We start from the raw sequence: 72,089 nt of genomic DNA, 5'->3' as shown, positions 1-72,089 counted from the left end.
TATTAATATTTGTTATTAACATTTATGATTTTTACATACTTTTTACAGTTGAGCTCATAATTTGGATAAATATTCAGGTTGCAACATCATCTTTTTTTAATGAGTAAATTTTGCCTAGGATTGGATTTTTTTTTATAACATTACAATTACAAAGTTTATTTCAGTTTAAGTGTTTAGAGAAAGGTGCTTGTTTATATGTAAAGTTTTGGAACTGGGAGCAGAGCCATGGGGCTGAAGCCCTGAGCCCAGGCAGCCCCTGCAGGGCTGAAACCAGAAGCAGAGCTGTGGGGAGCCCTGAGCCGCAGTGTTACCTGTGGGGCTGAAGCCCTGAGCCCCGGCACTCTCCGCGCGGATAAAGCTGGGACTGGAGCTGTGGGGTTGAAGCCTGGAGAACTGGCTCCCTGCCCCCAGCCCCGGAACTCAGTGGGGCAGAAGCTCTGGGATCCCCTTCCCGGTGACTGAAGTCTGGAGTCCCAAGCCTCCCTCCCCATGGCTGAAGCCCTGAGGACCCCCCACCCCCATGCACCTGGTGGCTGAAACCAGGAGCCCTGAGCCCCCCCACCCCAGCCCTGGGGTTTTATAGCATTTTGGGAGGCTTGGGGGGTTCAGAAAGAGAAAGGTTGAGATCTCCTGCTGTAGACAGTGGTGGGGAAAGGTGGTCATTTTGAGTAGGGGCAAACATTCATGGGATTTCTCACAGACAACAGGGGAAGCCGGATAAAGCCACCTGATATCACAAGACTCACAAAATATCACTAGAGCCTTCAGCTCCAGGAACCTTGCCTTGCTCTGAAATGCACTGTGAGCAGACAGGCCCTGCGGAGGCTGTCCAGCGACACCTCACTGCTGCGTCCCAGACACTTGGATTCTGCCCGGAGAGGCTGACAGCACTAAGTTACTCTCTGCTGCGCTGCACCAAGGGCATTTCCCAGCAGGCCTCAGGTTTAGCCTAGTGTCACCCACCCTAGAAAAGCAAGGGTCTTTGTCCCTCTTCTCTGCTGCTACTTCCAATTCATGGACTTAGGTCTGTCCAGAAAACAACACACCTCTTTTTGCATTATGTGCACTTTTGCATTATGTGCACTTTTCTTCAGGCTTTTTCTCATACACTTTTTCTTTTATCTATGATGGATCCTTTTTGACAGTCTCCCTTTCCTTTGTGGTAACTCCACGCTACTGCTGCTAATCAGCTTTCAGATGAGTTATCTCCCCGCTAATGGTCAGGTGCTAACACTTCCCTTATGTTTTAACCACCAAGGCTTTAGGGTCACAGTGGACAAGCCGCAGCACAGGAGCTCCCAGTGCAATGACATGGCGACCCTGGGGAGTATGAACAGGGGTGTCGTGAGTAGGAGCAGACAGGTGATTTTTAGCTCCGTTCATTGCATTGATGAGAATGATACCCGATTACTATGTACCCAGCCCTGGTGTCCTCAATTCCAAAAGGATGGTGCAAAATTGGAAAGGGTTCAGAGAAGAGCCGCAAAAATAATCGGAGGGCTGGAGAAAATGAAGGAGCTCAGTTGGGTTAGTTTATCAGAAAGAGTTTCAAAAGGTGACTTCCAGAGGACAGAGGTTATAACCAGACACATTCAAATTAGAAATAAGGCAAAAAACAGAGAGAGTGGTTAACCTTTGGAACAAATGATCAGTGGGAGCGGTGGATTCTCCATCTCTGGCTGTGTTCACATCAAGACCGGATGCCTGTCTGGAAGATATGCTTTAGTCAAACAAAGGTCATTGAGCTCAGTTCTTTGCCTGTGTCGAGGCTTGGACCAGATGATCTAATTGTCCCTTCTGGCCTCAAAAATCTACCTCCACGTGTCTCTTTGTGTGAGAGCAGTTTGGTACCTTGGTGCCTTGAAAATACGGCAGGCCAGATCCTCAGCTGCTGTAAGTCAGCCTCACTCATTTGACATCAGCAGAGCTCTGTCAGTTTACACCCACTGGTGAACTGGCGCCATATGATTATTGTGACTGCTGGCAGGAGCAGAGTTTATTTTTCCTGTAATTGTTCTTAATTAAGTTTCAAACTCAGACTGTCTAATTTACACTAAGACTGGGTATCTATTAACCAGGGAGCGAGTAAGACCATTCCTGCCTGAATAGAGGCTTTTAACACCATTCATATCTTCTGTTGCAGAATTAATGGACATTTTAGGAATAACAGAACATTGTTAAATAAATTGGCAAACATTGGACTAAATGATAAGTCCATCTGACAATCTATGTAGTGCAGCGCATACCAATGGCTTATTATAATGAAAGGCCTTGGGACAGCTTGACTTCATTCTGGTCTAGCGAGACTGTAGCTGAACAATGAAAGGCTCTCGCCCACAAGAACACTTGCAAAATTATAGAAAATGAGGATTTCCATTATATGCAACTCAACCTTCTGCTACCGAGGTTTATTATCCATAAAGTTGACAGCAGAACAATTTTCATAGGAGTGAAGCTTCCCCATATTGAGAGAGGCTGTGAAAGCCTTATACTGAATATAATAGTCATATTCGTAAGAAGGGGATATCACATAGCTGAATTACTATTGCCATGAATGTGAATGTTCTTTTTGCAATGTGGAATGTATCAGAAAATGTTTCAGCTACAAATGATTTAACTGAATATAGTAGAATATAACAATCCACATAGAAATGGCACTAGTAGGATGTTAAAAGTGGTATGCAGACTCCCATCAGATTTAGGAAATATGCACATTAAAGTTGCCTGCTGGCTTTTTCACTATGTTTTCCTGGCCCACGGTCTTTTCTACATCTCCAAAAGAATGTTCTTGTATCTGTGTTTAGAGTTTATATCCAGTCTCTGTGTAAGGGACCTACATTAGTAATTGTGTCAGGACCTGTATATTACACAACTCTCTCCCCAGAAGCAGAACAGATCTCAGATGCAATTCAAGTGATGAACCAGTTAAATCTCATATCACTGCTTATACATGCACAACATAGATCTTCTTCACTGTAATTCAGGAAAGAAACAACTACTGTATTATAATGGTGACTAACCTGTTACATTAGGCCACAAATATATGCCTAAAATATTTATACACACAGACGCACACACACACACATTTTTATTCTAACTTTATATTGCATACTAGAACTGGTTGAAGTTTTATGAATTGGAAGGTTTTCATTAAAAAATGACCATTTTGGGGAGATTGGAAAATGCTTTGAGTTGCCATTTTCTTAAAAAGTTAACAATCAATAAAAGCATTATTTTCTCATGTATTAAGATTTTAGTAAGTGGTTTACAAAAAATCTGGTTTTCAATAAAAAAAATAAATAACCATTTTGAATATGGTTTCGGTTCAAATTTCAATTAAAAGATTTAATGAAAACCAACAAAACAAAAAGAAACAACTTTGATCAGGACAGTGATAGTGATGATGAAATGCTAAGGGAAATTAGAGAGGCTATCAAAATTAAGAACTCAATAATACTGGGGGGATTTCAATTATCCCCATATTGACTGGGAACATTTCACTTCAGGACGAAATGCAGAGATAAAATTTCTCGATACTTTAAATAACTGCTTCATGGAGCAGCTGGTACGGGAACCCACAAGGGGAGAGGCAACTCTAGATTTAGTCCTGAGTGGAGCACAGAAGCTGGTCCAAGAGGTAACTATAACAGGACCGCTTGGAAATAGTGACCATAATACAATAGCATTCAACATCCCTGTGGTGGGAAGAACATCTCAACAGCTCAACACTGTGGCATTTAATTTCAAAAGGGGGAACTATGCAAAAATGAGGTGGTTAGTTAAACAGAAGTTAAAAAGCACAGTGACTAAAGTGACTAAAATGAAATCCCTGCAAGCTGCATGGGCGCTTTTTAAAGACACGATAATAGAGGTCCAACTTCAATGTATACCCCAAATTAAGAAACACAGTAAAAGAACTAAAAAGGAGCCACCATGGCTTAACAATCATGTAAAAGCAGCAGTGAGAGATAAAAAGACTTCCTTTAAAAAGTGGAAGTCAAATCCTAGTGAGACAAATAGAAAGGAGCATAAATGCTGCCAAATTAAATGCAAGAATGTAATAAGAAAAGCCAAAGAGGAGTTTGAAGAACGGCTAGCCAAAAACTCCAAAGGTAATAACAAAATGTTTTTTAAGTACATCAGAAGCAGGAAGCCTGCTAAACAACCAGTGGGGCCCTGTAGTGAGGCGGTGTGGCGCCCCTCTGTCCCGTATAGAGCCGAACTTCCCCTAACCCCAACGTGGGCGGAGCCACCAAGTCCGGCGCCCGCCCCTCCGAGGTCACGGCCCCGACCCGGAAGGATAAAAGCCCGCCGGCAGAGCTCAGTGGAGCCCAGGCCGGCAGAGAGAGCAAACGTCCTGGGCCGAGCTCCCGCTTGGGAGCAGCCACAGGCCGCGAGCCGCCTACTACCCCACCGCGCTGGTCGAGCCTACCTCTCGCCAGGTACCCCGATGAGGACTGGCCAAGCCTGCCCCATGCCAGCTACCCCGATGAGGACTGGCCAAGCCTGCCCCAGGCCTGCTACCCCGATGAGGACTGGCCAAGCCTGCCCCAGGCCTGCTACCCTGGTGGAGAGCTGCCGGACCAGCCCCCAAGCCCCGCACCTGAGGAACCGATGCTGCTGGACTGGCCCGAACCCGGCATCGCCAACGAGGTAGGCCCCAAGGGGGAACACGGAAGTAGCCCGGGGGTAGCTGACCCCGGTCAGGCTGCAGAGACATGTGAGCCGATGTCAGTGTGTTGCAGTCAGGATACCCCACTGACCAGCAGCGGCAGTAACTGCTGCTAGGGCCCCGGGCTGGGACGCAGTGGAGTGGGTGGGCCTGCGTCTTCCCCTGCCACCCCGCTCATGGGTGGCAGGCTTCCCCCTCACCCGACGCTCAGGTGTAGGAGCCTGGGCCTCCCCCAAAGTGGATTGTTCCTCAGCCCCTGCACCAAAGGGCCTGAGCTGTGAAGGTTTGTGCCCCGCCCTGATCCAGGGCCTGGGCCCACTTTAAACTGTTGATTGTTGCTCAGCCCTGCCTGAGGGCCTGAGCTCCCTGAACTGGGGGTCGCTCAGCCCCTGCGTAAAGGGGTCTGAGCTTTGACTGTCTGTGCTGTAGTGAGTCGGTCTGGTGCCCCTCCGTCCCGGAGGGTAGAGCCCCAGCGCGAACCTACTACAGGCCCCTTGATGATTGAGATACAAAAGGAGCGCTTAAAGACGATAGTCATTGCGTAGAAACTAAATGGATTCTTTGCTTCAGTCTTCACGGCTGAGGATGTTAGGGAGTTTTCCAAACCTGAGCTGGCTTTCGTAGGTGACAAATCTGAGGAACTGTCACGGATTGAAGTGTCACAAGAGGAGGTTTTGGAATTCATTGATAAACTTAACATTAACAAGTCACCGGGACCAGATGGCATTCACCCAAAAGTTCTGAAAGAATTCAAATGTGAAGTTGCGGAACTGTTAACTAAGGTTTGTAACCTATCCTTTAAATTGGCTTCTGTACACAATGACTGGAAGTTAGCTAATGTAACGCCAATATTTTAAAAGGGCTCTAGAGGTGATCCCGGCAATTACAGACCGGTAAGTCTAATGTCGGTACCGGGCAAATTAGTCAAAACAATAGTTAAGAATAAAATTGTCAGACACATAGAAAAACAAACTGTTGAGCAATAGTCAACATGGTTTCTGTAAAGGGAAATTGTATCTTATTAATCTATTAGAGTTCTTTGAAGAGGTCAACAAACATGTGGACAAGGGGGATCCAGTGGACATAGTGTACTTAGATTTCCAGAAAGCTTTGACAAGGTCACTCACCAAAGGCTCTTATGTAAATTAAGCTGTCATGGGATAAAAGGGAAGGTCCTTTCATGGATTGAGAACTTGTTAAAAGACAGGGAACAAAGGGTAGGAATTAATGGTAAATTCTCAGAATGGAGAGGGGTAACTAGTGGTGTTCCCCAAGGGTCAGTCCTCGGACCAATCCTATTCAACTTATTCATAAATGATCTGGAGAAAGGGGTAAACAGTGAAGTGGCAAAGTTTGCAGATGATACTAAATTGCTCAAGATAGTTAAGACCAAAGCAGACAGTGACAAACTTCAAAAAGATCTCACAAAACTAAGTGATTGGGCAACAAAATGGCAAATTAAATTTAATGTGGATAAATGTAAAGTAATGCACATTGGAAAAAATAACCCCAACTATACATACAATATGATGGGGATCATAATTTAATTTAGCTACCACAAGTCAGGAAAAAGATCTTGGAGTCATCTTGGATAGTTCTTTGAAGATGTCCACGCATTGTGCAGAGGTGGTCAAAAAAGCTAACAGGATGTTTGGAATCATTAAAAAGGGGATAGAGAATAAGACTGAGAATATATTATTGCCCTTATATAATCGATGGTACGCCCACATCTCGAATACTGCGTACAGATGTGGTCTCCTCATCTCAAAAAAGATATACTGGCACTAGAAAAGGTTCAGAAAAGGGCAATTAAAATGATTAGGGGTTTGGAACGGGTCCCATATGAGGAGAGATTAAAGAGGCTAGGACTCTTCAGCTTGGAAAAGAGGAGACTAAGGGGGGGATATGACAGAGGTATATAAAATCATGAGTGATGTGGAGAAAGTGGATAAGGAAAAGTTATTTACTTGTTCCCATAATACAAGAACTAGGGGTCACCAAATGAAATTAATGGGCAGCAGGTTTAAAACAAATAAAATGAAGTTCTTCTTCACACAGTGTACAGTCAACTTGTGGAACTTCTTGCCTGAGGAGGTTGTGAAGGCTAGGACTATAACAACGTGTAAAAGAGAACTGGATAAATTCATGGTGGTTAAGTCCATTAATGGCTATTAGCCAGGATGGGTAATGAATGGTGTCCCTAGCCTCTGTTTGTCAGAGGGTAGAGATGGATGGCAGGAGAGAGATCACTTAGACTCATAGACTCATAGACTTTAAGGTCAGAAGGGACCATTATGATCATCTAGTCTGACCTCCTGCACAACGCAGGCCACAGAATCTCACCCACCCACTCCTGTAACAAATCCCTAAACTATGCCTGAGTTATTGAAGTCCTCAAATACTGGTTTAAAGACCTCGAGGTGCAGAAAATCCTCCAGCAAGTGACCCGTGCCCCACGCTGCAGAGGAAGGCGAAAAACCTCCAGGGCCTCTGCCAATCTGCCCTGGAGGAAAATTCCTTCCCAACCCCAAATATGGCGATCAGTTAAACCCTGAGCATGTGGGCAAGACTCACCAGTCAGCACCCAGGAAAGAATTCTCTGTAGTGACTCAGATCCCACCCCATCTAACATCCCATCACAGGCCATTGGGCATATTTACCTGCTAATAATCAAAGATCAATTAATTACCAAAATTAGGCTATCCCATCATCCCATCCCCTCCATAAACTTATCAAGCTTAGTCTTGAAGCCAGATATGTCTTTTCCCCCACTGCTCCCCTTGGAAGTCTGTTCCAGAACTTCACTCCTCTGATGGTTAGAAACCTTTGTCTAATTTCAAGTTCCAAACTTCCTAATGTCCAGTTTATATCCATTTGTTCTTGTGTCCACATTGGTACTAGGCTTGAATAATTCCTCTCCCGCCCTGATATTTATCCCTCTGATATATTTATAAAGAGCAATCATTCTCCCCTCAGCCTTCTTTTGGTTAGGCTAAACAAGCCAAGCTCTTTGAGTCTCCTTTCATAAGACAGGTTTTCCATTCCTCGGATCATCCTAGTAGCCCTTCTCTGTACCTGTTCCAGTTTGAATTCATCCTTCTTAAACATGGGAGACCAGAACTGCACACAATATTCCAGATGAGGTCTCACCAGTGCCTTGTATAACTGTACTAACACCTCCTTATCTTTACTGGAAATACCTCGCCTGATGCATCCCAAGACCACATTAGCTTTTTTAACGGCCATATCATATTGGCGGCTTATAGTCATCCTGTGATCAACCAATACTCCAAGGTCCTTCTCCTCCTCTGTTACTTCCAACTAATGTGTCCTCAATTTATAACCAAAATTCTTGTTATTAATCCCTAAATGCATGACCTTGCACTGTTCACTATTAAATTTCAACCTATTACTATTACTCCAGTTTACAAAGTCATCCAGATCTTCCTGTATGATATCCCGGTCCTTCTCTGTATTGGCAATACCTCCCAGCTTTGTGTCATCCGCAAACTTTATTAGCACATTCCCACTTTTTGTGCCAAGGTCAGTAATAAAAAGATTAAATAACATTGGTCCCAAAACCGATCCCTGAGGAACTCCACTAGTAACCTCTTTCCAGCCTGACAGTTCACCTTTCAGTATGACCTGCAGTAGTCTCCCCTTTAACCAGTTCCTTATCCATCTTTCAGTTTTCATATTGATCCTCATCTTTTCCAATTTAGCTAATAATTCCCCATGTGGAACCGTATCAAATGCCTTACTGAAATCAAGGTAAATTAGATCCACTGCATTTCCTTTGTCTAAAAAATCTGTTACCTTCTTAAAGAAGGAGATCAGGTTGGTTTGGCATGATCTACCTTTTGTAAAACCATGTTGTATTTTGTCCCAATTACCGTTGACATCAATGTCCTTTACTTTCTCCTTCAAAAATTTTCCAAGACCTTGCATACTACAGATGTCAAACTAACAGGCCTATAGTTACTCAGATCACTTTTTTTCCCCTTCTTAAAAATTAGGAACTATGTTAGCAATTCTCCAGTCGTACGGTACAACCCCTGAGTTTACTGATTCATTAAAAATTCTTGCTCATGGGCTTGCAATTTCATGTGCCAGTTCCTTTAATATTCTTGGATGAAGATTATCTGGGCCCCCGATTTAATCCCATTAAGCTGTTTGAGTTTGGCTTCTACATCGGATGTGGTAATATCTACCTCCATATCCTCATTCCCATTTGTCATCCTACCATTATCCCTAAGCACCTCATTAGCCTCATTAAAGACTGAGGCAAAGTATTTGTTTAGATATTGGGCCATGCCTAGATTATCCTTAACCTCCACTCCAGCCTCAGTGTTTAGTGGTCCCACTTCTTCTCTCTTTGTTTTCTTCTTATTTATATGGCTATAGAACCTTTTACTATTGGTTTTAATTCCCTTTGCAAGGTCCAATTCTATATGGCTTTTGGCCTTTCTCACTTTATCCCTGCATGTTCTGACCTCAATAAGGTACCTTTCCTTGCTAATCCCTCCCATCTTCCACTCCTTGTAGGCTTTCTGCTTTTTCTTAATCACCTCTCTGAGATGCTTGCTCATCCAGCTTGGTCTACAATTCCTGCCTATGAATGTTTTCCCCTTTCTTGGGATGCAGGCTTGTGATAGTTTCTGCAACTTTGACTTGAAGTAATTCCAGGCCTCCTCCGCCTTTAGATCCACAAATTCTTCAGTCCAATCCACTTCCCTAACTAATTTTCTTAATTCTTAATTCTAAATTCTTAATTCTTAATTCTAAATCAAAAAGAAAGAAAGAAAGAAAGAAAGAAAGAAAGAAAGAAAGAAAGCAAGCTAGTTCACTCTCCAGAACTTCAGAGTTCTGCTGTCTTGGAGTTGGTACTAGCACATATACATACATTTCATTCCATTTTACTCTTTGGCTAAAGAACTCAGAAATACTGGGTGCCATACTCCCTAGGATGTCCACCAGAAGTAGCCTCTCCCCTGTATACCTAGGAGCTCCTTGGGAAGAGGGTGCATATAGCAGTAGGGTTATATTACCGACCACCTGGCCAGGATGATAGTGACTGTGAAATGCTCAGGGAGATTAGAGAGGCTATTAAAATATAATACTCAATAATAATGGGGGATTTCAACTCTCCCCATATTGATTGGGGACATGTCACCACAGGAAGGGGTGCAGAGATAACGTTTCTTAACACCTTAAATAACTGCTTCTTGGAGCAGCTAGTCATACAACTCACAAGAGAAGAGGCAATTCTTGATTTAGTCCTAAGTGGTGCACAGGATCTGGCCCAAGAGGTGAATAGAGCTGGACCACTTGGTAGTAGTGACCATAATATAAATTAAATTTAACATCCCTGTGGTGGGGAAAACACCACAGCAGTCCGACACTGTAGCATTTAATGTCCGAAAGGGGGACTACATGAAAATGAGGAGATTAGTTAAATAGAAATTAAAAAGTCCAGTGCCAAAAGTGAAATCACTGCAAGCTGCATGGAAACTTTTTAAAGACCCTTTAAAAGAGGCTCAACTTAAATGTATCCCCCAAATTAAAAAACATAGTAAGAGAACCAAAAAAGTGCCACTGTGGCTAAATACCTACACAGAGAATAAATATTTAACAAAGGGCTCTTCAATGTAGCAGAGAAACGTGTAACATGATCCAGTGTTTGGAAGTTGAAGCTAGACACATTCAGACCGGAAATAACGTGGAAATTTTTAACAGTGAAAGTAATTTACCAGTGGAACAATTTACCAAGGTTTGTGGTGGATTCTCCATCACTGTTAATTTTTAAATCAAAATGGGATATTTTGCTAAAAGCTCTGCTCTAGGAATTATTTTGAGGAAGTTCTGTGGCCTGTGTTATCAGAAGGTCAAACTCCAGGGTCACAGATGTCCCTCCTGGCTTTGAATCTATGAATAACTGATTTAATGGCAGTTGAAATGGCCAATGAACATTGATTATTATTTATTATTGTTATTTGGTGGGGGACATTTCCTAGCACTCTGGATCAAGTAACAGCTCTCAGTTTTGTTTGTCATTGAGAACCGCATAACCTGGCTCTTTTAAGCTTTGCTTTTTGTTTTGAAAACTGCTGCAGGGGAATGGAAAAACCAAGCAGCGCCATTATTGTCTGGCTGGATGCCACACCCTCTTACCAAAATGTGCCTCATCTCAAATTAGATTGTATCCTCTCTGGGGAAGGGACTGTAACTTCCTACTTGTCCTGTAAAGCACACACCCAGCTCACTAGTGCAAGCTATTGAATAGTTAACAGAGGATCTATTTTACGCTACGGGATAGATTACTATGCAAATGTTTTAGCAAATACTGACTAATACCTCCATTGGGCAAGCAATCCTATAAAGCAGACATCTCTTGAGAAAATGGAACATCCACAGCCTTTGAAATGTGAGTGCTAGTTCTGTCCCCAAATTAAGATAGCTACATTATTTTCAAACACTAAAGTAAATTTCCCCCCTGACCTGGGGTTACTGTAATTTTTTCGTTCTACAAGATATGAGAGGTTAGTACTAAAGCCCAGGTCTACCACTCATTCAGAACAAACTCTAACAGTAGAAGAATTTCAGGGGACCTGCCTATCGGCAAGATGAAGATTGGTTGGCAATATCATTGCATGTTTCCAGCTTCGGGTGTAAGATTCATGTTATTTCCTTGCAAGGGCATTTCAGCAAAAGCTGCACTACAAACCGGCATAACAAGTAGGAATCCATTTAACTGACATATGCCTGAACATATGTTATTAAATATAAGTGGGGTGAGCTCAGTTTGTAATGGCAACTAACCTGGATCCTCCATACACAAAACCCTTCAGTAGCCCCTTTGCAGGTCCCCATCTCTAGCCTCTCCCCACTCCTGAGGCTGCCCTTGATATCTCCCAGAAGACCTGGCTCTCAGTGGGTCCGTCATGTGATCTGTGGGAGGTGGGGGAAGCAGGAGTTACACCAGTTCTCTGTATACAGATGTAAACAGTTAGGGAATAGGGAAGATGCCAGTAGATGGTGCACAAGACTATGCAACGTAGTTCCTGGGTTTTACAGAAGCAATAAAACTTTGTGTTGTGAGTGACAAATGGCTTCTTCCGGCTCCTCTTTACATCACCTCTCAATGCCATTCCAATGAAAGGCCCAGCTCACCCAGTCACACAATTTCCAATTATTTTTTATTTATTTTTGAAAATCAACCCACTGGCCTGGCCCAGCCATATCTCTTTAAGATTCTTGAGATGAGCTTTGTAATGAGAAATATCTGATCTGTGTGACACTACTACACAAACAACAAAACAACAAAGTAAAATATGGGAAATATTTCATAAGCAATTGGAAGCGTGCAAGTCATCCTATCTACTAGTTTTAATACAGAGTCTACATGGACAGCAGCCTGCTGGCTGAACTAAATTGAAGATTGTAGATAAGTTGCAATAAATATCAAAATAATAGTGCAGACATTCCCTTTGCATGACACTACTGTTTGCCGTCTCTTTGGAAAATAAATGTCTGCTCTAGAAGGTTTGTATGGGAGACCAATTCCCACTGACAGTTCTCAGGGGCAGCAGACAGAAATGATGTGGAATTCCCCTGGTTAAATATTTGTCATTAGATTCCTGCTACTATTGCATTCTGTTATTCCAGTGCATGGCTGTGTGTGCACATGTACACACCTGTCTCTATCCATCCTCTCATTACATAGTCATTCCTCCTGGAACACTTCAAGAGACTCAGGAGACTCTATACTACACAGCTCAAGTATCAATTTGAAGAGAAGGCTAATAAAGATTTAAAGTGTGAGATGAAGTAGATAGTTTTCACCTATTAAACTGTTCAATAGCTTCCAAGCTGATGTTTACTATTAAGTATACAAAAAAAAATCATTATAAAATGTGATTCCTGACAACTTGAAATGATCTGCAGCCATTCCTGGCAGAAAGCACCACTGTATTTCCAGGAAAGATGCTTTGTGCCAAAAAACCCTACTGCCTTTTTGGATTTTTCACCAGTACGGTTTCATTCCCTTTCACTCTTAAGGGTGAAATTCATCCATGGCCACAGGGATCTCACAAGGCCTTCAGTGCAGTGTAAGTGCTATGAGTCTGAGGCCTGGTGTTGAAGGGATATGAGTGGGACTTTTCACCTCCTGGCAATGGGTACCATAGTCTGGGATGACCATGAGCTCCAAAATAGTGAAGAACCATTTCAGCATAGCTTTATTAAAGCTCATGAAGACAGGGGAAAATACAACCAGCAGGAGAATCCAGTACCTTTCCTGGAAACCGCAGACCTCAGCACGGCACTATTGGTCCAGATGTCTCCGACAGCGGCGGGTACCTCTCGCAGGAGATAGTCACCACAGGGCCACGCAGAATGACTCAGGCTATTACCACAATATACAGGGATGCCATTTACTTCCCAGGACAGATCTTGGGAGTTCTGCCTTTAAGGGATTCCCTGGAACCCAGAAGGCTCTTTCAAAGGTTTTAAACACTTTGAAACAACCTGACAGTGGATTTTTGTTGAATTCCACCATTACACTATCCTTTGCTTGTGTCAAGGCTGTGGTGTTATATATACCGGGCTTTATTTTTGACATGAGTCTTTCTTCCAAGTGCCAGCTCAGTAAAGCTACGACATGTTGAAGTGGGGGAAGGAGATTCTCCCACACAGCACATGTTTGCTTACAAATCCCAGGGACCCAGCATCACCAATTGTGTTATTCAGGATGGCTGCAGCCCACACATCAGGGATCAACCCCCGGGCATTATGCTTAGACTGAGGGCAGCCCACACATCCTGGGTTGAGTCCCTTCCATTATTCACAGAACTAAAGACTCAAGGGCTTAAGAGCCACTGTTTTCTTATCCTAACTCTTTTATTTCCTGGATGAAGACATGGTAACATTAAGCTGAATCCAAAAGCTCACCATTGACAGCAGGTTGGGGGCATGAGCTGCTGGTGCAAAGGCTGCACGTGACCAGCACTCTGGTTCGGCACCAGGACAATGCAGTTGATTTCCAGCACGATGCCAGGACACCCGTCTTGGGTTTAAAAACAAACAAACCATTTTTGTTCTTATTTCTTTGTAATGATTCTCAAGAATAAAATGGGAAGAAGGCAATGGTAAAACAAGTGAGGCCATTGTCTTCCTATCGGAATGGCTATGAATTACCTCGGGTGTAAAAGGCAGCATATCATTCTGGCCCTGGGAAAGAAATGACAGCCAGAATTGACCCAGCACGTACCGGTTTGCCTGAGTTCCTGAAGATTCTACTCTCATATGTAAACGCTTTGCTCAGCACTCCTACCTGAGAACAACTAACCAGAATCAAATTAAAAATCTCAAATGAAATCATTCCAAAGACCATATTCAAACGGGATCTGATGATCCTGAGCAGTAAGAATTTAAAACAACGGCAACATGGTAGCACTGATCAACTTGGGGGCATTTCAGTGACAGCTTGAGCAGAGAAATCCCTTCCTTCCAATAACAGTTGTAACATGTGCTGTGCAAGACACGGAGTCAATGCAAGCCACATTCTGCACAGCCATACTGAGTGAAAAAGGAATTTGTAGTTAGCAGAGCCAATACACAATGGCATTCTTCCTCCATTATTCTCAATTATGAAATCTTCACATGAAGAGAGGAGAGGAAAAACAAATTTAGGGTCAGATTCTGATCTTACTGATGTATGTGTAAATTGGTGGTGTTACATTTTAATCACGCGGTTCATCCCTGCTTTTCAAAGCACAAGAACAATATGTGCCATTTTCTGTCCTTCCTCCCCCCAAGCAGTGTGTATCCCTTTAATTCACCTTTCATTTCACAGCCAGTGTTTTATTCCTCTCACATTTTAATGAGGATCACTGCCTGGGAGCTTAGCTATCCCAGAGCATCATAAAGCCAGCGGTGAGGAGGAATGCTGCAGCTGTAATAGACGAGAAGGCCTTGCTGATTCCAGCACACTAGCCAACGCATGCCTCTGCCTGGCCTGCCAGCTCTGCAGGGTAGGACGCTCACTGCAGCACTTACCGGTTGCTTGTGCACTAATGATGGGTGAGCTGCACAAGGTTCAGAGTTCAAGTGCAGTATGGATAAACATGCAGAAATTCAGATGCTGCCCCAAGCCTTATCTGAACTATCCCAAACCTGAGAACTAGAGATCTCTTGAACACAAAAAGAATAGGAGTACTTGTGGCACCTTAGAGACTAACAAGTTTATTAGAGCATAAGCTTTCGTGGGCTACAGCCCACTTCTTCGGATGCATATAGAGTGGAACATATATTGAGGAGATATATATACACACATACAGAGAGCATAAACAGGTGGGAGTTGTCTTACCAACTCTGAGAGGCCAATTAAGTAAGAGAAAATTTTTTTTGAAGTGATAATCAAGCTAGCCCAGTACAGACAGTTTGATAAGAAGTGTGAGAATACTTACAAGGGGAGATAGATTCAATGTTTGTAATGGCTCAGCCATTCCCAGTCCTTATCCAATCCTGAGTTGATTGTATCTAGTTTGCATATCAATTCTAGCTCAGCAGTCTCTCGTTGGAGTCTGTTTTTGAAGTTTTTCTGTTGTAAGATAGCCACCCGCAGGTCTGTCATTGAATGGCCAGACAGGTTAAAGTGTTCTCCCACTAGTTTTTTTTTTTCTCTTACTTAATTGGCCTCTCAGAGTTGGTAAGACAACTCCCACCTGTTCATGCTCTCTGTATGTGTGTATATATCTCCTCAATATATGTTCCACTCTATATGCATCCGAAGAAGTGGGCAGTAGCCCACGAAAGCTTATGCTCTAATAAATTTGTTAGTCTCTAAGGTGCCACAAGTACTCCTGTTATTTTGTGGATACAGACTAAGACGGCTGCTACTCTGAAACCTGTCATTATGCAAGGCACTGCATTTAGCCGTATGGAATGGAAATCCATCAACTTCATGAAAAAACTCGTACAGATACAGACAGACATCATCTTCCTTTCCAAATGCAAGCAGATGGACATCATACCAAAAGGACTAAAGGTAAAAAATCCATTACAATCTACATATCACACAGACTATGCTGAGAGACTGTGTCACACACTCTCAAAGAAACTGCGAAACCACCTGATCAGCATCCTATACAGCAAACAGGGAAAGATTAAGAATGAGCTCTCAAAACTGGATACTCTCATAAGAAACCAACCTTCCACACAAACTTCCTCATGGATAGACTTTACAAAAACTAGACGAGCCATTTACAAGACAAACTTTGCCTCTCTACAAAGGAAAAAGGACATTAAACTATCTAAACTGCTACATGCCACAAGCAGCCACAACAGTAGTTCCCTTAACCCACCCAGCAATATTGTTAATCTTTCCAGCTATACTCTTAGCCCAGCAGAAGAGTCTGTCCTATCTCGGGGCCTCTCCTTTTGTCCCTCCAGACCCATGAATATGATACAGTTCTGCGGTGACCTAGAATCCTACTTTCGACGTCTCCGACTCAAAGAATATTTCCAACATACCTCTGAACAGCATACTAACCCACAGAATCCCCCCTACCAGCACTACAAAAAAAAAGGATTCTGCATGGACTCCTCCGGACGGTCGAAACAACAGACTGGATTTCTACATAGATTGCTTCCGTCAACGTGCAAAGGCTGAAATTGTGGAAAACCAACATCACTTGCCACATAACCTCTGCCATGCTGAACACAACGCCATCTACAGCTTCAGAAACAACATAATCATAATCATAATCAAAAAGGCTGACAAAGGAGGTGCTGTCGTCATCATGAATAAATTGGAATATGACCAAGAGGCTGCTAGACAGCTCTCTAACACCACATTCTACAGGCCATTATCCTCTGATCCCACTGAGGATTACCTAAAGAAACTACAACATCTGCTAAAAAAACGCCCTGACAAAGCACAGGAAGAAATCTGTACAGACACATGCCTAGAACCCCGACCAGGGGTATTCTATTTGCTACCCAAGATCCATAAACCTGGAAATCCTGGACGCCCCATCATCTCAGGCATTGGCACCCTAACATCAGGCTTGTCTGGTTATGTAGACTCTGTCCTAAGACCCTACGCTACCAGCACTCCCAGCTATCTTCGAGACACCACTGACTTCCTGAGGAAACTACAATCCATCGGTGATCTTCCAGAAAACACCATCCTGGCCACTCTGGACGTAGAAGCCCTCTACACCAATATTCCACACAAAGATGGACTACAAGCTATCAGGAACAGTATCCCCGATAATGTCACAGCTAACCTGGTGGCTGAACATTGTGACTTTGTCCTCACCCACAACTATTTCACATTTGGGGACAATATATACCTTCAAGTCAGCGGCACTGCTATGGGTACCCGCATGGCCCCACAATATGCCAACATTTTTATGGCTGACTTAGAACAACGCTTGCACTACATTGATGACATCTTCATCATCTGGACCCATGGAAAAGAAGCCCTTGAGGAATTCCACCATGATTTCAATAATTTCCATCCCACCATCAACCTCAGCCTAGATCAATCCACACAAGCAGTCCATTTCCTGGACACTACTGTGCTAATAAGCGATGGTCACATAAATACCACCCTATACCGGAAACCTACTGACTGCTACATTTACCTACATGCCTCCAGCTTCCATCCAGGACACACCACACGATCCATTGTCTACAGCCAAGCTCTAAGATATAACCGCATTTGCTCCAATCCCTCAGATAGAGACAAGCACCTACAAGATCTCTATCAAGCATTCTTAAAACTACAATACCCACCTGCTGAAGTGAAAAAACAGATTGACAGAGCCAGACGAGTATCCAGAAGTCACCTCCTACAAGACAGGCCCAACAAAGAAAATAACAGAACACCACTAGCTGTCACCTTCAGCCCCCAACTAAAACCTCTCCAGCGCATCATCAGAGATCTACAACCTATCCTGAAAGATGATCCTTTACTCTCACAGATCTTGGGAGACAGACCTGTCCTCGCTTACAGACAACCCCACAACCTAAAGCAAATACTCACCAGCAATCACACATCACTGAACAAAAACACTGACCCAGGAACCTATCCTTGTAACAAAGCCCGATGCCAACTCTGTCCACATATCTATTCAAGTGACATCATCATAGGACCTAATCATATCAGCCATACCGTCAGGGGCTCGTTCGCCTGCACATCTACCAATGTGATATATGCCATCATGTGCCAGCAATGCCCCTCTGCCATGTACATTGGCCAAACCGGACAGTCTCTACGCAAAAGAATTAATGGACACAAATCTGACATCAGGAATCATAATACTCAAAAACCAGTGGGAGAACACTTTAACCTGTCTGGCCATTCAATGACAGACCTGCAGGTGGCTATCTCACAACAGAAAAACTTCAAAAACTGACTCCAAGGAGAGACTGCTGAGCTGGAATTGATATGCAAACTAGATACAATCAATTTAGGATTGAATAAGGACTGGGAATGGCTGAGCCATTACAAACATTGAATCTATCTCCCCTTGTAAGTATTCTCACACTTCTTATCAAACTGTCTGTATTGGGCTAGCTTGATTATCACTTCAAAAAAATTTTTCTCTTACTTAATTGGCCTCTCAGAGTTGGTAAGACAACTCCCACCTGTTCATGCTCTCTGTATGGGTGTATATATATCTCCTCAATATATGTTCCACTCTATATGCATCCGAAGAAGTGGGCTGTAGCCCAAAAAAGTTTATGCTCTAATAAATTTGTTAGTCTCTAAGGTGCCACAAGTACTCCTGTTCTTTTTGCAGATACAGACTAACACGGCTGCTACTCTGAAACCTCTTGAACACAGACTTTCAACAAGCCTTACGGCACTTCCGAGATCAGTTGTGGGGAAAGTGGGAATACAAATACAAATCAAACCCTTTGAGAGGAGCTAAGCTCTAACACTGGGTGAAGATTCAAGGAACTCTGTGTGGGGGAATCCTTATGTTTTCAAGACCAGTTAGCTCCTCTGTGCTCAGTACAGCACTAACACACTAACCCAGGTGTGCCGGGTGCTGTGTCTTTTCTGGAATTCTGTGTAGAAGGCACAGGTGAGGCGGGAAGATGTACAACACATAACAAAAGCTCCTAAGAGCTGTAGCTATCCAAAAATCGCAGTCCCAGCTTCTACTCCAGACACAGGATTTGAACGATAGTGATTTAGAACAACTGACAAAGACCAGTCTGACAACTGACGGTACGGAGGTAGAAGAACTGCTACTGTCAATGGGGATTAGAACCACTGGTAGTCAGATACAGCATTTTGGATCAGTGTTTGAAGGTTCATGAAAAGCAGAATTACTCAATGGAAAAAATGTGGCTTAATTCTTCTCTGCTGCCCTGGGTCTCTATCTAGGAAGGAAGGGTTAATGAATGTTGGCTTAATTAGTGCAACTTGAATGAACAAATTTTTTTTGTGAGCTTGAGGGTAAATTAAGACAACATTTAGCTCTGCTTCTTATTAGCTGTGCATAAATTCTCCCAAGAGCCTAATTAGCTCTGTCACAGCAAGTGTCTCATCCATTCACACAAGGGAATGTATCCCTTTGCTATAGACTTTGCCTGGTAATAAAGTGCACTAGCAAATAATAAATTCTCACTTCTTCTTTACCAGTTCTATTGGCCCATGTCTGGGATCTAGTTGTACCACGCACAGCACGGGCCTGCACTCCCTCAATCCAGGGGACTCTCTGATCTGGCCCAGGCCCCTGCATAATCTACAGTAGCCTCAGTGTGCCTCTAAATTAAATTAACCCTCAGCTCCTGACAGCCCCAAGAGGCCATGCCACCTACCCTGTCACCAGGGAGAAGAGATGGAGCAGAAGCCTCTGCAGCTCCTTTGCACTCACATGGTCCTTGTGGGTTCAGATACACTGGCTTTAGGGGCAGATCCCTCCAGGCGCTTTGTGCTAGAAGTTCGGACCAACCGAGCTTGCAAGAGCCAGTAGATTTGCCATATAACCAATGTCTGCAGCAATTAAAACAAAACAAACTCACAAACTATTTCGTCACAGCTATTACAGAAACAAATGTACCTGCCAGGTTAAAAAACGGAGTTATTCTTTCTCAATGTGTCTTAAAAATAAAATCACTAGAGAAACGGAACCTCAGAAGAATACTATGTACTCTGAAGATATCTTGTTGTTCTTAATTTCAAAGAAATGGACTCAACTGGTTTCAAGTATGATTTTCAAATCAGGGCACTTCTCTCAGGCAAGGTCATTGTAGCATGCAACCTCTCTGCTGCGACTGAAATGGGTCATCTCACCTTTAATGTCAAAACCTGGCCTAAAACATGGTCACCTCGCACAGGGTTTGCATTGTGTTTTCCGTTAGCAGTCTTAGCCTTGCCAGAGAACCGGGAACTAGCACAGCTATTTGTGTAGTACGGAATTGCCTTCACGCACCACGCAGTGATGTAGGGCATGCCTAGATAACTGGCTACTTCCCCTCTCTAGTTCATAAGCAAATAATTTCACTTTCCTGAAAAACCATTTACTTATTTTCAGAGAAAATGATAATCTTTTCAATTGTCTCGCTCTTGCACCGAAAGGGAAAGTCAGCAGTCTAAGGAGAATTCAGGATTTAATGTTTACAAAGCGCTCTGGAGGCAGTAGTAAATGTTCCCCATTAGGAACTGCTTGCTGATCCCGCCTTCAGTATGAAACTCACAAATGTAATAATATAAGATCTATAACAAACATCATAATAACGGCAGTCAGAGAACTCCAGTGAGCATGCGCCAAAGCACTCGGCGCTTCCTGTGCTATTTGCCAGAGCTTGGAAGGTTTACGATTTATTGGTAAACATTGGAAAACATCTATTACACCATGCACACGCCAACCGGTGACAAAATAGTTCCTGCTATAATCACTGAAATTTGCAGGTAGGCAAAGTAAGAAAGATGCTTTTAGAGAGATACAGAGTTTAATTTAAGGATATTTACTGTGTTTATTTTGACATATGATGTGTTTTAATGGTTACAAAGTTTTAACTGTTTGAATCTTAACATTTACTGTTATTAAATAACTATTATCTGACCTTCCCCATGATTTCCAGCAACTGAAAAAATCAAAATAAAATGCTTAAAACCCATAATTTGGTGCAACTATGAAAATTTAAATAAATAAAAATAGTAAAAAATGCTCAAAACACACATGATATTTTCTGTCAAAATTATTTAAAAATAAAAATCAATTTCTGCCAAGGCTAAGTATAACCTGCCAGCATCTCAGTGGCTCACCCTCAGTACCTTATCTGCTATTTTCTCCAGTAGTGGCAAGCTGTTGCAGAAATTATATTCCCTGCATCCTATGCTAATGTTCTCATGCCTTTTCCTGAACAGATCATTTCATTCATTAATGATCTGGAGGATGGCCTGGACTGCACTCTCAGCAAGTTTGCAGATGACACTAAACTGGGAGGAGTGGTAGATACGCTGGAGGGTAGGGATAGGATACAGAGGGACCAAGACAAATTAGAGGATTGGGCCAAAAGAAATCTGATGAGGTTCAACAAGGACAAGTGCAGAGTCCTGCACTTAGGATGGAAGAATCCCATACGCTGCTACAGACTAGGGACCGAGTGGCTAGGCAGCAGTTCTGCAGAAAAGGACCTAGGGGTCTCAGTGGACGAGAAGCTGGATATGAGTCAACAGTGTGCCCTTGTTGCCAAGAAGGCTAATGTCATTTTGGGCTGTATAAGTAGGGGCATTGCTAGCAGATCGAGGGTCGTGATCATTCCCCTCTATTCGGCATTGGTGAGACCTCATCTGGAGTACTGTGTCCAGTTTGGGGCCCCACACTACAAGAAGGATGTGGAAAAATTTGAAAGATTCCAGTGGAAGGCAACAAAAATGATTAGGGGGCTGGAGCACATGACTTATGAGGAGAGGCTGAGGGAATTGGGATTGTTTAGTCTGCAGAAGAGAAGAATGAGGGGGGATTTGATAGCTGTTTTCAACTACCTGAAAGGGGGATCCGAAGAGGATGGATCTAGACTGTTCTCAGTGGTACAGATGACAGAACAAGGAGTAATGGTCTCTAGTTGCAGTGGGAGAGGTTTAGGTTGGATATTAGGGAAACATTTTTCCCTAGGAGTGTGGTGAAGCACTGGAATGGGTTATCTAGGGAGGTGGTGGAATCTCCTTCCTTAGAGGTTTTTAAGGTCAGGCTTGACGAAGGCCTGGCTGGGATGATTTAGAATCATAGAATATCAGGGTTGGAAGGGACCACAGGAGGTCATCTAGTCCAACTCCCTGCTCAAAGCAGGACCAATCCCCAACTATCTTTTTGTAAGAAAATTTCCCCTGTGTTTTTTATTTACAAAGAAAGTTTGGCACAATGTCGCCCCTGGTCCTGATTGGTAAATTAAACCTTCTGACACCAGTTGTGCGATTAAGGCACATGGGTGGTGCAGCTTGAATGAATTGAAACTACTACTGCCCAGGCTGAACTGTGTTTCTGATCAGATTTGCATCTCCACTGCCAGCAATCCAGCACTCTACAGGAGAACTTAACGCACAACTATCATTTAAAAAAAAAAAAAAAGAATATTTGCAAACTACTTTTTCCAACTATCAATGACATGTTCTCAGGACTTCTAGATCATGTCATTTTAAAAGGAGCAAAGTTTTAAAACTTTTTCACCCGTCCTCCTGGTTTGGAAGTGATCTCAGTTAAAATAAGACCAAGTGATCTCAGTTAAAATAAGTTACACTGTTCAAAACAGCCTGCATTTTTATATAGTTATCACTCACGAAAGCTGCATGCTGACCATATGACCTCTCATTACTCTTGGTATTTTCAAAGTAAATGTCAGAATTATACTTCTAAGAGAATTCAGACCACCTGGTTACTTTTTTTTAATATAAGCCTTTCATTCCTGGTAGCACCAGCAATATATTTGGAAGATGTAATCATGACTCATATTGGCCCTATATATTAATTATCTTCAGAGATTTGCTCTCACATGTAGGTGGTACCTTCTAAAGTTGCTGTTTTATCATTGATAGTTCTTCCTGCTTGAAGCACATCATTATGCAGAAGGACCATGATTTAGACAGTCATTTTCTCAATTGTGATGTGGAACGTTTGAAACTTTTCTTCTGAATTCAAATTGTAAAGTAGGAACAGACATTTAAATAATCCAGAGCATATTTTTGGTCTTTATTTAGTTGGCTTCGCTCTTGTGCCACAGCGAACACTTTTAATCAGGGGTCCTGTACTATATCAGAAAAACAACAAGGAGTCCTGTGGCAGTTCGCCTGCTGCTGGAGCAGTGTGGATTGTCATTCCAACGGGGTGGTCGCAACACAACTGAAATCTGACAACTCCACTCACTGAAATTTGGCCCCGCTGCCCCTTCATACAGATGGGCTGAACGGTGTTGTGATGTGATTCACTTGGAATCTGGTCCGGTATGGTGGAGCACGGGGAATCTGCTGAAATCTTGAGACCTGGTGGATCATGTGTTGTATGGGCAAAAGAGAGGGAAGACACCCTGGCCATAGAAGACTCGAGGTACCTGTGGAAGGAGGGAATGAGCAGGGACTGGAACAGGTTCTATGCTAAGGGTTGGGGGAGAGACTGGAATTTGCACTCCCCACCCCCCCACCCCAGAAATATCTGAAGTGCCACCACTGTTTGTTAGGGAAATCTTTGCTCTTTGCAGCTATCATACAGATGGACTGGCTGTCACAATCTCCTGTGTGAAAAAATCCACAGGAGCAGAAAGTGCACTAGGAAAATTGAGTTTCTCCCCTGAGGGGAGAGGTTATGCATGTGTGGGGCCTGGTCTTAGAACCACGTGGCTGCAGCTAGAAATCTGGACACATCCCTCTGTGTCTCCTGGCACCTGCTCAGAGAGTTGCACATCCTGGGGCCCTCCCTGTATCAATACGCGGTTACACTGGCTTCTCAAGCGGCTCTGTGGAAGCGAGCATTTTAGGAAATTCAGGATAAGCTCTGATCGGCATGTTATTGTACATATCCTCACCAGTCATTTTTGATTTTGGGACATTTTCAAGGGGAACAGAGGGCAACAGAGTCTTCTTGTCTAGGCAAAAAATTCACAAGGAATTGTATTCATTACATTTTTTTCTGGTAAAGAAAGTTCTGCTGTGGCCCATCTAATTACACGCACAGAGCAATGTTTGACCTCCAGCTTTTTGTTTTAGATCACATATTTACACGTGAAACTCGCTAAAACTTTTTAAAGTCAAAGACAAATCTCTTTGGCATTTTCATGGGTCCTTAACTCTTCCTTAGAGAAATATCAACCAAATGCATTACTTTGTAAGCAGTACGTAAAGCATGAGGTGTCTAGCTAGTTCTTGGCTGCGTGGATTCTCTCTGTGTGCTGCACTGGTTGTGGCCCCATAGCCCATATAGCAGGCTCCAGTCGAACTGCCCAAAAGACCACAGACCCGTTTAAGTAGCGATACCAGGTTTATTGTCAATGAAAAACGGTCCTAGCATCCCGTAGACTCTACAGGACCATTAACACATGTCTGCCTGTTACAATGGACTAGCTCAGTGAGTCGCAGGACTTTCCACTCCCCCCTTGACTGGCCAAAGACACCCCCTCTGAAACCCCTCTTTTATACACTGATACAGACAAGCTACATATGGCCCTTCTGACGTGGTTAGTTACCACCCTTTACCTTGTACATGTTGGCTGGATCAAAACATCCCTATCTGTCACCCTGTCGTCCTGACCTTATCTTTAAGAGGGGTTAGTGTGTCCCAGTATCAGCTTTGGGGAGTGTGTTTACACCATAAACTGGTATTGGGATGTTCTGCCACAATCCTTTTGAAATGTGTTTACATGAATACTTAATGCCTAGGAGTGCTTGTGTTTCTGTGACACTCGCCTTGTTCTTGCCAAGTTCACGTATCAGACAGTGAACCAGCAAGCAGGCCTCTGCTTTGTAACAGGGCCTGGCCTGACTCGGCCTGACTCCTGCCAACTCTGCTTTATATTAGCAGGGCTTGGCTGCGTTTGGATCTTAGGCCTTACGTTGGAACTTTTATACGAGGCCTCATGTCTCAGGCTCTCTCTTTCTACTCCCCTCTCTTCGTTAGAATGAATCGGAATTTACAACTGTTGGCAAAAACAGACTTCCAGAGAGAATCAATTATGCAGTTTTTGTTTAAATTTTGTTGCTTAAGTTCCAGAACTTAATTTTTTTTTTAAAAAGGAGGTTATTTGAAAGCAGCAGGTAAGATATTAGTTTCTGTAATTACACTAAACCAGATGAGCTTTAATGATTGTGTCAGCTGAAACCAAAACTCCTCTTGATCCTGTGAACAGCTGGAGAGAAGATGGCAGTGACCCCAAATATCCCCTTCCCACTGTTGCCTGCTTCACGTCTCACTGGCCGGGTGGGGATAAGTCCCCGTAATGCCAAGCAGATCCCAATTCTTGGGGTCAAACAAACACAGTCTTGGGGTCCGTGAGTCCCAGCAGTGGCTGGGTTTATCTCTCTCCTGCTCACCATGAAGGATAGTGTGCTCTGAATCTGAGAACCCAGCCGGCGCTTGCAGATTTTGTGCCACCTGCCAGACTCTGCCTTGCCCTTAGAGAAGTTGTGCTGGATTCAGCCCATATGTGGGGCCTACCAAGGAGTTCAGAAGTAGAAATTAAAGAAATTGCTTTCACTACTGTTAAAATGAGGGGGGGAGAGGGGAATCTCCAAGATTTCTCCACCTCCTCCGGAGGTGGAACTTGCCACAGAGCGAACGGTGGCTTTCACTTTGGGTGCTAACGTTCTCCCATGGTTCTGCTCTCTACCACAGTACATAAAGCTTTTCCTTAACTCAAAGTTATATAAATTATTGCATCATTGCTAATAAAGCCACATGTTCTCAGCTACTTGTGCAAAGTGGCTTTCTAATAGCCTGCATCATTAACTAGAGACATTTTAAAGCCATAGAAAAGAGCTGTAATAGTAATAAATTGTTAAAGAAAAAAAGGCAATTGATATAACTGCTTCCAAAGTAGTTGGGCAAAGGAAAATAGGCTTTCAGCAAAATGAATGAGTCAGAGTACAACATTTACAATCTCAAAAAAATACAAGGCTTGGCCATTTTTTGGATAATGGATAAAGCTAAGACTATGCTGGTTATTAAAATACTTTACAAATGTAAAACTATAAACGAATGAATACAAAAGAGCCCCTTTTGAAAACCTTCTAGAAATAAGATTGAATCTTTGTAACTTTGTTCAGAAAGATAATAAATTACCTCTTTTATTTCATGAATATTATGAAAAAGGCAAAGATTAAGGGCCCTGCCATCAAAGCGTTTCCACACAATCCCACAGACAGCTCAATAGAAATATCCCCCACAGATAGGAAGCCCATTAAACAGTCTGTGGGCAGACTGCTATCCTGTCGATCAAGTAGATCTGTTTTGTGTGTTGGTATTGTACAGCAGAGGAGAAATCATTTCTCTGCAGTGGGAATACAATCCCCCATGCTCGCTGATCACCCAGGGATCAGTGCAGACACCACAGTATTGATTACCCAGCTTTGGGGGGCTAGGTCTTCATTTCAAATGAATGTATTTGGCTGCATTCACTAGTGAAAGCTCTGTGACTGATGAGGAATGTATCTTAATACTGAATATTAAAGAATTCTTTACTAAGATTAGTCAAGCGTCTAAAAGAAACACAGTATCGGCCTGATCCTCCTTCCAGCAGGGTTAAACCTTGTGCAGTTGTTGCTCCTTAATGATCGTACCCTTAACTGGCCCCGATCCTTCAAGCTGACCCCTCCGCACCTGCACAGAGCTCCATCCAAGTCATGATCAAAGGGACTGAAAGGAGCACAGACTTGGGGAAGAACACTTTGGGATTTACTCAGAGGAGGCGCTGTCTGGGGCATCTAACTAACTGTCCCACTCTGGAAAAGGAAGAACGAGTGCACCTGTATCCCGAGTCTATGGGCCATTCACAGCTGTCCATGCAACAGAACGGCTCTGCTGAAGGAAGGATCCGCACGGGCCAGCTACTCGGATGCCCCACGCTACCCAGTGCGTGTGAGCAATTTCCGGTAGGTGGATCCTAAGAAGCAGCCCCAGGACTTTGCTGAATTCCAGCCAGGGTACCAGGGAATGGCAGCAGGGCTTCCACCGGTATGTGGCTCTTCCCAGTAAGTTCTGGAGCGCTTCTACTGAATGATTAGACTCTGTTACTTGAACAGGGTCGAGCAATCAAAGCCACTGTCCACAGCAGCCAGCACTTCCTCCATCTGCCCCCAGTTCCATGTTCCGAGAAGGGGAATGGCTTTGCAGTCATATCCCACTTCCCTCAGTGGCACTAGCAGCTGCTCCATACGGTTTGGTCTGGGAGTGCCGCCATGCCAGGGTGCAGCCGAGCTCACTGTTCCCACCGGGCCCCAGACAGAACAGAGAATGTGCCCAGATTCTGAAGCTGAAGGAATGGGAAAGTTTTCACATTGGTTTGTTCCCTCCATATGTCGTCGTGCAGGAGAGAAGCATATGGGCCATTCTGACTAATCCTTAAATATTGTCTCTTCTGAGACTCTCGCCCATGAATCTCACAGCAGTAGAAAGGTAAATAGGATGAATCCATTTCACTGATGCTTGCTGGGGCTCTTCAGCACACGTACCAGTGAACGGGTCTGTAGCTGAATGACTCCCAGTCTCAGGGGGATTGTATTGCAATCTGAGCTGTTCAGATATATTCAGTTGGATGGATCTAGCCAAAAAGTCATGTGATGTTTGACTCTCCACATTGCGTTGGTGCATTAGAAAAAAAAAAGAGAAGAAAAAAATCACGCTACAAATTATAGCTGAAGAGACTGTGACAGAGGGGACTGATTCATGGTTCCTATTCTCTGGCCTAATTCATTGTTTTGAATAAAGTCAATGCAGCTGATCACTGTCAAAATAACAGGTGTGCTAGTATTTGTAGATCTGCTCAATGCATTTGTTACGTCAGTAGAAGACTGAATGACAAATTACTCACTTCCTGATAGGCTACAGTGACTCTCCTACTGAATAGCTGCTTCCAGGAGCGAGCCAGCAGGATGTCATTGGAAGCCTATCTCCGAAAAGCAGCACTTCCAGGAATGGGTGTAAACCAACATACAACCACAAGTCAGCCTCTTCCCACCCCCAATATGCTTCAAACCCTGAATAGAATGAACAAATCTGTGTGTCTCAAATAGAAATTTCTAGGAAGCAGCAGATTTGGGTACCAAAAACTGCTTACGGAACACATACTTTGGTTCCTCATTCACACAACACATTAAATCTAGGCATGAAGCCACAAACCCTGAACAAGGTCCAACTGATATGAAATACAGCAGCTATTTTGCTCAGAAAGACCAGTTGCTATGATCAACTTTGGAGTGCTATGAACATCATAAGAATGGGCATAGTGGGTCAGACCAATAGTCCATCTAGACCACTATCCCATCTACTGACAGTGGCCAGCGTCCGATGCTTCAGAGGGAATAAACAGAACCAAACAATTATGGAGTGATCCATCCCCTGTTGTTCAGTCCCAGCTTCTGGCAGTAAGAGGCTTAAGGACACCTGGAGGGGTTGTGTCTCTGGCCATCTTGGCTAACAGTCAAATATGGACCCATCCTCTATGAATTTATCTAATTCTTTTTTACACCCAGTTATACGTTTGGCCTTCACAACATCCCCTGGCAATGAGTTCCACAGGTTGACTGTACATTGTGTGAAGAAATACTTCCTGTTGTTTGTTTTAAACTTGCTGCCTATTAATTTCATTGGGTGACCCCGAGTTCTTTTGTTATGTGAAAGGATAAATACCACTTCCTTATTCACTTTCTCCACATCCAGTCATGATTTTATAGACCTCTGTCATATTCCCTCCCCCGTCACCTCTTTTGTAAATTGAACAGTCCCACATTTTTAATCTCTCCTCATATAGAAGCTCTTCCATCCTCCTAAGAATTCTTGTTGCCCTTTTCTACACTTTTACCAATTCTAATAAATCTTTTCTGAGATGGGGCAACTTGGCCTGCATGCAGTATTCAAGCTGTGGGAATACCATGGCTGTATACAGTGGCATTATATTTTCTGTTTTATTATCTATCCCATTCCTAATGGTTCCTACCATTGTTAGCTTTTTTGACTGCCACAGCAAATCGAGAGATGTTTTCAGAGAACTATCCAATATCTTTTTCTTGAGTGGTAACAGATTATTTAAAACCCATCATTTTGAATGTATAGTTTGGATTATTTTTTCCACTGTGATTTACTTTGCATTTATCAACATTGAATTTCATCAGCCATTTTGTTGCCCAGTCACCTAATTTACTGAGATTCGTTTATAACTCTTTGCAGTCTGTATCGGATTTAACTGTCTTGAATAATTTTGCATTGTGTGCAAACGTTCCCATCTCATTGTTTACCTCTTTTTCCAAATCATTTGTGAATGTATTGAACAGCACTTGTCCCAATACAGATCTTTGGGGGACTCTGCTATATACCTCTCTCCATTCTGAAAACTGACCATTGATTCCTACCCTTTGTTTCCTGTCCAGTTCCATGAGAGTCTTCCCTCTTATACCATGACTGCTAAGTTTAATTAACAGACTTTGGCATGGGACCCTGCAAAGGCTTTGTGGAAGCCCAGGTACACTATATTCACTGGATTATCCTTGTCTGCATGTTTGTTGATGCCCTCAAAGACTTCAAACAGAGTGGTGAGGTGTGACTTCCCTTTACAAAAGCTGTGTTGATTTTTTCCAACATACTGTGTTCATCTATGTGTCTGACAATTCTGTTCTTTACTGGTTTCAATCAATTTGCCGGCTACTAATTTAGGCTTCCTGGCCTGTAATTGCCAGAATCACCTCTGGAGCCTTTTTTAAAAATCAGCATTCCATTAGCTACCTGCTGTAGGCCTTGTGGAGCCCAAGGCATAACTTAGAGTATGAACCAGAGTAGGCCTGCAATGCACCAGGTGCCATCTAACCAAGTATGCGCATTCCTGACTGGAGAGGATGGTATTAAAAACACACAGATTTCTTGAGTAATTATATAATGAATTACCTTAAGAGATGGTAGAAGAACACCCTGACCCCTCATAATGATGTGAGGAGAATGACAGGATAATGGATGAGGCTGTTTTGTTCGAACTAGCAAGTGCAATGTACAGGATAAATATTGAAAAGCATACAATGTAACTGGTTTGTATCAATGTATGATAGGCGAGTGGAAGGAGAGACATCTTTGTACCAGTCTAGGGGACAGCATCCTGGTATGTTGACTGACCTGGTACTGTGTCATGGTCATGTATGTGTTAGAGTACCTGTAAATGTTGAGATGGGGTGCTAAGACTGTACTCTGTCATCAATAAACATGGCCGAGCTCCTTCGCAACCGAACTGAGCCTGTGGTCTTTCTCTAGGAGTAACATCAATGTCTGCAGAATTAACATGGTGCATTCACTGCTATTGCAACTAACATCGGCGCTCCAAGAACAGCAACACTGACATTGCAACACCAGCAAGACTCTGCAGCATTGGTGACCCCGACCACTCAGTGGGTAAGTGGTGAGCTGCTCGCTCTTAGGGTCACAACCTGAGATGGCAGAAAACTCTGAGTTAGGGAATCCTCTCATCCCCCCACGGCAAATCCCCACAGAGTTTGATAGGATTTGGACACGCTGGCTCACAAGTGTGTGTGGTTAATATGAAGTCAAAAAGAAAATGGGGAAACATGGACTGGAATTTGTAAGGCAATGGCAGAGACTGTAGTGAAGAAGAAATGTAGAATGTTACAAACTATGGGCATGGCTGTTAGATGTTTAAGACAACAGGCCACAAACCTGATGGGGCAAGTAGTAGAAACAAAAAAAAAGAGTTAGAAGAAACAACACAAGCAACAGAGTGCTGGGAAGTGCAAGTTCAAGCAGTCCAGACACGTGATATGTTGCAGCAAGCACAGGGACAGAACAGAGGATTTAAAACAGCTGTAGCAAATCTGCACAAAAGAGAAGTGCCGTCCCCTGTCATAAATCTTGGTGGGCAGCAAGAGGCTTTGGGGGCTTCCATAGTGCCGGAAGGGTGCAGACATAAATGGATAAATCTGGCCCTAGGAAAATGGAATGACCCAGGGCAACAGACACCATGCAGACCCTAGACAGGGGTCACTGCACCACAACTACCATCATTAGGGTGACCAGATGTCCCGATAAAATCAGGACTGTCCCGATATTTAGGCGTTTGTCCTGCGTCCCGATCGACCTTCAGTCGGGACGCTGCACTCCGCCTTTTCTTTTCTTTTCTTTTCTTTTCTTTTCTTTTCTTTTCTTTTCTNGCTGCACTCCGCCTTTTCTTTTCTTTTCTTTTCTTTTCTTTTCTTTTCTTTTCTTTTCTTTTCTTTTCTCCCCTGGCAGCACTCCGCTGGTCTCGGCTTTTTTTTTTCCCCTCTCCTCTGACTGCCGGCAGCACTCGGCTGTTCTCGGTTGTTGTTTTTTTCCCCTCTCCTGAAAACTGGAGGCTCCCCCACTGTAAACTGATCCACACATTGCTACCAGTCTGGACCCAGCTAGACTTGCATGTCAGAATGCCGAGTGAAAGGAAAAGTTACAGCGGTTGTTACTTCTCTGCTCTGTCATTAGGGTGATGAGCATGGTGTAAATACCTAGACACTGGCGGTATGCATAGCTAAGGGAGGGTGCATAATCTCCTCTGCCTGCCCGCAGCACTCGGCTGTTCTCGGCTTTCCCCCCACTCCTCTGACTGCCGGCTGCACTGGGCCACAGTAGGGAATTGGGAGAGGGAGCTGTGTGTGTCGTTACAAGTGATGTGACTAGATTGGCAGATAAAATGGCTGAGGAAACAGCACAGTTAGCAGACAGACAGAGGCCGCAACTTGTTCATGGGGGTTGGGTGAAAGAGAATATAGAAATAATAAACCAACAGCGAGTGGGTTAACACCTAGAATGGATTCATTAACACACGGAGTTGCCCAGAAGAAGTTAACGGTAGCAAGGAAGGTGTGACGAGTTCCCTGGGATGCAACCTCGAACGGGGGTCCTGCTGAGTCCTCTGGATTACCAACCTGGGCTCCCTCTCACCCTGTGATGCTGTGACAAGCTGCAAACCCCTCCAGGTGCTGCACTTGCACAGACATCCACAGGCAGGGACACACCCAGCTGAGTTACACGAATGCTTCTCATGAACCAACAATAGAGATGTTCCAGCCAATTCCCCCCCAGCTCCCCAGCCTAGGACCCCATAACTGTACCGTCTTGCCCTGTGAAGAAGCCTGGCCAGTGTGAGTTCATAACCCGGTCTGCCTCTCCATCAATGTGAAAACAAGCACCAGCCTTTATTCCGAAGCTGAGGTTTCCCAAGCATTTCAAGCAAAATACACTGTTTTAGGTAAAATATCAAAGAGGTTTATTAACTACAGACAGATTAATTATAAGTGGTTATAAGTGGTCGGCATAAAAGGACAGAGATGGTCACCAAAGAAAATAAAAATAAGTGCCAGTCTATATTCTATAAACTAAACAGGATTTGAATTCAGCACTATTCTCACCCCACTGGATGTTTCATGCGCAGACTTCCCTCCTGAAGCCTGGACCAGTCTCTTCAGATGATCTTCATCTTCTTGGTGTCCCAGTTGTTTCCAGCAGAGATCGCAGAGGAGAAAGGCCCCTGCCTGCTGCAACTGTCCCTTATTTTATAGCCTTGGCCCATGTGCCTGGCAGACACTAGTGCAGGCTTTGCTGAGTCCCAGTGAGCGACCTGTTCCCATTGTGTGGGGCTTGCATAGTTGAGTCACACAGTTGATTAATGGGTGGTCAACACCCACCTGGGCAGGGATCCTTTGTATGTCACTAGCAAATGTACAGCACATTTCATATAGCCCCGTCTCAGAACTTTGTGCACGCTAATGATATACACATTTGGAGAGAACTACGGGTTTCAGCAGATTATGACCTTTCATATGATGCCTTATATGACATGCTTTGTATGAAATATCACAACGATATACGAATAATGAATAGGGGGATTACAGGGTGTCATTCTGAGGTACAATGTGTCGCTGATGGGTACTCCAGCAATCTATTTGGCACACAGAGAAAAGCAACAGACACAGGGAGAACAAATTCCAGTTTTCCAAGACCATGGGCAGCACATGAACTGCCAGCTGTGGAAGGCTGCCCACCAACCCTGCTCCTTCTGCCTAAGGCCCCGCCTCTTCCGTGTCCCGCCCCCTCCACTGGACCCCAGAGCCCCCCACTGCAGCCACCGGCCCCCACCCGAGGCTAGTACCCCCAGCTCTGGAGTGCCAGGAGGATGGGTGGCCGTAGCCCCCCAGCCCTGGAGCCCTGGGAGGGTGGATGGCGTGGTCCCGGCCCAAGCCGGGGCTATCACACAGGGGGACTGGAGCCGAGTGCAGAGCAGGAAGCAATAGGAGGGAGTGACTGGGGGCAGAGCATGGGCGGGGTCACACCTGGCTGTTTGGGGAGGCACAGCCTCCCCCAGGCTCTGATACCTGCCACCCATATCCAGGAGTAAGTAGCAACCACCACTGTCCTTCCAGAGCCTGGGTTAAAAACCGAGGTCTGGGCTTCCAGACCCCTTGCTCCAACCCAGGGAGCCCCACTCCCCTCTCAGAGCTCATAAAATGTTTGTTTTCAAGTATTTTTACATACCAGTTAAGTGTTCCTGCCTGTACTTTAAACGGACCTCAGAGTAATTAATTTCTCTTGGCTCTTGTCTGCCCTGTTTCCTAGGTTGCTCTTTCCCCCTTCCTCCTGCCATCTTTGATTACAAGTTCTAGCTAGTACAGAAACCCCACCACAGAAAGATGAGGCCACTGGAAAAAAAAAAACAAAAAAACAAAACAAAGAAAAAGCTTCAGGTAAAAACTTTATTTAAATATGTGCAGTAAATTCATTATTTTAACCCTTCAGGAATGCAACAGCTTAAGAGACTATTAAGTTTCTTGACGATATGGTTGCCAAGCAACAGAGATGTTAACTCTGCTTCTAATCCTAGCGACTAACTAATATATGAAACATGGCTTTTCCTTCTTTCTATATAGTAGTATCCTTAACAGTAAAGGTAACAGTAATGGAAACTGCATTAAGTTAACTAAATTAATACAACAAAGTGGGCACATAACAGGATTTTCACCAATTCTTCTTAAAGGTTTTAAGTGAAAAGGTAATAGCTTGCTTATTTAAATGTTTAACTTGTGTTAACCTGTTTGTTTTTAAAATGCTTTGCCTTAACTTTAAGCTCTTAAGGCCTTATCTTGTATAGTTATAAATACTAGTCCGGCACCATTAGTCTTTAATTTTAAATTTGTCATGTATGTTGTCCTGTGTTGTTATATATTGTGTCAGGTGACTTTTTATTTATTATTTTGTTGCAACAAAACATAATTTCAGACACATGTTTCAAAATGTAAGTGATACAGTATTTTAATATTATGATTAGCTATAAACATCGGAATACCAATTTTTTGCAAAGCTCAAAAGGCCTCAGGTTAGAAATTGATGCACATTTCTGCTTCAGTAAGTAGCACAATAGCAAACAAAAAGGTGGTTTTTAAAAAAATGAATCAAAGGCTTTTTATTCCAAGAAAAAAACGGAAGGGGAAAAATCTTCAACATTAATGCAAAGCTAATATAAACCAAATGTCAGTTTCTGTTTTGGATTTTAAAATACTTGTTTATAATGTTAAATATTAAAATATAGTTATAAGAATGCTATAGCAAAAATGTCAAAGTGTTTGCATAACTTTAACTAAACTTTATTTTGGTTTAATATTAAACTATTAAGCTATCTTCTTGTGGGTTATGCTAAAAAAGTACTTGCTAGTAAGTTTTGTGCTTTATGTAACCAAAGTTTATTTGCTGTCAAAAACCAATTAATTCTAAAAAGCTTGGGCAATCATTCTGTTACTAACTCCCCTGCTAAACAGAGTGCTCGGGGGAGGAGAGGAGGGCAATACACTTTCTCACAGAAGATTGAGAGCATCTATTTTAGTAGTCAAGCACTATATTTACTATGAAAAAAATCGCAATGCATGGTAAGTGAAAATGAATGTCTATGCAAAAACTGCCAAAGAATCTAAAATGGGTATATTTGTGCTAAAGAACTGGGAAAAACAGAAGAAAAGCATCACTTGTGTTATAAAAGACTTGGTCCTTATTACATTGTAAAGAAACTAAACTAATCTGTATATAAATTTGGGTTATTGAAAAAAGAGAAAAGTAAAAACAAACAAAAATGTGAATATGTATGCCTGGGACAAGGAACCAGTTCAATCAGCACACCAGATGCTGTCCCCTAGACTAGTACAAAGATGCCCCTCCTTCCACTCGCCTTTTATACATTGATACAAACAAGTTACGGATTACATTTCACGTGCTTTTTGTTATTATCCTGGACCTTCTACCTGCTAGTTCAAACAAAACTTCCTCATTCATTCTCCTTGTCATTCCCTCCTTATCTTAGGAGGGGTCGGTGTGTTCTTGCACATCCCTTAGGAATGAGCTTAGGTAATTACTTGAGAGATCTGTGTGTTTTTGTACTATGCTCTCTGCTCAGGAATGTGCTCACTTGGTTAGCTGACACCCAGTGTGTTACTATTCTGCCACGGCCAGGCCTACTCTGGTTCATCCTCTTAGTTACGCCTGGGGCTCTAGCAAGGCCTATGCCCTCCAGTCATCTGATGGCAGAGGCTGATTTAAGTGATAGGTTCCCTTCCACAGTTAGAAGTTCTGCAATTTCATATTCCAGTTCCTTCAGAACTCTAGGGTGAATACCATCTGGTCCTGGTGACTCATTACTGTTCAATCTACTGATTTGTTCCAAAACCTCCTCTAATGACACCTCAGTTTTGGACAGTTCCTCAGATTTGTCACCTAAAAAGAATCCCCCTCACATCCTCTGTGGTGAATACTGATGGAAACAATTCATTTAGCTTCTCAGCAATGGCCTTGTCTTCCTTGGATGCTCCTTTAGCATCTCGACCATCCAGTGACCCCAATGATTGTTTGGCAGCTTCCTGCTTCTCATGTACTTAGAAATGCTGCTGTTAGAATTTGAAGAGAAACTAGCTAAATACAAACATGCTTTCTTGGCCTGTCTGATTATATTTTTTACACTTGACTTGCCAGGGTTTATGCTTCTTTCTATTTTCCTCACCAGGATTTGACTTCCAATTTTTAAAGGACACCTTTTTGTCTCTAACTACCTCTTTTAATCTGTTGTTTAGCCATGGTGGTGTTTTTGGTCCTTTTACTTTCATTGGTTTATTTATAATGGGATATAAATTTACTTTGACATTTATTGTGGTGTTCTTAAATAGTCTTCATGCAGTTTGCAGACATTTCACCCTTCTGACTTTCCATGTTTAATGTCTGTATGACTAGCTTTCTCATTTTTGTGTAGTTCCCCTTTTTGAAGTTAAGTGCTACTGTTGTGGGTTTCTTTAGCATTTTCCCTCTACAAGGATATTATATTTAATTCTTTATGGCTGCTATTACCAAGTGGTTCAACTATAGTAACCTCTTGGACCAGATCCTGCAATACTATCCAGGGATAGCTCAGTGGTTTGAGCATTGGCCTGCTAAACCCAGGGTTGTGAGTTCAATCCTTGAGAGGGTCACTTAAGGATCTGGGGCAAAATCAGTACTTGGTCCTGCTAGTGAAGGCAGGGAGCTGGACTTGATGACCTTTCAAGGTCCCTTCCAGTTCTAGGAGATAGGCTATCTCCATTAATCATTAAACTTAGGAGTAAAGCAAGAATTGCCTCTCCCCTTGTGGGTTTCAGGAAAAGTTGCTCCAAGAAGCAGTCATACAGGGTGCCTAGAAATTGTATCTCTGAATCTCCTGCTGTGGTGACTTGTATCCAGTTAATATGAGGATGGTTGAAATCCCCCATTATTATTGCATTTTCTGCCTTGAGCTTCCTAATCCCCCTTAACATTTCACAGTTACTGTCACCATCCTGTTCAGGTGGCCGATAGTATATTCCTACTGCTACACTTATTGTTCAATCATAGAGTTTCTATCCGTAGAATTTCTATAGTACACTGTGATTAATTTAAGATTTTTTACTTTGCTTGACTCTGCCTTCTTTCCCCTATACTGCAAAACCATATATGAAACCAGTGCTGGGATAAGCCCAAAGACTTGAAGAACCATACTGAACCTGTGGAGGATCCCAAAAGGCCTCATTGAATCTCCCTACCATAACCATGCTCCAATGGTCGCAGCTACCCAAATTTGTTTTCGTGGAGAGTTGGGGCAGGGAGCCTATGTTCTACTGCCTCCATCCTATGCATACTGGGGTAGATGGTAGTCCCATTCTCCCTTCAAGAGGGTGCATGCAATGTGCTACCAAGCAGGGGAGCAAGGGATCGGCAATTATGGCTGGATCACCCTCTGTCCCTTGTGTACCCTGCAAAGACAAAATCCACTCTGGCCTCACTGACCTCCTCTTTCCAATTGAGCGACATATTTCCTTTGCTTTATGCATACTTCAAAAGTTTTTCTTGGGCTGCTGGGCCCCTGGTGGGATTTCTATAATGAAGAAATCATCCTATAGGAGCAGGAGGAATCTCTGCTTGGTGAATAAACAGAAGACTCTTGCATCAACAGGGGAATCTTAAATAGGAGTAGAGAGATTATGTTAACTCTGTATTTGGTACTTCTGTGACCCCTGCTGGAAAACTCTGTCCAATTCTGCGGCCCACAATTCAAGAAAGATGTTGATACATCGGAGAGGGTACAGAGAAGAGCCGTGAGAATTATTAAAGGATTTAACAAACCTACCTTATAGTGATAGACTCAAGGAACTCAATCTATTTAGCTTAAAGAGAAGGATAAAGGGTGATTTGATCACAGTCGACGAGTACCTACATGGGGAACATTTTGATATATCTTCAATCTAGCAGAGAAATGTATAGCATGATCCTATAGCTATACATTGAAGCTAGACAAATTCAGATTGGAAATAAGGTATAATTTTTAATCATGAAGATAATTAATCATTGGAACAATTTACCAAATTTGTGGTGGAGTTTCCATTACTTTTAGAATTTTTAAATCAAGATTGGATGCTTTTTCTAAAAAGATTTTCTCTAGGAATTATTTTTGGGAAATTCTGTGGCCTGTGTTAAGCAGGAGGTCAGACTAGTTTATTCCAAGGACAAAAGGGACAACTGTAATCTACAATTCTATGAAAACCACTTGAAAATTACCAGGGTGTTAGGGGAAATGTTTGCTATTGGTCCTCCAGAGCATGATCCACTCACTTCCCCAGAGCTAAACAGCCCCTTTCAATGTGACGAATATGACAGAGATGCAAGAAGTTACTACTCAGTAATTAGGAAAACTGCCTTGCCATTATGCTACATTGTTTTTTTACGAATCTCCAGGTATTTTTGGAAGTCCAGATTTCTGTGGTGAACAAGAACCCTTCAGACTGTGTGTACATCCTAACAAATGTTCCACTTTTTCTTCTAAAAAGAAGATATGCATCTGAAGAAGTGGGCTGTAGTCCACGAAAGCTTATGCTCTAATAAATTTGTTAATCTCTAAAGTGCCACAAGTACTCCTGTTCTTCTTTTTGCGGATACAGACTAACACGGCTGCTACTCTGAAACTTTTTCTTCTGAATTCAGCACTTGCCATAGTTCCCCAGGACGTTGTTCTTGGAGATTGGGTTGCTTTAATGTGCTTTGTGTGGGAGGCCTTAAAATGTAATCATAAATGTAATTGCAGATGGGGAATCATCATTGAGTGGGTGTGTTTCTACAAGGTCCCACAGGGCTCGGTTCTTGGACTTGCATTATTTAATATTTTTAGCAATGAGCTGGAAGAAAGCAAAATCATCACTGATAAAATGTGCAGATGACACAAAAATTGGGAAGTGGTAAATAACGAAGAGAATAGGTCACTGAAACAGAGTGATCTTGATAACTTGCTAAGCTGTGTGCAAGCAAACAATGTGCATTTCAGTATGGCTAAATGTAAATGTATAAATCTAGGAACAAAGAACGTAGGCACTACTTATGGGATGGAGGACACAGAGACGCAGATTCCAAAAAGGTTGGAATCATGGTGGATAATCTGAAATATGAGCTTCCAGTGTGATTCTGTGGCCAAAAGTGTTAATGTGATCCAGGGATGCTTAAACAGGGGATGTGGAGTAGAAGTAGAGAGGTTATTTTATCTCTGCATCTGACACTTGGATGACTACTGCTCTAATACAGTGTCATGTTCTGGTGCCCATAATTCAACAAGGATGTTGATACATTGGAGAGGGCTCAGAGAAGAGCCATGAGAATGCTTAGAGGGTTGGAAAATATTTCTTATAGTGATAGACGCAGTGAGCTCAATGTATTTAACTTAACAAAGAGAAGATTAAGGGGTGATTTGATTACAGTCTATAAGTACCTATCCAGGGACAAATATTTAATAATTGGCTCTTTATTCTAAAAGAGAAAGTTATAACATTGCCCAATGGCTGGAAGTTGAAGCTAGAAAAATGCAGACTGGAAATAAGTTTTTAGCAGTGAGGAGAACAAGTTTCCAAGGCTCGTGGTGGATTCTGCATCACTGACAATTTTTAAATCCAGACTGGATTTTTTTTGCTGACAGATCTGCTGTAGAAGTTATTTTGGGGAAGGTCTATGCCCTGGGTTATACAGGAGGTCAGAATAAATGACCACAATGGTCCCTTTTGGCTTTAGAATCCATGCATGAATCTGTTAATTCAAATGATTTTCTGGTGCTGCAGAGATGCATTATGCATAATGACCAGAGCAGGGTTTAGGAGTCAGGGAGTGAGCCCCTGAGTTTCTGAACACATACCCCCCTGACATCATATCCCCCCTTCCCTCTCATATTACGCTTGCAGGAATAATCTACAAATAGCAGATATCTGCAAAGCCGGAATGGGGGAAGACTGACTAGAGGCTCATGCTAATGCTACCTTTGCAACTTTAATGTGAGTCTTTTGGAGTTGGGGACATTTATGCAAGTTTTCTGCCTGCAGACAGAATTAAATGCTATAGATCTATGTAACTATAGAGCACCAATCTTACTGCTGGTCATTGGGAGAGGTCATAGAATGTGATATTTTTGTATATGTCCATTAAATGAGCTAGTACATCATGCATGTGTGTTAATTTGATTTTTTTTAATTGGAATTGATACTAATGGAAGAAGCTGTTTTTCTTCAATTAGTTTCCCATGGAAGCACTGGTAAAATTTATATTATGCCCCACTTCTAGCCTGTCTTGTATTTCATTGACATTTTGCTATAAATGCTTGCAAGTTAGTGTGCAAATTCCCTTGAAGAGAAGTAAAAAGCTGGAGCAGAGGGACGTGATCTCATACGTGGGACCCTCCCTCCAGATGATGCCATGGTATCCTCTCACACTGAGGATACCCCTCTTGGGGAAAGAACCCAGTTATTAAGGACAGGTCCTCTTGACCTGCTGCTTACAAACAGGGAAGAATTGGTAGGGGAAGTAGAAGTGGGTGGCCACCGAGGCGGCAGTGACCATGAGATGGTTGAGTTCAGGATCCTCACAAAAGGAAGAAAGGAGAGTAGCAAAATATGGACCCTGGACTACAGAAAAGCAGACTTTGACTCCCTCAGGGAACTGATGGGCAGGATCCCCTGGGAGAATAACATGAAGGGGAAAGGAGTACAGGAGAGCTGGCTGCATTTTAAAGAATCCTTATTGAGGGTGCAGGAACAAACCATCCCGATGTGCAGAAAGAATAGTAAATATGGCAGGCGACCAGCTTAGCTTAACAGTGAAATCTTTGGTGAGTTTAACTCAAAAAGGAAGCGTACAAGAAGTGGAAATTTGGGCAGATGACTAGGGAGGAGTATTGCTCGAATATGCAGGGGTGTAAACAGGAAGGCCAAGGCATGACTGGAGTTGCAGCTAGCAAGGGATGTGAAGGGTAACAAGAAGGGTTTCTACAGGTATGTTAGCAACAAGAAGAAGGTCAGGGAAAGTGTGGGACCCTTACTGAATGGGGGAGGCAACCTAGGGACACATGATGTGGAAAACACTGAAATACTCAAAGCTTTTTTTGCCTCGGTCTTCACAGACAAGGTCAGCTCCCAGACTGCTGCACTGGGCAGCCCAGTATGGGGAGGAGGTAAGAAGCCCTCAGTGGTGAAAGAACAGGTTAAGGACTATTTAGAAAAGCTCGACGTGCACAAGTCCATGAGTCCAGACCTAATGCATCCAAGGATGCTGAGGGAGTTGGCTGATGTGATTGCAGAGCCATTGGCCATTATCTTTGAAAATTCATGGTGATCTGGGGAGGTCCCGGGTGATTGGAAAAAGGCAAATATAGTGCCCATATTTTAAAAAGGAAAAAAAGAAAACCTGGGGAACTACAGACCGGTCTGCCTCAATTCAGTCCCTGGCAAAATCATGGCACAGGTCCTCAAGGAATCCATTTTGAAGCTCTTGGAGGACAGGAAGGGGATCAGGAACAGTCAACATGGATTCACCAAGGGCAATTCATGCCTGATCAACCTGATTGCCTTCTATGATGAGATAACTGGCTCTGTGGATATGGGGATAGCAATATAGATGATATGCCTTGACTTTAACAAAGCTTTTGATACGGTCTCCCACAGTATTCTTGTCAGCAAGTTAAAGAAGTATGGATTGGATGAATGGACTATAAGGTGGATAGAAAGCTGGCTAGATCGTTGGGCTCAACGGATAGTGATCAACGGCTCCATGTCTAGTTGGCAGCCAGTATCAAGCGGAGTGCCCCAAGGGGCGGTCCTAGGGGCGGTTTTGTTCAACATCTTCATTAATGATCTGGATGATGGGATTAATTGCACCCTCAGAGAGTTCGCAGATGACACTAAGCTGGGGGGAAAGGTAGATAAGCTGGAGGATAGGGATAGCGTCCAGAGTGACCTAGACAAATTGAAGGATTGGGCCAAAAGAAATCTGAGGCGGTCTGTTCCAACCCGCATATTCTATGATTCTGTGAAATAGTAATGGGGAATTTGATTATTAGAAATATAGATAGTTGGGTTTGTGATGACCAGGAGAAGGGCATGGTGAATTGTCGGCCAAATGACAAGGTTATGGACCTTTTGAGACATCTAGCTAGACTTAGGTGCAATACTGTCGAGAAGCCGGTGGTTGTGGTATAGGTAGATACCACTGACATTAGGAAAGGTACAAACAAGGTTCTTGAGGCCAAATTTAGGTTGCTAGGTAAGTGATTAAAGTCCAGCTGCACGGCCCTGTCCAATGTTGAGGGTTGGTGCTGGCACACCCATACATTCTCCACCTTGCAAGAACTGTTCTAGGATCACCGCATGCATCACTTCCTCCATCCCCTGGCTCCCGGTCACAAGCAGCGAGTGGCCCAGTCTGACAGCCACTGTGCACGTGCCCTGGGCCTCACTCCCTCCATCAATGTCACCTACATTTTTGGCAGTGCCTCTCTGCTGACAGAGCCATCCGATCTGCGATGGTCGCCTTGACTGCATCCTAGTCCTGGGCATGTTCTTCACTTAGGGATGCGTAGGTTGCTTTCACCTGTCAATGGGGAGCTATTCGCAGAGCCTGTAAAGCCTTATCCCATCTAGCGCCACCCTCTCCACTTTATACAGTCCGATTCCCTGGGCTCCACTGCTGGCCCTGGCCGCGGGACTCACCAGACCCTGCAGCCTCTGGTGCTGTACCACCATTGGTTCCTTGGTAAATTCTGACAGATCGGTCTGGGGCTCTGCCTGCCACACCATCCGGGCCTGCTGCTCTGCTTGCTAGGACAGTTGCAGCTCCACAATCCATTTCCAGATCTCTTCCAGTTCCCGGACCGGATAAGCCCCCACATGTGTCCTGGGGTGGTCGTCTCCGAGTCTCTCTCACCTTAGGTACAGATCATTCACTCCAGGCCATCTTCACCACCACCGTGCTTTGTGCTACTCTCCTAGCAAGCCATTGCCTGTGATGCTATTTACAAGTCCCGGACAGTTCTCCCCTTGCTTCTGAGGGGCAGGGAACAGTATTAGCAGCAGCCAGTTCTGCCTTCCTTCCAACTCTTCCTCCCTCTCTGTTTATCTCCTCCCGGTTGCGGGGGTTGCTTCCCTTCTAGTTAGCCCATCAGCTGTGGCCCTGCTTTTCATTGATCCTCTATTTAGGCCCCAATTGGTAGGGGGATGAGTGACAGGTATTAAGTCAGCTCCCACCACCCACCCCAATTTACAGCACCTGCTCTTCCCCCAGACCTAACGCTAAAGCCCTCATACAAGAACAACAATTTATTAAACCACGCTACAGTGCTTGGGAAGGAAACCAAATGAGAAGCAGAAAGGACAAACTTCATTGTGCTCCTTCCCAGGGAGGAGACACTTAGGACCAACTTTTCAGCCTATCTCACATCAATCTCCAGTCCTGGGAGCCCAATTTGGGTATCCTGACATTACGCCTTTGCTAGAACACGTCTCTACTGACACTTAACTTCAAAACCTGTCTCCTGGTCATCGTAGGAAAAGTGCAGATACCATGGCGATGAACACAGTCTGATAATTGCTCACTCTTATATAGTGATTTTCATCCATAGATCTCAAAGCATTTTAAAAAGGTCATTATCCCCATTTTACATATGGGGAAACTGAGGCACAAGGGGTGGGGGAGGGATTTGCCTAAGTTCACCCAGCAGTGCACTGGCAGGACAGTAAATAGAGCCCAGTTCTCCCATTTATCACTGTGGGTGGACTGGTTTTTACTCGAGCTCATGGACATTTTTCATTTCCGTCAGCCAATGGGGTTTCATCAGAACTGACTATTTTTCTGTGAAATATTTCTATTTTGAAGAAATATTTCAATGTCCTGATTGAAACGAATGGAACAAAAACATGCTTTGGATTGTCACTGTGATGGGAGAGGAAAATTCCCTTTTCATTTCTACCTAAAATGTCATTGCGTTTCCCATTTACCCTTCGGGGCTTTTTTGTGCCTCCCCCCGATACTTTCTGAAAATCCACTTCCCACACACAAACTCCCTCTTTTACTGGGGGGAGTAACAGGGGATGGGGACGGTAAGAGATTGTGCAAAAGTATGACAGCCCTCCTCCCCCCCTTACATACTTTTCATGATTTGGTGCTGGTCTCCTATTGGAAATGTAGCACGGAGAACTGTGGGTGCTCTGACCAGCTCTAGTTTTCACCCACACTCACTCATTGGAGGCAAGGGGCTCAGAAACGCTGAAATCTCTGCCTGCCAGAAGCCCGGAGGGGAAAGCAGGGGTGAAAGACTCCACCGAAGCTCTGATACTGGCCACTGCCAGAGAGAGGATTCTGGGCTAGATGGACCATTGGGCTGCTGCCGTGGGGCAGCTCTTGTGACACCATGGGGATGGATAAAGCTCGCAGCAGTCAGATCATAATTGTAGGGTAACAACAGCAGGAGGGGAAGAGAAGCGTGCAGGGCGGCCCAGCGAGGAGAGCACAGCTGCCTACGGCTGGTGGCAGGGAAGCATGGTGGGGTGAAACACGCTGTTGTCCTCCCGAGCAGGAGGAAGGTGATGCTGGCGAGCGCTTGCTGTTGATTGTGGAATACACAAGAGCTGGTACCGTGCAGAGACACGTCTCTAGTCCAGGAGACCACGCGGCAGAGTCTGATCTCATTTGCGCCTGTGTAAACCTGGAGCAACTCGACTGACCTTATTCCAGCTTTGTGCTGCGGTAACAGAGCAGATCCCCAGCTGGCTGGATTGCCCATCTCTTCTCTCGCCTGACAGCTTCAGCAGAGGGAACCAGTTTTCCAAGCTCTCCCCAGCCTCCGTTTCACACAGCAGCACCACCAAGAGCAGGATTTAGCCACTGAAATACTGTATCACTTGGTTAGCTGGAGGTGGGCTGTACGTCCTTCCCTGCTAGCACTGACTGAACACAACTCAGAAATGAAGCAGACAAAAATGTCCTCGTTCACGTAGGGCCCTGCCCATGCTGGGAGGCTTTTTCTAGCCCACCTGTGATGTTTGTTCACTGCATGGGCAGCCTGCACTCTCCTCTCTGTGGGATGAAAGGCAGAACAGCCCAGAAAATCCACTTCACACACACAGACTCCCGCCCCGGGATGGTGCTATTTTGTCAGCACGGAAAATGGCTTCATTATTAATAGAACACAAGAGAAGCTTTTTAATCAAGCCTGAGCCACTGGACGCGTGGTGAGGAATCAAAGAGAGGACAGGCAGGCAGACCTCATTCATTGCGGCTGGGGAAAATGCCAGTAATTGCAATTCCTCTAGGGACTCTGGATACATCTTCCCACAAACCGAGGCCTCTTTTGCTTGCTAATGAACCAGGGCTCTGAGGAGACCGAGGGCACCTGAATTGCAACTGCAGAGTGTGTTTGACCCTACAAGATGCTGAGCACCCTTAGTTCCTCCTGTCTCCTGGGGGTGGAAATAGCTCGGCGGCCTCCAGGGTCAAGCCCGCATGGTGTCCATCAGAGGAACGTTGTTGGAGCAGCCTGGCTGATCAAAGCAGAAAGACTCCCTTTCAGAGAACTGACTCCATTTTAACAAGGCGTCTTTAAAGTTCAGGCGGATGATCTTATCTCCCTCTTCCCAGAGTCAGTGTTTCAACATTTAAAAGGCCATTATGTGATTGGAAATTCTCTGAACAATTAAGCACTCATGTTTTCCAATTTAAAAATATAATGAATATGGATGGTGTTGCTTTCGTTAGTTTGCAGCATGTTCATACTAAATTATCAACGATTTTGAAAAATGCTAGAATGGTGACTAGAAGAGATGATTAGCCGAGGAAAGCTGCAGCAATGGGGAGACTACCGCAGAATGATTTATGCTGGGGGGGGGATTGCTGTGTATTGTATTTTGCGTAATACTTGCAAGTTTTCCAATCTTTTCTGCTGAGTTTCAAATGCTTAATCATTCAATTCATACATCAGTTCATTTGTCTCATTTCCATATGTATTCTTAATATTTAAATTTCAGGATTATCATAGAATCATAGAAATGTAAGACTGGAAGGGGCCTTGATAAGTTAATCTAGTCCAGTCCCCCGCAGGGAGTGTTATGTAGATCATCCCTGGAAGGTGTTTGTCTAACCTGTTCTTAAAATCCTCCAAAGATGGAGATTCCACAACCTCTCATGGTAATTTCTTCCAGTGTTTAACCACCCTGACAGTTAGGAAGTTTTTTTTCCTAATGTCCAACCTAAATCTCCCTTGCTGCAATTTAAGCCCATTGCTTCTTGTCCTGTCCTCAGTGGTTAAAGAGAACAATTCATCACCCTCATCTTTATAACAACTTTTCATTTACTTGAAGACTTACCAGGTGCCCTGCTCAGCCTTTTCTTCTCCAGACTAAACAAACCCATTTTTTTTTTAAATCTTTTCTCAGGTATTTCAATCTCTGCACATTGCTTGTTGGATGTCAGCTCCATTGGACGGGAAGGAACAGAACACGTGATCAGGGCTGGGAAACAGCTGCTAGCAGACAAGGTAGCGGAGTTCGCGGTGAGCATCGGGATTTACGAACAAAGCATCACCACCCATTCCGCAGTCACCTTGCAGCTCCATTCCTCCAGAATGAACTCTCGGGGATCAACCGGGAATGATCCAACACTAAGCCAGGAACAATTAGCAATGATCTTAATGAAATATCGGTTATCCCTCTTTGAGGCCATCCTAAACTGACTGACACCTGCCAGGGTTTCAAGTCTTCTTTGTCCTAGTTTCCAAGCTGATTTGAAGAAGTTAATATGAGGTGTCAAGCAAAGGCAGAGGGATAGATTACTAGGCCCTGTGTAGGCAAAGTGTGCTCCGAGCCCACTGGGCAAATAACATGGTGTTCTCTCTCTTTAACAAACTCAAAGTCTGCCTCCAAAATTGTGGCATTCACGGTAACATCACAGCCGAGACTGTCCCTGGCAGAAGAGTGGGCTGCTCCTCCCCATCTGCAGAGGGAGGGAAGCAGAGAGAGGGGAGCAGGCTGCACAATCCCCAGAGACCGAGCAGTGAACGTACCCCCCAAATGTCCAGGAGACACTGCTGCAGAACCTGTGTGACTCAGGAGTGGGCTCCATACCCCGGCCTATCCGTGTGTACTGTACTGTGTCATGAACGGTATAACGGCTCCACAGGCATCCTAAGCGTTTCCACTCATGAACTGAAATGTTATTTAGAAATGCTCAGTTGCTACAGAACCACGTATGGTGCAGCAAGAGGTCAGCTCTGAGGACCTATTTTTAATTCTCAGCCTGTGAGTATCCAAGTTCTTCTTCTTCATTATCCATATCACGGTAGTGCCTGGAAGGCCTAGCCAAGATCAGGGCACCATTCTGCTCAGCGCTGTACAAACACACAGGGCCTGATCCAAGTGCCGCTGTAGCCAATGGGGCTCTGCCCAGCACCTTTAATGGGAGTTGTACCACGGGGAGAGAAAGTCCCTGCCCCAAGACACTTGTCAAGACAGACCAAGGAAATCTCAGTCTCCTCCTCTTACAGATGAGGAGCTGAGGTATAGAAATACTGACTGGCTGGCTCATGGTCCTGCAGGGATCTGACGGCAGGGCCAGGAGCTGAGCTTAGCTCTCCTGAGTGCCCAGCCAGTGCCTGAACCACAAGACCATCCGTGCTTTCATCAAGTAGCGTGACAGCAGCGTACCATTTCTCCGATGGAGCACTCGGTTCGCATTCGAGGCAGCCGAACTGAAATGTGTTTTTTTTTAATTTACCTTGTTTTCCCTTCAATATTTCTAACTTTCTTATTTAAAAGTCTGGAATGAAAACCTGAACATTAGGGCTGATAACTATCTTATCTTCTTTGCAGTGCAGTCGATCTTGGTAACGTTCAAAAGTGGGGTGAAAATACACTAATTAAAATGTTATCTGCCACATGGAAACTTTGAACTTGATAACACTTGGAAAGATAAAACGGCTGCAGCAGACGAACGGAAATGGAAAAGTTTTAGAACTACCAAACTTATTCATTTTTTCTATGCCCAGTTTTTTCAAAGCCCTGTGTGGTAGGCAAGGGGACGCAACATGCAAGTGGGAAGTAAGCTGAACATAGCCCTTCATCATTCTGAACTCAAATATTTGCTTCCTTGCGTTTGCTGCGATGTGTGCATTACTGTCAAGACCAAAGGGCACCACTCATAAATAAATTAATAAACACAAACAAATAAACTTTGGGCAGACACGATGCTGAGCTGCAAGACTGAGCCGGTAAGAGGGAGTTATGGTATAATGAGCTCCATGCACCCAGTGCAGACTCCCAGTGCCATCAGAAGGGATGCACCAATGCAGCCAGAGGGGTGCTTTCTGTGGAGCTCAGGGTGTGACCCGTGTTCTTGTCTAGCACTTTGTTGCCGGTTCTGTTTCAGTCTAAGTGGGGAAGGTCTGTGGGTTTGGAGATGCAGGTTCTATTCCCAGGTCCATCGTGTGGGATTTCCCAGAAGTCCATTGTGCAGATGGAATCACTGAAGAAGAATGCCCAGATTTTTTTTTTTAACTGCAAAGTTTGAAGAAAGTTGACCAAGAGTTTTGGAGGTGCAGGTGAATAGAAACTATCCAGACCTGTACTGTCTGTGTCTTGCCCCTCACTGCAGGGGCTCTAGCGATTAATGGCACATTATTTACACCTCATACTTCCCATAGGGGAGTCACTCAGTAACAAGCAGTCTCCATCACGGGCCCTAACTTTGTTTCCCTTATCATTTTGCACTGGTAAAGTGTTCTCCACTAAAAATATTGTAATTGCTTTCAGGGTACAGGAGATTTATTTCTAAGTTTAAAGGTCAAAGGTCCAAGTCTTTTAAAATGAGAGATGCCTGAAAATTACACTTTTCAAAAACTTTACCGGGAGTAACTTTTTCAGGCGGAATGTAAAGAGGGTGGTGACTGCTAATTAAAGTGATACAAACACTATTTTCATTTTGTTGGTAGATAGATAGATAGATAGATAGATTAGATAGATACTACGTGGCTCTGGGAAGAAGGATAGAGGAGTTTGAGGTGCAAGTCGTGTTCTCATCCATCCTCCCTGCTGAAGGAAAAGGCCTAGGAAGGGACCATCGAATTGTGGAGATAAATGCAGGTTACGCAGGTGGTCTTGGAGAGAGGGCTTTGGATTCTTTGAACATGGGTTGTTGTTCCAGGAAGAAGGATTGCTAGGAAGAGATGGGATCCACCTAACAAAAAGAGGGAAAAGCATCTTTGCAGGCAGGCTGACTAACCCAGTGAGGAGGGCTTTAAACTAGGTTCAATGGGAGATGGAGACCTAAGCCCTGAGGTATGTGGGGAAGTGGGATACTGGGAGGAAACACAAGGAGGAGGTTACAACAGGGGAGGCCTCCTGACTCATACTGAGAAAGTAGGACAATCGGCTAGTTATCTTAGGTGCCTGTATGTGAATGCAAGAAACAAGCAGGAAGAATTGGAAGTCTTGGCATGGTCAAGGAAATATGATGTGATAGAATCATAGAATCTCAGGATTGGAAGGGACCTCAGGAGGTCATCTAGTCCAACCCCCTGCTCAAAGCAGGACCAATTCCTAACTAAATCACCCCTGCCAGGGCTTTGTCAAGCCGGGCCTTAAAAACCTCTAAGGAAAGAGATTCCACCACCTTCCTAGGTAACCCATTCCAGTGCTTCACCACCCTCCTAGTGAAAAAGGTTTTCCTAGTAATCAACCTAAACCTCCCCCACTGCAACTTGAGACCATTGCTCCTTGTTCTGTCATCTGCCACCACTGAGAACAGCCGAGCTCCATCCTCTTTGGAACCCCCCTTCAGGTAACTGAAGTCTGCTATCAAATCCTCCCTCACTCTTCTCTTCTGCCGACTAAATGAGCCCAGTTCCCTCAGCCTCTCCTCATAAGTCATGTTCCCCAGCCCCCTAATCATTTTCATTGCCTTTCACTAGACTCTCCGCAATTTGTTCACATTCTTTCTGTAGTGGAGGGGCCCAAAACTGGACACAATACTCCAGATGTGGCCTCACCAGTGCCGAATAGAGGGGAACAATCACTTCCCTCGATCTGCTGGCAATGCTCCTACTAATGCAGCCGAACATATTGTTAGCCTTCTTGGCAATGAGGGCACACTGCTGATTTATATCCAGCTTCTCGTCCACTGTAATCCAAGGGTCCTTTTCTGCAGAACTACTGCCTAGCCAGTTGATCCCCAGCTTGTAGCAATCAGCAATCAGGTTGGTCAGGCATGACGTGCCCTTGGTTAATCCATGTTGACTGTTCCTGATCACCTTCCTCTCCTCCAAGAGCTTCAAAATGAATTTCTTGAGGACCTGCTCCATGATTTTGCCGGGGACTGAGGTGAGGCTGACCGGTCTGTAGTTTCCTGGATTCTCCTTCTTCCCTTTTTGTAAAAATGGGCAGTATATTTGTATTTTTTTCAATCATCTGGGACCTCTCCCGATCACCACAAGTTTTCAAAGATAATGGCCAATGGCTCCACAATCACATCAGCCAACTCCCTCAGCACCCTCAGATGCATTGCATCCGGCCCCATGGACTTGTGCATGTCCAGCTTGTCTAAATAGACCTTAACCTGTTCTTTCACCACTGAGGGCTTCTTACCTCCTCCCCATACTGTGCTGCCTAGTACAGCAGTCTGGGAGCTGACCTTTTCTGTGAAGACCGAGGTAAAAAAAGTATTGAGTACTTCAGCTTTTTCCACATCATCCATCACTAGGTTGCCTCCCCCGTTCAGGAAGGTCCCACACTTTACCTGACCTTCTTCTTGTTGCTAACATACCTGTAGAAACCCTTCTTGTTACCCTTCACATCCACTGCTAGCTGCAACTCCAGTTATACTTTGGCCTTCCTGATTACACCCCTGCATGCTCGAGCTATTTTTGTATACTCCTCCCTAGTCATATGTCCAAGTTTCCACTTCTGAAGATTCCTCTGCTAAGCCAAGCTGTTCACCTGCCATATTTGCTATTCTTTCTGCCCTTTGGGATGGTTTGTTCGTGCACCCTCAATAAGACTTCTTTAAAATACAACCAGCTCCCATGGACTCCTTTCCCCTCTCATATTAGCCTCCCAGGGTATCCTGTCCATCAGTTCCCTGAGGGAGTCAAAGTCTGCTTTTCTGAAGTCCAAGGTCCATATTCTGTTGCTCTCCTTTCTTCCTTGTGTCAGGATCCTGAACTCAACCATCCCATGGTCACTGCTGCCCAGGTTGCCATCCACTTCTACTTTCCCTACCAATTCTTCCCTGTTTCTGAGCAGGAAGTCAAGAGGAGCACGGCCCCTAGCTGGTTCCTTCAACATTTGTACCAGGAAGTTGTCCCCAACACTCTCCAAAAACTTCCTGGATTGTCTGTGCACCGCTGTGTTGCTCTCCCAGCAAATGTCAGGGTGATTGAAGTCCCCCATGAGAACCCGGGCCTGTGATCTGGAAACTTCTGTTAGTTGTCTGAAGAAAGCCTTGTCTACCTCATCCTCCAGGTCTGGTGGTCTATAGCAGATCCCACCACGATATCACCCTTGTGACTCTCGCCTCTAAACTTAAACCAAAGACTCTCAACAGGCTTTTCTCCAGTTTCATACTGGAGCTCTGAGCAATCATACCACTCTCTTACATTCAGTGCAACTCCTCCACCTTTCCTCCCCGGCCTGTCCTTCCTGAACAGTTTATACCCATCCACGACAGTGCTCCAGTCATGTGAGTTACCCCAAGTCTCTCTTATTCCTATCAGGAACAGTCAGCATGGATTCACCAGATGACAGAACAAGGAGCAATGGTCTCAAGTTGCAGTGTGGGAGGTCCAGGTTGGATATTAGCAAAAACTATTTCACTAGGAGGATGGTGAAGCACTGGAATGCGTTACCTAGGGAGGTGGTGGAATCTCCTTCCTCAGAGGTTTTTAAAGCCTGGCTTGAAAAAGCCCTGGCTGGGATGATTTAGTTGGGGTCGGTCCTGCTTTGAGCAGGGGGTTGGACTAGATACCTCCTGAAGTCTCTTCCAACCCTAATCTTCTATGATTCTATGATAGAATCTATTTACAGAAATTGGTATGTATAATATTATGTAGCGACGCATGCTTTATCAATGTACATGGGCCCACCCAATGTTTTATAATGCCTAATCATATGTGGGGGAAAAGAATGAGTGGAAGGAGAGATAGTGACAGGGACCGAAGGTATCTCTGAATTTCAAAGCTCAACAGGATACAGCTGTGGTAAGCCAGTCACTACCCATGAAATTAGTGGTTAGCACTATGTCTTGGCAAGAGCTCTGCTATTCTGACATGCTAGTGTCTTCCTAATTTCCCAAAAAATACTTACTGTATGATGAGCTATTTCTTTAAGAAGAATAGAAAAGAAATATAGAAAATTACTGGAATATAAATACATTGGTTTGGAAATGGAAATGTTTTCAAAGGTCTCCAGGAGAACCCAGCAGCCCTTCAAGACTGACGTTAGTTTAAAATATGCTGGGTTCAGGACGGGTGCCCTTTTAATTGAGAGAAGCTCTCAGAAAGATAATTTACTGAGGAATTCTGCATACTGCAGAGTGTCTTATTATCCATCCATCCAGTCCTTAAAATAATGATCTCAGTTAGAAATGCTAAGTCTCTCTTTTGAAGTTACACCTGCCAGTTTAAAATCTATCCAGTCCTACCTTGATGGTCCCTGAAGAGCAGACTGCTACCATGCTAGGTAAGAAACCATGAGGAGAACGATTTTTAAATGACAGTTCTAAAGATCCCCAGGATTTTATTGTAAAGGATGGAAGCTAAGGTTGAGGTATTTTGTTTTTTCTCACTAAAGCTCTCCAGTTTCCTGAAGTGTCTCTCTCAGGGAAAAGGTGATCCTGAGAAGCTACATGGTCAGAGGCTTGTATCACAAGTAAAATAAATTTAAAAAGTCACGGCAAAATAAAAGAAGTCAGAGGTGATTCTCATGAGCAAGCAGAGGGCTATGTTTATCTTTGTTATGCATGTCTGGAATCTTGTTTATTACAGTTCTGATCTTTGACGAAAAGCTAATTACAACTCACATAGGATACACTCGCTGCTCTTCTTCTACAGGAAGACAGTGAATACACACAGAAAGAGGCAGATTCCTAAAGAAGAAACAGGAAGGTGTGGCCACATTTTGATTTTTTAAAAGCCTTGCTTGAGACATTCGTTTTTCACACACACCATCAAAACTACCCCCAGGTTTGGAAGCAGACTAGAGGAATATGGAATATTTCATTCTCTCCAGAGTGAGCAAGCTTCCCTAATCACAGACTCAGACTAAAATAATCTCCTGCCCACTTTAATTATTTCCCTGAATCTAACGGGAATGAAATCAAATACATGCAAATCCAGCATTGGCCATATATACACAGGGATGTACAGCAAACCAGCACATTAGCCCATATGTCACCCACTCCTCCTCAAAGTCTAAGGAGTCTCACAAAACTGGGTGACTGGACAACAAAATGGCAGATGAAATTTAATGTTGATAAATGCAAAGTAATACACATTGGAAAACATAATCCTAACTGTACATATACAATGATGGGGTCTAAATTAGCTGTTACCACTCAAGAAAGAGATCATAGAATCATAGAATATCAGGGTTGGAAGGGACCTCAAGAGGTCATCTAGTCCAACCCGCTGCTCAAAGCAGGACCAATTCCCAACTAAATCATCCCAGCCAGGGCTTTGTCAAGCCGGGCCTTAACAATCTCCAAGGAAGGAGACTCCACCACCTCCCTAGGTAACGCATTCCAGTGCTTCACCACCCTCCTAGTGAAATAGTATTTCCTAATATCCAACCTGGACCTCCCCCACTGCAACTTGAGACCATTGCTCCTTGTTCTGTCATCTGCCACCACTGAGAACAGCCGAGCTCCATCCTCTTTGGAACCCCCCTTCAGGTAGTTGAAGGTTGCTATCAAATCCCCCCTCATTCTTCTCTTCTGCAGACTAAACAATCCCAGTTCCCTCAGCCTCTCCTCATAAGTCATGTGCTCCAGACCCCTAATAATTTTTGTTGCCCTCCACTGGACTCTCTCCAATTTTTCCACAACCTTCTTGTAGTGTGGGGCCCAAAACTGGACACAGTATTCCAGATGAGGCCTCACCAATGTTGAATAAAGGGGAAAGATTACGTTCCTCGATCTGCTGGCAATGCCCCTACTTATACAGCCCAAAATGCCATTAGCCTTCTTGGCAACAAGAGCACACTGTTGACTCATATCCAGCTTCTCGTCCACTGTGACCCCTAGGTCCTTTTCGGCAGAACTGCTATCTAGCCATTCGGTCCCTAGTCTGTAGCAGTGCATGGGATTCTTCCGTCCTAAGATCTTGGAGTTGTGGATAGTTCTCTGAAATCATCCACTCAGTGTGTAGCTCAAAAAAGCGAACAGAATGTTGTGCATCATTAGAAAGGGATAAATAATAAGACAGAACATATCATATTGCCTGGATATAAATACATGGTATGCCCACATCTTGAATACTGCATGCAGATGTGGTCATCCCATCCCCCCCCCCCCAAAATATATTGGAATTGGAAAAGATTCAGAAAAGGGCAAGAAAAATGATTAGGGGTATAGAACGGGTTCCATATGAGGAGAGATTAATAAGACTGGGACTTTTCAGCTTGGAAAAGAGGTGACTAAGGCGGGATATGATAGAGGTCTATAAAATCATGAGTGGTATAGAGAAAGTAAATAAGGAACTGTTATTTACTCCTTCTCATAATACAAGAACAAGGGGCCACCAAATGAAATTAATAGGTAGCAGGTTTAAAACAAACACAAGAAAGTATTTTTTCACGCAACGCACTGTCAACCTCTGGAACTCCTTGCCAGAGAGTGTTGTGAAGGCCAATACTATAACGGGGTTCAAAAGGGAACTAGATAGATTCATGGAAGATAGGTCCATCAATGGTTATTAGCCAGGATGGGCAGGGATGGTGTCCCTAGCCTCTGTTTGCCAGAAGCTGGGATTGGGTGACAGGGCATGGATGACTTGATGATAACCTGTCTGTTCATTCCCTTTGGGGCACCTGGCATTGGCCACTGTCGGTAGACAGGATACTGGGCTTGATGGACCTTTGGTCTGACCCAGTACGGCTGATCTTATGTTCTTACGAGTCTAAGGCAGGAGGTGGTAGAGTCAGAGTATGATCTGGCTAGCAGAGTGGATCCTAGTTGATCACTCTAGCTGATGTAACTCAGATTGACCTTTAGGCTGCTCTACATTAGGGGAGCAAGAATGTTGATTGGATCCACTCCCCCCCATACAGCTGGACCTGCGGGTCTAACTCCAAGTTTCATAGTCAAACTTTCCCCTGTATGTGTGCGCGTCTGGTGATTTAGTGCTGGTGAAACAGGCTGTTTTACACTCACACAGGGATACTGACTGGCTAACAATGTACCATGAGATGTTTGTTATACAGGCTGGGCTTTATTAATGCAGCAACTGAACAGTTGTCACAGGAAATACCTTGAGACATTACAAAGTTTGCTCCAATAGCTTGTGATAATTGTATTTTACCCCAGAGAACAAAATACTGCCTTTGATTGTACATCACACCATGGGGGGCAGGTCATTAACATTTGCTTGTTTGCATGCAGTCTGTCAATTCAGTATAAAAGATCCCCAGCATACATTTCAGACACTGAAATGGCTACAACAACATTTAACAATGATCAGGAAACTGATCGTTGAGAAATTTAAAAGGCCACATAAAAGAAGAGAGCAAGGATACGTTTTGACCCCAGGAACCTCTCACGCTGCAGCTCGGTACATGCAGTAGAATTATAACAGCATCCAGGAAAATGTCAGTGAAGATATTTTAAAAGCTCTAATGAGGGAACAAACACACAAGTCTAGCTGAGAAAGCTAACAAGGATAGCAGAGAGGTACTGAAGTGTGGACCGCCCATCATCACAATTAAGTAGGTTGTGTTTGAAGAGACATAGAAGTGGATTGGAGCCTTGTAGAAATTATCAGCTAACTCACTTAACATCCTTCCCCCAACAGCCTGCGGCCTCTAAACCCATGTGTTAGAAGTACTGAACACAGGCGTATTTTCAGCTCTAATTTTCAGAGCTGAAGGGAAACAGGTAGTTGGGGATTGGTCCTGCTTTGAGCAGGGGGTTGGACTAGATGACCTCCTGAGGTCCCTTCCAACCCTGATAGTCTATGATTCTATGTTCTGTAAAAGAACAAGTTATTGGGGTGGAGGGCAGGGCATCTTCCTGTGAGATGGAAAACTTAGAGGCACTTATCCCCCAATATTGTAGCTTACAAAATTTTTGCTATAAGGTGTACGTAGGAAATAAATTGTGCACAGTCCTTGTTGGCTGTATGTACAGGGCAGGATGTCACCCTATTCAGACAGAGGACAGTGAAAGCCCCATTGGGATGAGTGCTGAGAGAGAGAACCTACCACAGAAGAATTTGCCTTTTATTTTTAAAGTTAAATATTTCAGCTTTGCATAAGAAATTCCAAGTTCAAATATTTCTTGGAGGTTTTTTCTGCAGTTTTACATAAGGAGAACAATTCTCTTCAGATTCTCTGTGGCCTCCTTTGAGAAACTCTAATTAGGAACGGAACTAGAACTGTTTGGGAAATTTTTGCCAAGTTTGTTTTGTCAAAAATGCCAATTTTATTGAAATCGAAACTGTTTATGAATCAGGGCTGGTTATGATGAATTTTCCATCTTGGGGGAAATAAAGTTGAAAACAAAAGTTTTGAAATTGTTTAAATTAAAAATTCAGGGTTTTTAAATCCAAAATGATTTTTCACTTAGAAATGTAATCTGATTAGACTAAAGTACTTTTTTTAAAAAGGAAAGAAAAGAAAAGGTCAAAATCAAAAACCAGTGTTTCAATTTTCAATGTGATGGGGCCCGCACCTGTCGTCAGTGCTTTCTGTCCGCTGAGCGTGGAGCTGCAATCTTGTCTGCTCCCGGCGCCCCCTGTATGTTGTTGACCTCACTAGGTGGGTTTTCAGTGACTCAGACCAGATCTAAGTCACACAGGGAATAGGTGAGGGGTTGAACCCCTCCTGGGGTAACAAAACTCGACAAATGGTCGGCCCTTACCAGGGTTTTCAGCCCCATCTCTGGGTCTGTTTAAATTCCAGCCCCTTTCTCAGGCTTTTAGTAAAGAGTCTTGTCCCCTTTTTGTGGACTTAGGTCACTTCCCCAGTGGCTGGTGAGAGGACCCAGGCCCACCCACGATTCTAGATCCCAACCCAGGGACCCTTTACACAGCAGCTACATACAGCTTCCCTTAATAGTTGCTGCTGCTATCTTCCTTGGGCTGCTTCCCAGTTGGTCCCATCACCTTCACCCATTACTTTAGGGTCACAGTCCTGGGGTTCTCTCTTTCATACCCCTGTTTGAGCTGGGTCTCTCCCAGTTCTCCTTGCCTGGAGTGTTTCACTGTATTCCAGCCTTTCCTTACCCTGGTGGTCCCAGCCAGCAACTGACCTACTCATCCCCTGTAGCTCCTTTCAACTAGTCCTGTTGGACTCTGATTGGCTGCTTTCTTCCAGCCTCTCTAGCAGGCTTGAGGACCCACCTTCACTGCTCCTTTCCTAGGGCATGATGTGGTAGGACTGCAAGGCTTCCAGCCGGGGGCCTCAAATGGCCTGGGACACCCTGTTCCGGCCAAATTTCAGGTTTTCAATTCATGAATATTTTTGAAATTTTGAATTTTTGTTCTGATGCAAAACAAGAAAAAAATTGGCACTCTCAAAAATATTCCAGGGATGGGAAAACTGTTTCCCACCCCTCACTCAGCAGATTTAGTTGGGGATTGGTCCTGCTTTGAGCAGGGGGTTGGACTAGATACCTCCTGAGGTCCCTTCAACCCTGATATTCTATGAGTCTATGATTCTATGACACAGACTCGCCTGCCAGAAGTCTAGCATGCATTCTTGGAACAATCAGCTGGCATACAGCTAGAGACAAAGAGCGGAGATACCTAAGCATGGAAGATGCTGGAGACTTTTTCCGACGATGATACACTCATTGAGAGAAAAGAATTCTACTTCCACTGATGCCAATGTAACCTGAGTGACACCAGGAGAGTTACTACTTTACGCCCACATACACGAGAGAAGAATCAAGTCCTCGTTATTTTCACAACACCTGTGTCATTGCTAAGGCTCTGGCCTAGCAACCTCAGTGACCTTTGTTTTGTTTTCCATCTCCTGGCTAAATCTTTTCCATTTTGCCCTTGAAATAAAGATGAAAAACAAAGCCCGGGAAACAGGAATGGCAGCTAACAGATCTCTGAATCTCAGCTATCATTTCGCTATCAGCTGGAATGTAATCTGAGTCCAGGTTGGAGAGCACGCCTGGCAGAGAGTAACTGGAGTGGACGTGCTTCTGCAGAGCTCCGGATAGGACTGCCAGGCCCTGAGAGACACGGGAGGTCATGTGACAAGCATAGACAAAGGCAGTAACAGAGCGATTCTAGTTCTTGACCTTTATTGTTGAACGGAGGTAAGATATTACAGATAGTGGCAGGTTCTTGATGTCCTTCTGAATCTCAGGGTTCATTTTTCTGGAGAAGAAAAGTGCAGCAGATTGCAATGAGCCCTGGGGGGTGGATCTTTCATACAGAGTGAAGCGAGTATTGATGCAGCTAAGCAGAGCCATGAAGACAACTCCAGTGAACCCATGAAAACTGTAGGGAAGAGCTCAGGTGGGGACAATCCAGCCCCTTGGCAAAGCTACTGACAGGGTTTCATTGTGCAAGAGGGGGTGCTGGGTACCGAGGGGCCCCTGCAGGGGGTGCTGGTCTCATTCTGCAAGCTCCCAGCACTGCAGTGTGAAGGGAACAGGAAGGGGTGGGAGATGGTCAGGATAGTGTAATGGGGATAGTGAGATGGGGATCGAGGACCTACTTTTACCCAGATCTGCCCATCTTTTCCTCTGCAAGGGGAATGGGCAGGGTGGCAGATAAGAGCACACGGAAGCTACTTAACCCAACAGCCAAAGCAGCCGTCTCTGAACAGCTCTGCAACCTGCCCATAGTCTAGGGAGGGGAAGGAAGAAGGATTCCTCCCCTCTGTGCATCTTCCCACCTACTCGCAATCTCCCAGGCTCGCAGCTCCTCAGCAACTCACCTGCTGTATTGGTAGGGAGCAGGGAGCTCAGAAGTCCTCGCTCCTATGTACTCAGATGCACAATTTCTCAGCAGCCTGGACCTTCTTGCTCTGGGGCAGCCTATGGGCAGGAGTTCCCCAGGGCCGGCGTTCCACCCCCTTGTGTGGAGAATTCCAAATGTTTGATTTTCATTCCAAGTCAGAATGAAACCAAATGTTGAAAAGTCAAAATCCTCTGCAAAATGGAATTACTTTTTCCTCTGATAAGAATATTGCCGAGAAGCTGAATGATTTATTTGTAGCATTCTTAACTTATGAGGATGGTGGGGAGAGTTCTACCCTGATACGACAGAGAGTGAGGTTAGAAGAAGAGGTCCTGAGTCAAGCAGATAATTAAAATGCAATGTCATCCGGTCCAACTGATCCATCCCAGAGTTTGGAAGGAGCCAGATCAAAAAGTGGCTGAGCAGCTAACACAAACATTCAATCTGTGTCATAAAAAAAACCACAACCAGTCACTGGTCCAGAAGATTGGAGAGAAGCAAATGCTGTTTCTGTGTTTAAGAAAGGCTCTAGGGGTGATCTGGGGAATTACAGACCAGTGAGCCTTACCGCTGTATCTGGCAAATTGGTTGTAATGACAATTAAAAACAGAATATCAAACCAAAAAATGTGTGGAAGATTGTGATTTGATAAGGTCTGACCACTATTCTATTATTAACATGTTCAAAGAATTCTAAGTAAGATGCAGATTTTGTCACGGATATTTTTAGGTCATGGTCAATAAACAAAAACTCATGGAAGCCTGTGACCTGTCCGTGATTTTTACTAAAAATATCCCTGAGAAAATGGGGAGGGAGCAGGGTCTAGCACCCACAGTGGCCGGGGGCTTTGGGGTCCCCCTACCACCCACACCATGGCTGGGCACCTGTGTGCTCCTCCGCCTGCCACCTGCAGTGAATGGGAGCTGTGAGAGACCCACGTCACCCACGGGGGCTGGGAGCTCTGGGGTCCCCCTGCTGCCCTCCAGCTAGGAGTTGCTGGGGGCTCACTGCCAGCAGAGGCTGAGAGCTGTGGGACTGCCTGCTGACAGCTCCAGCCCTGGAACAGAAAATGTCACAGAGGTCTCGGGAAGTCATGGATTCCGTGACTTTTGTGACCTCTGAGACATAATTGTAGCCTTATTAATAAGTAGTGGATAAAGGAGAACTGGTTGATAAACTTTATTTCTATTTCCAAAAAGGCCTTTGACAAGGTCCCACACAAAGGACTACTAAAGAACCTAAGCAGTCATAGGGAGAGAGACAAAGTATTGTCCTGGAGAGGAAAAACAAGGGTAGGGTTAAATGGTCAACTCTGGTCAAGGCATTAGGTGAAGAGCCGGGGTCTCAAGGTTCTGTGCTAGGTCCAGTGTTGTTTAACATATTTACTAATGTTCTGGAAAGTGGGATGAGCAAGGAGGTAGCAACATTTGCATCTGACACAGAGTTATTTAGTTTAGACAGGATCAGAGAGGACCGTGAGGAACTTCAGACCTAAACACGTTGAGTGAATGTGCGACAGGATAGCAATGAAATGTATTGTTGATAAATACAAAATTATGTACATCAGAAGGGAGAAGTTGAATTACCCAGACACCTTAGTGGGAATGTGGAGATGAATGGTTTGGGAGGGGAGAATGAAATCAGCTCCCTGGAGATGGTGGTGCGGGAAGCGACTTTTGTGGCGCCAGGGCTTTGCTGAGCTGGGGAAACTTGCTGCTGTGGTTATGCTCAGCTCTTGGCTTGGTGGCAGAGGGGTTTGGGGCAGAAGCGTGATTCACTGGGGCAGGGAGGGAGGGGAAATGATTCCCTGCCTCCATTCAGGGTCTGAGATGCTCCAGAGGATGGGAGCCAGTGGGGAGGGAAGTAAGGGCACTGGTGGATGGTGTGATTGTAATGGGAGTTCTGGATTTTGTGGGGAGCCTGGAAGACTGGCTTTGAAAAGTGGCCTTGAACCCCTCAGGAATGACTCCAGCCCTCCAGTTTGGGGTTACAGGTGAGCCTACAGAAGGCAGCTGACAGCCAGACCTAGAAAAGTCACAGGGACATGCACCCTTCTTCCAGGGCTGGGAGGACAACATGAACCAGCACAACCAGCTCCCCCTAATCACAGCCTGATCCCCCGGTCCATCCTCACGTGTACACTGTGTACCTCCCAGGGTTGCATGAGGCATCATAGAACATTGCTTCACGGAGCCAAGCAATTCTCCACAGAGCAACAGGACCTGTATTTTCTTATGGTAAGTTCTTAAACATCCCCCTTTCACATCCTGCTGATGTTCAATCATTGGGCACCTTCTATCACGGTGCACTTCATTTCTATGGGCAGCATTTCAGGGCTAGGAACAAGACACGTGTCTGAAGCCATTATTCTTATTTATGCACCAATATCCCGACATCAATTGTCCCTGAATTATTTCAGTAATTAGTCAGTACCCGAGTGGAAGAAGAGGAGACATCTACAGCAATGCTGTCATTTAGCAGAAATTGCAGGATCTTTTGTATACAATCCAACTACTGTACAGTAGATGTAATTAAATTCAAATTGTTATTAAACTTAAGCAAAACTAAGTACATGATAATGTCTAATAAAAGCAACTAATTATAAAGCATCGTTATAGAGGCATTGCTCACGATGTTGTCATTAGGAGTCTATCTATACTTCTACTACCAGCCCCTCTTACACATTATTATTATTATAGCGTTTCCAAACTCAGCGCTAAAGGATCCATTGGCAGCTGCTATTTTAGTGCCCAACATAACAGCCTCATGAAAACTTTGGGAGAAGCTCTCTGTTTGGGATGAAATTGTCCAGCCTTATGCCAACGTTCATGCATTTACTGAACCGGAGTAAAATCCTCTAACCAATGTTAAATTATACCAGGGTGGGAAATATGTGGCCTGCGCTAGTCACATTGTGACCTGGACTATGTCTAGTTCAATCCCACGACACCTGGCTTTCCCTACTGGCTGGAGTTCTGAGAGCTGGCTGGTCCTTTCCCCACCTATCACCATGTTCGATCAGTACTTCCTTAGCTTGTCTCCGGTTCTTAGGGGATTGAGAACTGCTAATATTACATTTTCCTACCCCCACCAGGTGAATTTCCCCATCCCACTGTCCCCAGCCACTAACAAGTCTCATCCTGTCACAAGTCCATGAGGCAAGGACAGGAGTTGCCACCCCAACCTCCCCTATATCTCTGCAGCAGAACAAAGAGCAAACACATCAATCCCGAGCTGGCTGGGTCTCGGCCCCTCTTCCTTTAGGCTGGAGATAGAAAGAAAGGGAAGAAACAGCCTCTAAATAAGCCCTTGTCCCAATTTCCTTGAACTACTCCCGCAGGTGATTTGGTGTTTGAGCCCTTTAGCACTCCGGACACTAGTTTCATTTAAATACAACCCAGAATTCCAATCCCATTCTCAACAATGATACCGAGGAGCTTGTTTCCACGTCTCCTTCTGCCTTGAGAGAAGTGCTTTAAACGTGCTGGTCAGTAGCTGTGTAATAAACTGGCGATGGATTAAAAGGACTTGTAAACCAATTTGCGGGAGGTGAGTCATTACTCTGCTTGAAAGACCTCAGTTTTCATCTCTTATTTTCCTAAGCAGATATTTATTCTAATACAGGATATAAAACTGCAACGTTTACCTTGTCTTGAGACAATTTAGCATTTTTAAAGCTCATAAATGCTTTATCGTGCATGATTCTGAATAAATATTAGATTGCTACACCAGATCCGTATTCAGTTCACCATAATGTATAGTACTGCCAAAAGCAAAGAATGCTCCTGGCTGGTTTGGCTGGTCACATTAGGACCCAGGGGAAACTGTCAATGGATCCGTCACCTTTCTATGGACAGCATCTGTCAGGGAAGGAAGGGATAGCTCAGTGGTTTGAGCATTGGCCTGCTAAACCCAGGGTTGTGAGCTCAAGCCTTGAGGATGCCATTTAGGAATCTGGGGAAAAAAGCTGTCTGGGGATTGGTCCCCCTTTAAGCAGGGGGTTGGACTAGATGACCTCCTGAGGTCCCTTCCAACCCTGATATTCTATGATCTTCAAATCTGTCCTATTAATGTGAATTATTATGCACTAAATGCTTCACTATATTCAGCTCTGAATCAGCATGTGCTTTTGTGTGGTGCTCAGTAGGGCTGTTTTGCTGAATTGGGGACTACATGACCCCAGGAATATTCTGGGGTGACAAGAAATGCCTCCCCAGTAGCCACTGCACCACTCATCAAATGCTAGCAGGCAGCACAACCCACCACTGTAGTGTGCACGGAGCAGCACTCGGGTGCCAGGAGAGAACAGACAACTCTTTAAAAATTAACTGCACAAGATCCCAGCCCGTCTAACTGGGCTCAGGCTTTGGGGAACATCTTGTGCAAAGTGTGTATTCCCACTCATACCAGATGGCTAGCAGCGTCCCTCTCGCTGATCTTACACCCATCACCAGACAGAGGGGAGGCCGGTGGCAGAGGACAGCACTCTGAAGAGTTTGTAGCCATGGGGGGAGTGAATTGTTCAATTCCATCTGTAGCTTAGGAGGCCTCTGGATTCCCTGCTGGCGCTAAGCTTTCACATCGCAGCATCCATGAGTTCTATCAACTCCGGCTAGCTTGGAGACTCCGCCCCATCCTCAGTTATTCATGCCTTTGTCACCTCCTATCTGCCCTACAGCAACGTGACATCCCTGGGCATGAAGCCTTCCACACTCAGGAAACTCCAAATGGTACAGAACATTGCAGCACGTCCCCTCAGCAACACTGGCTACTGCAAACAACCAAACCTGCTCTGTCCTCTCTCCTCTGGCTTCCCAGAGAATATCAAATACAGTTCAAGGTCTTCATCCTTACCCTGGGGGGCCCAATGGCCTGGGCCAGGGAATCTAAACGATCAACTACAGCTCCAGGATGAAGGCTGCGGTTGACTGCTTTGCTCCTCTGGCACCAAGATGCTCTCTAAGGGTAACGCTTGTCTGTGCGAGACAGAGCTTTCTCAGTGTCCAGACTCTGGAATGAAATCCCCAAGAATGAAGGACCATCACAAACTTCACCCCCTTCTGCTCCAAGTGCAAGGTACAGTTCTTTGACCGTTTTTCTTCTAACTAACACACACACACACAATTCCAAAACAAGACATTCAACTGCACACACTACTCCTGGTGACAGGATGAGAGAACAGAGTTGCTTATGAGTTAATGAGGTGTTCAGATACCACGGTGATGAGCACGGTCTGAGAACACAAAAGGAATAGATCTTCTTATTGCTCCCATACTAGTCACTGGGTACCTATCCTTACAAAAGTGATTGCTAACGTTACTAGGACCTATCTCTGTGTGGTAAGGGAGCAATAGACTTTTCTTTTTGCCTTTTTTTTTTTTTTTTTTTTTGCAGTATTTACAAATTGACCTCCCCTACCAGAGTAACTTACTCACTAAAGTTTCAAGAGAACCATTTTATTTTTCCAACTTCTTACTTGGTGTGCTGTGTTGGAATGAATCAAATTGAACAGGTCATTTGTAGCACATGATGTAGTGTTATAAATAAAGGTAACATTTCACCTAAGGTGGTGATAAATCAGGGATGAATGAAGAGGTAGGTTTTGCTTTTTTAAAACATGACTTTTAAATTGGTTTCAAACAGTCCTTGTTTCCCAGGTATAAAAAATTGAATCCATTATTTGCAAGAAAAAGTTTCCAAAGGAAGCATGCATTATATAAGACTTCAGAAAAACAGCAGAACTTTTGCTCCATAGCCAGGCTGTTTTCTAGCTTCCTTCAAGGAATATGCAGGGGGTTATCCCTCTCCAGGCCATAGTTGTAACCATTACCAAAGCCAGAGAGGAATACTTGTTTAATGTGAATGTCACAACTGAACCTGTTTCATTATTGTTCAGGACTATATGCCAGAGGCAGAGTGATAGAGAAAGCAACCAAGATACATCTCTAGTCACTTTTTTTCCTTGGAATCACTAACCCTCTGTTTGTGTGACCCTTTCTGTTCCCCTGCAGAAACATCAGTACTACAACATATCTCCGAGTTGGGCACTGGGACCCTCTGTATTTCAAAGGAAGTTGACATAGCTACCTATATCAGGTGAACAGGCTTTGTTTTCCCACTGTTTCCATCTTCTCTGAGAGGAACATGACACATTAGACTATACATAGCCTGTCTCATAAGGAATTTCCACAAGCACTGGCTTGAGGCAAGTTAGAAAGTTCCCCATTGTCTTTGACCTGGCCACCGGGACACACACACTGGAGAACTGGTCCCGAGAGATGGGCCATCATCTGACCAAACTGGGTTTCTTACCATGTTCTCCTCATCTTGTTTTAATTCATAATTAAAAACAGCGAGACATGGCACAGATAATACAAATAATCATTAGCACTAGAAGTGCAGACAGAATGGAGAATGTGAACAACAGTACCAGCTCTGGCTACAGTTATCTATGGCTTGTCTTTGTCCACAATAAATCAAAGAGCCCCTATGTTTAGGAGGAATGACATGTACCGAACACGGGATGCTATGATGAGCATATTTCAACTGTTCTTTGTCATGTGACTATTTCTGTGTTTTGCTTTGCCGTGCTTGACAACTGTTCTTTTTCTAGGAAGGACATTCTCTGTCTGTAAAGGGGAATGGTAAAGGAGAGCATTTGTATTCTTACACGGTGCCAGATCATGCCACTGCCTAGAAGAGAGAACTTGTTGTCTGACCATCTCTTCCCCTCCTGAAGCCTGTTGTGATGATATGCCCCAGTCAGACTGCAAGGGTTGGGATGCACTGACAATAGAAGTGAACCTTTTGTAACCCCCAGCCCATTTCATGGGACTGGGGCCAGGAGATACAGAGCAATATCTTCCCAGCACTCCAATGAGTGACTGTCTAGAAGGGGATATGGCAGAGAACTAGGAAAGGTTGTTGCAGGTCTTTTCCCAGAAGCAAGTGGCGTTGCACAGAAAGCAGAGAGGGTGGGATCCTGTCTCTGGCAGACCCACAGGCCCCAGAAATCTGCAGTCCTAAACTGAGAGCCATCTCCCTCCCCATCACACACTGCCATGGTGGCAGTCAGTGGAAATGCTGAGGGTAGACTCTTCTTGCTAAAAAAGTGAGGGTGCTCCTGAAAGGGCTCTGGAAAACTGTCCCATCCCAGTCCAGAATAGCCCAGATTTGATTTGTTTCAGGGCATGCTGCATGGCCCATTTGTTTCCTCTGGCCCTTGGAGAGGGCTTGGTGGACTGAGATACAGGCCAATGCTTGGGGGCACTAGTATCTGATCTGAGTATGAGCTGCGGCTTGGTGGGAGGGGTAGGCTGACTGTATTACATTTTGGTTTTGTAATTTTAACTCACTGGCAGGGCCCAGAGTGGGGATGGGACCAATTATTTATGCTAAATAAAATAAAATATCTAGGAGGTGCACGAATGGGACTAAAGTCTGCTCGATGTCAAGAGGGCTGTGATCCACATAATAAAGACACTTTTTTCCCCTGGGAAACCAGTGGCTGCCAAATGAGACCATTGTCCATTCATTTATTACAGACTTGCTAAATCATGTGAAATTAGAAGTTAACAGATGGACTAATCACAGAAGGAGTTATTTGATAACCAGGTCAAAGCAGGATTATTGTGAACCTGGACTTGACTATGCAAAGAACATTGGATATAATCAAAGCTAATGAAACGTTCATCCCAAAGGACAGTGTTAATGAGTAGTAAATAAACTCAAATATATCTAATTAAAAATGCATGCCAAGGCACAATAAATGGATACAACAAATGCCAGGACCAGATTTCTTTGCCATATGTGAGAAGACAATTGCAGTATAGCACAACTCCGCTGTGTCTGCAGTAGCATGCATATAATAGAAACAAACATTTTACAAGAATCAGGGGGCAGCCGTGTTAGTCGTATCTACAAAAACAACAAGGAGTCCGGTGGCACCTTAAAGACTAACAGATTTATTTGAGCATAAGCTTTCGTGGGTAAAAGTCCTCATCTGAAGAAGTGAGGTTTTTACCCACGAAAGCTTATGCCCAAATAAATCTGTTAGTCTTTAAGGTGCCACCAGACTCCTTGTTATTTTCCAAGAAGGCATTGCTCTCTGCACAGATTGCAAAGAAATGGAAAAAATGCCGCAATACATTTCTGGAGAATTGCATATGGGAAGATGCAAAACAAAGGTACAAAGCAAGATTGGTTTGTGAGACTGGAAATGAAAACGCTCCTGGAACTCAGTGCAGAGCACACACAGAACACGTGTACAGAAACAATAACAACTGCTGATGATCAAATCAAAAATGAAGCTTGTTTCTTAGAGCAGGCCCCAAATGAGCCCACGTGGCGAAGTCATGTAGGTGTTGTACACTTTAGTGATGAGAGATAACGCTCAGGGCTGGAAGCAGCAGACAGGAAGTTCTGCGAGGGCTGGGATGGAAGAGGAATGTACTATGCAGATGCCACCCTTAGCCCCAGTTTTGTTTGCAGCTATTGGCTGGAATGTCCTTATTGTGTAGTCAGCAGCCAGTGGCGTTGGAACAATTGTTATCGTGGGGGTGCTGAACTGATGGAAACCACTTCAAGCCAGGGGGTGCTGCCGTAACCCCAGCACCCCTAGATCCACCACTCCTGTCAACAGCTGTATAGTTTCTTCCCCGGTAGCATTTCTAACCCCATTATCTGGAGACAGCCCCTTTTTATACATAGTGCTAAAGTTGGAGAGTTTACATCATTTGCAAATAATCATTGAACGTTAAGCAAAAATGGTTCTTTTGAAAAGAGTTTGCATCACTCTCTTCCTAATGCGAGCTAATCAAGCTGAAATTTAGGGAAAGAAAGTAGGTTAAGTGCTGGTCAGAACCATCACATTTTATCCTTCTCCAAAGGATTGCAGTCATAAAATATATTAATGTCCTTCCTGCAGACATAGGTGGCTTTCTGCATTTCACTGCTGCCTTCAGCAATAACCGAATGGTTGTGGGATAATTGTGTTGCAATTCTAGGTTCATTATTATTCAAATGCTTTACATCCCTTCATGATGAGTGTAATGACACGAACAGAGGATATGAATCCATTCCTCAGACCATGCCTTACTTGGGAGTAAGCAGGGTACTTGTCCTCTCTGAGTCATTGTCCGCCAACTTGTGATGAGGTGGGGAGCATGTTGCAGGTGCCTGGCACCAGTTTCTCAAAATGTGGTGAAAATATGGGGTACGTTTACCACACGGTTCTTCTCAGGAAGCTTAGGAGGGACGGCCCAGTGCTCTCCTTGAGAGAATAATAGCCCAGCCAGTCCCTCACGATCTCTCTATGAACAGCAGTGCCTGAGGCCAACCCAATTCTATAATTGGTTGACTTGTGTGTAGCCCGTAGGCAGCAGCTACCCCTGAGAAAATGATCCAGTCAGAGAGAGAGGCTCAGGTGGAACAGCGTTAACGGGGGACATGTTTGGGTTTGAAAAGAGCTCAAGTAAGCACCCTCTTCTCTGTGAGGGAAATTAACCCCTTAGGACAATTTACTGAGGGATTTGGTAAATCTGTCACCTCTTGCTGTCGTTAAATCTAGATGTGATGTCTGTCTGAAATGTTCCTCCTTGTAACTGGGCTGGAGAGCACCCAATTATGCAGCAGGGGTGATAAATTCCCTCTCCTGCAGGAATCCCAGGGCGGGAGTCTCTGGCCTGTATGATACGGGAGGTCAGACGAGGTGACCACAATGGTCTCTTCCTGGCTTGGACTGTCTGAGTTCCATCACTGGTAACGATCACAGTTGATGTCAAGCGCTAACTCCTCTGCATTCAGGGAAGCAGACCAGCAGGGTCCGAGGCAATAGGTCCACGGTCTGGGGACTGTGAATATTGGAACCAGCTTTATGCTGGGAGTCCATTGTCCTGCCCCTGCTCCAGCCAAGCCCAGGCTGTCAGAGGAAAACAGGAGCAGAGAACTCCAGGCAGCAGCTTTAAGCAGACGGATGAGGTGGAACAAATAACAGAGCCAATGGTATTTTACAGATTCAGACCATTGCCCTAGGCTTGGGCTTGCCAAGAGTTCCCTTGCAGTGGGATTCCCCCTCTGAGGGGGCATTTCCTTCTCTCTAGCATATCTAACAGCCTCACCCCCTCCCTTGCCCTGGAGGAGCATCTCTGGTTTGTCTGTGCCACTCCCATGCCTGGGGCAGAACTGAGTAGGACCAGTCTTCAGGAGGGCTGGCCTGTTCTGTGGGCCAGCATGGGCAAGACTATGCCTGGCTGCTTACCTCTGGGCAGTGTGTATTCCCAGTGAGCAGTCCCTAATAGATGGAGATATCCCTATCTCCTAGAACTGGAAGGGACCGTGAAAGGTCATTGAGTCCAGCCCCCTGTCTTCACTAGCAGGACCAAGTACTGATTTTGCCCCAGATCCCCAAGTGGCCCCCTCAAGAAGTGAACTCACAACCCTGGGTTTAGCAGGCCAATGCTCAAACCACTGAGCTATCCCATCCCTGCTTGGTCCCCTCTACAGAACTGGTGCTGAAGTGCCCCATGCCCAGGGCACCTAGTGTGGGGAAACCCCCCACACCCATACATCACCCACTGTCGCCCGCGCGCTGGATCTTGCTGGAACTGGGACTGTTGTTCCAGGTTTGAGCTCCCTGGGGGAGGGACTGCATCTCACACAGCTCCAAGTGAACCAGAAACAGAGCACAATGAAGACAGGATGGTGGGGAAAAGAGGTCCCGCTCCCGACCCACCCCCCAGCTCACTCCTTAGAAGCTTTTTCTCTCAGGCTACATCCGCACTGCGACCTGTGGGTGATCCCCCTTCTCATGTACACATCCTCGCTCTAGTTCTCATCCAGCCAGCCCGAGCGTTGCCATGGCAGCTCGGGTGGTGGCAGCGGACGCCTGACTGAGCCATGCTGAATACAAACCCCTCCAGGGACCGGTGAGTTAATACCCTCCAAAGAAGCCTTTCCCTCAGCCGCTTTTTGGAAGGGAAAAGAATGGGGAAGGTCAGCCGCAGTCATGGGCTGATAAAAATCTTGTATCCCACAACATCATCCATAGCGTCTCTCTCACTCTCTCTCTCTCCTCATATTCATTGGCCATGTTTTCAGACCAGGGCTTCTAAACCACCAGAACGGATGTTGTGAAGGCCAAGACTATAACAGGGTTCAAAAAAGAACTAGATAAGTTCATGGAGGATAGGTCCATCAAAGGCTATTAGCCAGGATGGACAGGGATGGTGTCCCTACCTCTGTTTGCCAGAAGCTGGGAATGGGCGACAGGTCTGCGATTGCCTCTTCTTTTCATTCCTCTCTGTAGCACCTGGCATTGGCCATGGTCGGAAGACAGAAGACTAGGCTAGACAGACCATTGATCCTGCTTTGAGCAGGGGGTTGGACAAGATGGGGAGGAATAGCTCAGTGGTTTGAGCATTGGCCTCCTAAACCCAGGGTTGTGAGTTCAATCCTTGAGGGGGCCACTTAGGGATCTGGGGCAAAAATCAGTACTTGGTCCTGCTAGTGAAGGCAGGTGGCTGGACTTAATGACCTTTCAAGGTCCCTTCCATTGCTAGGAGATGGGATATCTCCATAAATTTAAATTTATTTTTTTTAAATTCCAACCCTGATATTCTGTTTCTATGATTCTATGACCTAGTGTGGCCGTTCTCGTGTTCTTATGTTATGTTGAAATGAGTGGCCAGCTATCCGGATGTAGACAGAGCCTCAGAGACTCAGTAGGGAACTCTCTCCTCAGCTTCACATCCCATGTGGGGTTTCTCTCTCATACGCCATCGTCTCCAAGGCTGAGCACCTGAAGGAGAAACAGGATAAATCAGGACCTCTTATTGCAGTGCTACCCCTGCGTCCAGCCCAGTGACAGGAAGTTCAGGAGAGGCCTCGCTGAGTTTCTTCCCCATTCTGGGGCTCAGCCAAGCAGAGGAGGCAATCTTGTCCAGCAGGGCACACTCTCCCTGCTAGTCGTTAGAATTAAATGACCCTCTCTAGAGGGAGTCACATTTATTGTTATCTGCAGATAAACTTCTCACCAAGTCACTTTTCGAAGCTGGATTTTATAGTACAAAGTGAAATGTTCACTCAGTTAATAATCTCCTTTTGCAGCTGGGATCAGGGCGAGTACCTCAAACCCCCTGTGATAAAAGAAGGGGGGAGTAGCTCCCTTTGATGGACACCCAGCCAGCCAGTTAGCTACAAAATCCCTCTTGGTAGCTGTTTCTACTTGCTTTACCTGTAAAGGGTTAAAAAGTCTCACTGCTCTGCATAGACAAAAGGAAGTGAGTGAGCACCTGGCCAAGACTCTTCTTTTGTCTGTCTGTTGTTGTTCTCTGGAGAGAGGAGACACAGAGGAGCAATGCTGTAAGAAGCTTTAAACCAGGTATGAAAAATCATCGAATTATAACTAGAACTTACTGATCTGAAACCCCAGATATGTAAATAGATCAGGAAATGTCTAGGAAGATGTGATTAGGTTTATCTCTTTTATTTCTTTATGGCTTATGGACTCCTCTGCGCTAACCCCCAAACGCTTTTGTTTTGCTTGTAACAATTAAGCTGAACCTCAAGAAAACCATTCTTGATCCTTAATTTTTACATTTGCTCTTTTTAAATCTAGCAATAGCCTAAGTTCCAGATGTATTTTCTTTTTGTTTTTAATAAAATTTACCTTTTTTAAGAACAGGATTGGGGTTTTTTGTGTCCTAAGAGGTTTGGGCATATGTTGTTTAATTAGCTGGTGGCAACAGCTGATTTCCTTTTTTTCCCCTTTCTCGGCTCTTCCCTGGAGCGGGGCGGGGGGTGAAAGGGCTTGAGGGTACCCACAGGGAGGAATTCCCAAGTGCTCCTTCCTAGGTTCTCAAAGGGGTTCTGCACTTGGGTAATGGCAGCATCCACTCATCCAAGCTCAGAGAGAAGCTGTAACCTTGGGAGTTTAATACCAGCCTGGAGGGGCCAGTATTAATGTTTAGAATCCTTGCGGCCCCCACCTTCTGCACTCCAAGTGCCAGAGTGGGGAATCAGCCTTAACACCCCCATAGAAGATCCTCTCAGAGTTATCATCTCAAAACTCAAACCCTTGTGTAATCTCAGGCAAACACTGCTTTTCATCCCCCTAATGATCTGAATGAAACTCATTTAGCAAATATTCTATCCTCAGTACTATAAGCTTTGTCTTCTCCCCCTCCCCCATACCAGTGCATACAGATCA

Source organism: Trachemys scripta, chromosome 4 (assembly GCF_013100865.1).
Source record: "Trachemys scripta elegans isolate TJP31775 chromosome 4, CAS_Tse_1.0, whole genome shotgun sequence".
Taxonomy (NCBI): Eukaryota; Metazoa; Chordata; order Testudines; family Emydidae; genus Trachemys; species Trachemys scripta.
This window is presented reverse-complemented; position numbering follows the sequence as displayed.